This window comes from Lycium barbarum, chromosome 4, assembly GCF_019175385.1.
Source record: "Lycium barbarum isolate Lr01 chromosome 4, ASM1917538v2, whole genome shotgun sequence".
In the NCBI taxonomy this organism is placed as follows: domain Eukaryota; kingdom Viridiplantae; phylum Streptophyta; class Magnoliopsida; order Solanales; family Solanaceae; genus Lycium; species Lycium barbarum.
Genome location: NC_083340.1, coordinates 68,942,136 through 69,014,224, shown reverse-complemented (window position 1 = coordinate 69,014,224; position 72,089 = coordinate 68,942,136).

The window sequence follows — 72,089 nt, the reverse complement described above, 5'->3', positions numbered from 1 at the left end:
GCAGAAAGAGAAAGATAAGGAGTTCAACAAGAGGGTCAAGTCAACCGGACAGTTCAACGGTAATGGGAATAGGAAATTCTTTAAGAACAGGTCAGCAGGACCTGCTCCATCCACAACAAGTGCCCCAGTGTTTAAGTTTCAAAATGACAAGAAGCCGCACTTCAGACCATCAAATTTTTATTCTCAGTCTAGTGTGGGTCAGTTAGCCTATACTATTCCAGCTTGCAGCAATTGTAGCAAGAGACACTTAGGTGAGTGTCATATAGGTACAAATGGATGCTATGCTTGCGGCCAGAAGGGCCATATTTAGAGAGATTGTCCATCCGCTAGACAGGGTACTAGAGGTTACGTGGTACTGTTCACAAATTCAGCAGTCCCTCATAATAATTAGGCCCAACAGGGGCACAATGCAGCTAAGTTTGGCAATGCAGGCGGAGGATAAAACCGTTTGTATGCATAGACAGGTCGTCAGGATACATAAACTCATGCAGATGTTGTCACAGGTACACTAACAATTTTCACTTTTGACGTACATGCTCTTATTGACCCAGGATCTGCCTTGTCTTATGTAACCCTATTTGTTGCTATGAAGTTTTGTATTGAACCAGAAAATTTTAATGAACCCTTTGAGGTGTCCACCCCAATAGGAGAGTCAGTCATAGCTAGGCATAATTATAGGGGTTGTCCAGTTCTAGTTTATCACCGCAAGACCATAGCTGACTTAGCAGAATTAGAAATGGTAAACTTTGATATGATCATGGGTATGGACTGGTTAGCTTCATGTTATGCCACGGTATGTTGTAGAACCAAAGTTGTAAGATTCGAGTTCCCTAATGAGCCAGTCATAGAATGGGAGGATAATTCAGTAGTACCCAGGGGTAGATTTATTTCTTACTTAAGAGCCAGAAAAATGATTTCCAAGGGTTATATCTACCATCTAGTTCGAGTCAAGGATTCAGATGCCCAGACTCTAACTCTCCAGTCCATCCCAGTTGTAAATGAGTTTCCAAAGGTCTTTCCTGAATATCTTCCAGGAGTCCCTCCTAACAGGGAGATTGACTTTGGAATTGATCCACTTTCCGACACTAAGCCGATATATATTCCGTTGTTTAGAATGGCTCCAGCAGAGTTAAAAAAGTTAAAAGCCCAGTTGAAAGAACTTCTTGATAAGGGGTTTATTAGGCCAGTGTTTCACCTTGGGGTGCACCAGTTTTATTTGTCCAAAAGAAGGATGGTTCCTTATGCATATGTATTGACTACTGCCAGTTGAACAAAGTCACCATTAAGAACAGGTACCCTCTTCCCAGAATAGATGACTTATTTGACCAACTTCAGGGTGCCTAATTTTATTCCAAGATTGACCTCAGATCAGGGTACCATCAGTTAAAGGTTAAGGAAGTTGATCTTTTGAAGACTGCTTTCAAAACCTGTTATGGCCATTTTGAATTTCTTGTTATGTCATTTGGGTTGACAAATGTGCCATCTGCTTTCATGGATCTTATGAATAGGGTCTCAAGCCTTATCATGATTTATTCGTCATTGTCTTCATTGATGATATTTTGGTGTATTCTCGTAGTGAGGCTGATCATGCAGAATATCTCAGAATAGTGTTACAAACCTTTAAAGATCGCGAACTTTTTGCAAAATTCTCAAAGTGTGAGTTTTGGCTTAAGTCAGTGGCGTTCTTAGGCCATGTGATCGTAGGTGAAGGTTTTAAAGTTGATTCTCAGAAGATTGATGCCGTAAGGAGTTGGCCCAGACCTACCTCAGTTTCTGATGTAAGAAGTTTCTTGGGTCTGGCAGGCTATTATAGACATTTCGTAGAAGGATTTTACTCTATTGACTAAGTTGACTTAGAAAAGGTTAAGTTTCAATGGTCAGATGCTTGTGAGCGAAGCTTTGAAGAGTTGAAGAAGAGACTAACTTCTGCTCCAGTTTTGACGCTACTAGAAGGAACCGAAGGGTTCGTGGTTTATTGTGATGCTTCAGAAATTGGTCTCGGATGTGTCTTAATGCAGCATGGTAGGATTTTTGCTTATACATCTAGACAACTTAAGACTCATGAAAAGAATTATCCGACTCATGACTTAGAGTTGGCAGCTGTGGTTTTTGCACTTAAGATATGGCGTCATTATTTGTATGGAGTATATGTTGATATTTTCACAGATCATAAAAGCCTGCCATATATCTTCAAGCAAAGGGAGCTGAATCTTAGGCAGAGGAGATGGCTAAAATTGCTTAAGGATTATGATGTGGATATTTACTATCATCCGGGGAAAGCGAATGTTGTAGCCGATGCTCTTAGTCGGCGTTCCATGGGGAGTTTAGACCACGTTGATGCAGATAAGAGAGTTATGAGCAAGGAAGTTCACCGTTTGGCCAGTCTTGGAGTTTGACTTTTGGACTCCGAAGATGGCGGTGTGGCTATACAGAATAGAACTTTTTCCTCCTTAGTGGTTGAAGTCAAAGAGAAACAGTTTAGTGATCTCTACTTGTTGCAGCTGAGAGAGGGGATTCACAAGCATAAGATGACGGCTTTTGAACAAGGGGGAGATGATAGTACCTTAAGGTACCGAGGAAGATTATGTGTTCCAGATCTAGATGGGCTTAGAGAGCGAATCATGTCAGAAGCTCACAACTCCAGGTATTACATCTACCCAGGTTCCACTAAGATGTACCATGATCTTAAAGAGATTTATTGGTAGAATGATATGAAGAAGAATGTAGCAGATTTTGTGGCTAAGTGTTCGAATTATGAGCAAGTAAAAGCCGAACACCAGAGGCTTGGTGGCTTGGCTCAAAATATTGATATTCCTATCTGGAAATGGGAAATGATAAATATGGACTTTGTATCAGGTCTACCTCATTCATCTAGGAGGCATGACTCTATTTGGGTAATCGGTGACCGCCTCATTAAGTCGGTGTACTTTTTGCCAGTCAAGACCACAGATTCAGTAGAAGATTATGCCAAGTTGTATGTTAATGAAATTGTCAGATTGCATGGGACCCCTGTGTCCATTATTTCAGATTGTGGTGCTCAGTTCACAACGAATTTCTGGAAATCCTTTCAGAAAGGATTGGGTACCAAGGTGAACCTCAGCATAACTTTTCATCCGCAGACAGACAGTCTGGCAGAGCGTACTATTCAGACTCTTGAGGACATGTTGAGAGCATGTGTCCTAGATTTCAAAGGTGATTGGGATGATCACTTACCCCTCATTGAGTTTTCTTATAATAACAATTATCATGCTAGCATTGGGAAGGCACCGTTTGAAACTTTGTATGAGCGAAGGTGTAGGTCACCGAATTGTTGGTTTGAAGTTAGTGAAGCAGAGTTGTTAGGGCCGGATTTGGTTTATCAGGCTATGGAAAAAGTCAAGTTGATTCAAGAGCATTTGAAAATGGCTCAGAGTCGCCAGAAGTCTTACACAGACGTGAGGCTAAGGGACTTAAAATTTCAAGTTAATGATTGGGTGCTCCTTAAAGTTTCACCCATAAAGGGTGTTATGAGATTTGGGAAGAAAGGGAAGCTTAGTCTCAGATATATTGGACCTTACAAAATTCTGCGAAAGGACGGCCAAGTAGCCTATGAACTTGAGTTGCCACAAGATTTAGCTGTTGTATACCCAGTTTTTCATGTATCCATGTTGAGGAAGTGTGTAGGAGACCCGTCATTGGTTGTTCTTGCTGATACTATAACAGTTAAGGATAGCCTTACCTATGGGGAGGTCCCCGTAGCCATTCTTGATCGTCAGGTTCACAAGTTGAGAACTAAGGAAGTGTCCTCAGTAAAAGTGTTATGGAAAAGTCAGAAAGTTCAGGAAGCTACATGGGAAGCCGAGGAAGACATGAAACCCAAGTACCCATTTTTCTTTGAATAGCAAGCAGAGAACGCTCAAGGTAACTTTCCATAGTCCACGTCATGTCATGTCTCATCTTTCACGCTCATGTCATGTGTCCTGTGCCCATGTTCCATGCTTTGGTATCCATGTCATGTTCATGTATTCAAGCCATGTCCTATCATTCGAGGACGAATGATCCCAAGGGAGAGATATTGTAACACCCCGTACCTTTAAAGTAGGCTATATTCATGATTCTAGACTTAGAAAAGCAGATAAAGAATGTTAGAATTGAAAATTTCTCTTCATTTATCAGAAGGGGATTTACGCTCCAGAATACGACCCGTATTTCAAATTGTAACTTGGCATCTAAATCACTATGCATTCTAGAATTTGGCTTGGGGAATATACATTGTTAAATACGTACACGTATTTGATGGTCGTATTTGGGAAGGAGGTGCTATAGTGTTTCTGTCCTGTTAACCATGCTTAATTACGGTTCAGGTTTACGGACCGTATTTTTCTCCGTATTTCCCACTTCGCACCAGAAACTATAAATACCTGGTTTCAGTTCTAATTTTTTTATTTTTATAAGTCCCTAAACCCTAGAACGAAGGTATTCTTGTCCCAACAATCCTAAACATCAAGGTAAGTCAATCCAAGCCCTTCCAAATCAATTCTAACATATGTTCTCATAATCTAACAATGAAATCATTGTTCTTAACATAGGGTTTTCAAGAAAACCCATTTAAAGGACTCAAGGCTTAAACCTTGGAATTCTTCTTCTAAGTTCAGATTTTTATTTCAAGCTTGGAGCATTACTAGGTATGTAGGGTTGCTATCTACGTGTGGGAACATCATTGTTTTTCCCCACACTCCTTCTTCCATAAAGTATGAAGCTTTAAGAAAAACTAGGGTTTTTAACCATGTTCATGATAACCCCATGCCCATGTTATATTATGTATTAAATTGTTATAAATTCTTCATTATGTTCTTGATACATCATTATGATTATTCAGAATCTGTCTGTAATCCATGAACACCCATACCTTGCATTCCATGGGTTCTTACATACAATTTTATGAACTATTATGATATTTTCAAGAAAAACTATATATATTTTATAAGTTCATGCAAAAATAATACGAATGATATCCATGTACATGCAAGTTATGATTCATGAAAAGCCATGGGCAGCAAGTGCCAGTTATTTCCATGTTCATGTTTTTTGGGAGTTGCATTAATTACCGAGAAGGCTTCAAGCAGCCTGAAACTACGTAGCCACAGTAGGATGAGGATCGTTCCACCCATGCTTAGGACGATCTCTCATAATGACTGGATCATTTCATAATATTGTTAAATCTCATGTCCCTAGCAAGGTTTGAGTGTTCTCAGGTAGGACGCAAGTACCAGACTATGTTGTCGGTTATATTTATTGCTCTCTCTACTCACGATACTTTACACATACTATATATGTATATGTACTCATGTTTGTGATCATGTTTCAGTTCAGTCTCTATTATATTATTTTCATGTCCTATGTAATTTCATTCAGTTGCTTTAGATACCAGTAGATTCAATATGTTGACGTACCCTTTTATTGGCCGGGAGACTGCATTTCACGGTGCAGGTACGTATTTACAGGATGCCACATTTTCTTAGTAGGATTCACTCGTATCAGCTTATTGGTGAACCCCATCTCATTCGGGGTTTTAGTCAGTTATCTTTATTTTATTAGTTATGCATTAAAAGGTATGCTGGGAGCCTTATCCCAGCAAGTATGTTTTCTAGTCAAGACTTATGATTAGAGGTTTCATAGACTAGTCGGTTCATAATATAACGAGTATTTTATTAATTTTTATGACTTCATGTGTCTTCTTAAAAGCTCATCATGTTCTCACGTTATATTTCCGCTTATGTTATGCCTCACGATGTTTCAGCAAGCCACGTGGTTCGCTCAGTCACATGCAGTAAGGCACCAAGTACCGTGTTTCGCCCAGGCCATAGTTCGGGGCGTGACAAGCCTCAGATTCCTTCGGGGCATTGTCAGCTATCCAGTTATTTTGGTTTTAGATAGCTATATTATTCAGTATTTTAGAGACTACATAGACACAGTCCAGACAGTCAGATATTTATTATGTTAGCCTTGTTGGCAGTTATACTCAGTTGTTCAGTTGTTTTGGTTTAGCTATGTTGGCTACTTTCGGATATTTTCAGATTGTCCAAGTATTTTTGCATTATGATATTTTTGTCAGACTTCTAGTTAATCAGCATGTGTTAGTTTTATTTTGTATATCAGTTATTTTTTGGTATCACATGTTCATTCAGCCAGCCAGTTAGTTCGCTCGGTCACATGCAGTCAGGCACCAGGTGTCGTGTTACGTCCAGGCCCCGGTTCGGGGCGTGATAAAGCTTGATACCAGAGCACTAGGTTCATCTGTCTTAGGGAGTCTATAAAGCCATGTCTAGTGGGGTCTCTTTTATATGTGTGACGGCCCCACAAATATAAACAGTTGACCCCCAAGACATTCAGGATTGTCTCATTTCTTTTTACTCTAGATCGTGCCATGAAGCTTAGAGCATTATCCTTCTCTTCCTATCGAATTATGTACGTTTCGAATGCGCAGGTGATAAACAGGTAATTCAAGGCCCAACTGAGGTTGATTACCCATAGGGGTACAATGGTGAAGTACTTACTGGTAACGAATGAGACATGAGGTTCTATTGAAAGTGGAATAAAGTGTAAGTTTCCCGAGAAAAGATATTGTATAATGAATGGGAAGTTGAATGATAATGATGTTCTTGAGAAAGGAGAATGGGAGACAACAGGGAGAGGATATCAGAGAAATTAGAAAAGGATCTAAGTTTGCAGGAAACGTAAATCATGGATGATCTCAAGGAGGTGGGGGCAGATAGTTTTCTACAGGAGGTCATCAGGACCCACTCCATCTGCAGCTAGTGCACTAGTCTCGAGGTCTAGATATGATAAAAAAGGTCAGTTCAGCTAGAAACAGAGTTTAGGAGCACCAGCCTCTCAGTGACATATGAGTGTGAGCCATAGAATTTTTTCGAATCTTATGTGCAACAAGCGTGATGGGAGACACCAAGGGGTTTACCGTTTGGGCCTTGATGTGCGTTCCAGTGGATCCTCTTTGTTACACCTCATAGTTTGATGTTGAGTTCTGTAGGTGTCAACTGCTTAATTGTGAACACTGGAGTAATATGCGCCTATTTTATGGTTACAAGGCTTTACGACCATGTATGAGAAGTATTGGAAGGATTGAGGGTCAAATGGGCGGATGATGAAAAATTGTGCGAACTGGGCAGAATTGCCCTTCGCGTTCGAGAGATGGCCTCGCGTTCGCGAAGGTCAATTATTAAGTCGGTTCCACCAACTTTGACCCCCTATATAAAGGGTAAGACCTCTCTTTCTCACCAGATATTTCCCAAAAAAACTCAAAAAATAGGTGAGGGTGTGAGGATATCATAAATTGAGTGATTTTCAAGTGGCGGAATATTAGTTTAGGTTCGGATAGCACGTAGTTGTGATTTGTAGTATTGTTTTGCGGTGGATTCGGTTTGGATTCTAGGCGAACACTAAAGATATTGCTGTCCTAGTAAGAATAAGGTATGAATCTCTCCCTATTGATATTACTTTAGGTTTATTTACGGAGATCGAGCGATTAAATGGTCGTATAATAAAGTAGTTGGGTGAAAAATCGGATGAACATCATATGGGATGTTTTAAGGAGTATTTTAGTATCGATGATGATGTTGAGATAATAGTATTGTTGTTGTTGTTGTTGGTTGTTGGTATTGTGATTTCGGGCTAGGGGTATAAATAGGGGAGACGCTGCCCGAATTTCGGCAGATTCTAAATAGATTTCATTTGAAGGCTTAAGACAAGGATATAAAGATAAGCCTAACAATGGTATAAATATTCTTGAATGTAGATTGTGAGCTTGGAAGGATAAGCGTAAATAGTTAAGAAGGCCAAAAGGTATGTTAAGGGTTTCCCTTTCTTTCTTATTTGGCATGATCCTATGATACAAGCGAACAACGAGTAAACGAGCTTTCATATTACTCTACTCTTAGAAGCACTAGGAGTACTTCAGTCTTTGATGTTCCTGTACCCCTCTTATGATTGTCCCTTCTGTTTATGGTTCATGAGCTGTGTATCATGATTATGTTAGTTCACATTTATGCATTGCATTCATTTACATATATGCATATTGACTCGTGACCAGAAGGCATTATATACGCATATATTATATATATATGGGGGTATAGGGAAAGGGCGAGGTGTTATATACGCATACCACCTGATCAGCTGGTGCACAGTGATAATGATTATGATGCTCGAAGGGGCCATTACGCTATTATGCCCGAAGGGGACATTATGCTGTTATGCCCGAAAGGCCTATATGATATATGGATCGAGCCGTACGTTCCTCGGCACTATTATATGGGATATGGATCGGGACATACGTTCCTCGACACTATGACATATGCATATCATACGCCCGCAGAGGCATTTTAAGTAAGCAGAGATATACAAATAGGTTCAGATAGTCAGACATATAGATGCATCACACAGACATGTTAGATAATCAGACTTACAGATGCATTCAGTCAGTCAATTTAGCTTACGAGTTTCAGATTTTCTTCATGACTCCTATGTGTATGTTACTTTTATTCCTTACATACTCGGTACATTATCCGTACTGACTCCCCTATTGTTCGGGGGGCTGCGTTCATGCCCGCAGGTACAGATAAATAGAGAGGCGATCCAGCTCAATAGAGCCTCTTCCCAGTTGTTGTTGGTGCGCTCCATTCGATCTGGAGCTGCTGTCGTTTTTGGTATGTTATGTTTATATGTATATGTACACGGGTATGGCGAGGCCCTGTCCCGCCCTTTCTACAATTTGGTACTCCAGTAGAGGTCTGTAGACAGATGTGTACAGTTGACGAGATGTAGCCATGTCGGCTCCTATCCTATTGTGGTACAACATATGTAGCAGCCTTGTTGGCTTGCACTGTTATTTTCTATATATATACATATATGCTTATATGCACAGATAATTGATAGTCCTTAAAGTTATCCTGATATGAGTTAGCATGGTTCAGCTATGAGTCTTATGGACCACTCACTTGTCCAGTAAGGTACAGGTATGAGAGTAAGGGTGTTTGGTCAGTAGTGGCCAGGCACTCGTCACGACTCAGCAGATGGGTCGTGACACTCTTAATTCTCAAGCACAGTCAGGTTGTATACAACTTAGCCTGGTATTTCAGTTCTCAATGAAGATTGCTTGGATGCTTCAGCAGGTCGTCAGGACAAAGAGGCATCCCCAGTTATCACCACAGATGAAATTTTCGTACGAACCATGCCTGTTAATAAAAGAGATATGTATGAAATAAGAACCATGATCAGACGATAGAAAATTTTCGGGAATGATTTTAGTTTGTTAAAGTTTAGTCAGATCAAAGTTAGAGAGTATGACGGTAGTAGGTTACTATAAGAAGTAATTATTATTTTGAGATAAGGAGATGTGACAGTTCTCTCTTAAGCTATATGAGTAAGTGTTTATCCCAGATGTTTATAGTCTGATATGATTTTGAAGTGTATAGAAAGTTCGGGTTTAGTTGTTTCAATTTTTCATATAAGATAGATGAAAATTTCTTAAGTGTGATATTCAGTAAAGACAGTATACATCCATAGAATAGCATTAGATGATGAGGGAGAGTTAGAAATAACTTACGTTATTCAGAGCAGAATAGGAAAATATAAAGCTAGCAGGTGGTTAACGGAAAATTAGTAAGTAAGTTTTGAGTAGATACAATGCATTAGCAATTTCAGCAGAACTAGTAGAAGTATGATTTGATTTCCTTAGTCAGATGAACACCTTAAGTCGGTAACAGTTTGAATACATTCGAATGTGTGTTAGAAACCAAGGGCTTAAGTTAAATTCGGAGTAGAGTGATTAGTGGAAGAAGAAATCAGCTAAGCCGTAACAGTGCAAACTGTAGAAGAATAGCCTTTAAGAGTTGTCAAAAGGGGTTTCCCTAAGATTTACAGTGTGAGTAGTGTTAAGTCGTTAAGATAGAGTATGCAAGTTATGAAAACAGTAGCAATCCGTTCATGTAAGTAATTTAGTTTTTGCCAGTAAGAAATTGCTCAGAAGTGAGTCAAAAAAAAAAGAATCGTCAGTGTTGTAGAGTATAAAGGAATTATAGAAGATAAGGAAAATTAATTGGATCCTAACAAAAGAGAAGAATTTGCAAGTATAAGACATTAGCCTTGGTCTAAGAGGGAGATACATAAATAGCCAGTAAGTCCAGTGAGATAATTGAAGACCCGAAGGGTTAGCATGAGATATGAAGAGCCTCAGTTCAGTTAGGTTGGCATAATGAGATAGTCTCCAAAAGGAATATCCTCAATTTAGAAGAAACCCAAAGTGAGTAGAATGATCATCGATCGAATTGTGTCAAGTTCAGTTATTATCGATTAGGCGATCACAAAAAAGCTATAAGATCATGCCCAGTTATGTGTCACAAGGGTAGTACCATTGCACGAGACTCTAATATTTAGGGTGCTAGTCAAAGACTTAGTGCACAACAGTACTATGAATATTTTAGGAAGTATCTCAGAAAGAAATCAAGTATGGGAAGTACAACTCATGATTGAGGGAGATAAGAGAAGTGAAAGAAGTTCACCGCTTATCCAAGCTAGGAGTTCGACTTTCGGACTCCGAAGTGGGTGGAGTTGTTTCGCAGAACTTGGCTTATTCCTCCTTAGTCATTGACATTAGAGCTAAGTAGTTTGGTGATCCCTACTTGTTGCAGATGAAAGAGGGGATTCACAAACATAAAGTGTCGGCTTTTGAACAAGGGGGAGATGATGGTACCATCAGATAATGAGGAATATTATGCATTCCAGATGTAGATGAGCTCAGAGAGCAGATTATGTCAGAAGCTCGAAATTCTAGGTATTCCATTCACCCAGATTTCACGAAGATATATCATGATCTTAAGGAGATTTATTGGTGGAACGATATGAAAAAGAATGTGGCAGGGTTTGTGGCTAAGTGTCCCAAATTGCCTTCAAGTGAAAGTCGAACACCAGAGGCTTAGCGGCTTGGGAGATAATAAATATGGACTTTATAACAGGTCTACCTCGTTCATTTAGGAGGCACGACCCGATTTTGGTGATTGTGGACAGACTTACGAAGTCGACATACGTCTTGCCTGTTAAGACGACAAATTCAGCACCGGACTATGCTAAGTTGTTATTGGAGAAATCATTCGACTTTATGGGACACAGCGTCCATCATTTCAGATCGTGGTGCCCAGTTCACAGCAAACTTCTGGAGATCATTCCAGAAAAGATTGGGTACCAAGGTTAACCTCAACATAACTTTTCATCTGCAGACCGATGATCAGATGGATACGCTATTCAGATCTACTGTTATAATATTCATGTCAATTGAATACTCAGTTATTCATGTCAGCTTAGTACTCAGATCTCAGTCCAATAGTCATGTATTCGTGCCAGTTCAGTATTCAGTTAATCCAGTATTCAGTCAGCTTAATATTCAGTTAGTTTAGTAGACATTCAGTTCAGTATCTCAGCAGTTTAATAATCATGTATTCATTTAGTTCAGTATGCATGTTTCCCTGATTTCAATGGTAATTGGGATGACCACCTGCCTCTTATTGAGTCTACTTACAATAATAGTTACCATGCTAGTATTGGGATGGCACCGTACAAATCTTTGTATGGGCGCAGATGTAGATCACCGATTGGTTGGTTCGAAGTTGGTGAAACAAAGTTGTTAGCACTAGACTTGGTCTATCAGGCTATGGAAAAAGTCAAGTTAATTCAAAACCGTTTGAGAACGGCTCAGAGTCGTCAGAAGTCTTACACAAATATAAGGTGAAAAGACTTAGAGTTTCAAGTTGATGATTGCGGGTTTCTTAATATTTTTCCTATGAAGAGAGTTATGAGGTTTGGTAAGAAGGGGAAGCTTAGTCCCCGCTATATTGGACTATATAGAATTCTGTGAAAGGTTGGTCAAGTGGCTTATGAGCTTGAGTTGCCACAAGACTTGGTTGCCGTACACCCAGTATTCCATGTGTCCATGTTGAGACAGTGTGTGAGAGACCCGTCGTTGGTTATCCCAACTGATAGCATAACAGTTAAATATGGGTTGACTTTTGAGGTAGTCCCCGTAGCAATCCTTGATCGCCAGGTTCGCAAGTTGAGAACTAAGAAGGTATCCTTAGTAAAGGTTTTGTGGAGAAGTCAGAAAGTTTAAGAGGCTACATGGGAAGCCGAAGAAGATGTGAAGTCCAGATATCCTATCTCTTTGAAGAATCAGCAGAAATTAGTGAAGGTATTGTAATTTCCCCTCTTAGATTTTTCCTTCTATAGTTTTCATGTTATCAGTATTCAGCAAGTTAGACAGTCAGCTTAGTAGTTACTCAGTTCAACATATAATTCAGTTCAGCCCCTTTCAGTTCAGTTTTCATGTGCTCATGTCAGTTAGTGTGTACATGTCTCAGCAGTCCGTTTTAACCAAAATCCATCATTTGAGGACGAATGATCCCAAGGGGGAGATATTGTAACACCTCAGACCTTTAACTTAAGCTATGACCATGATTCTAGACTTTGAAAATGAGATAAAGAATGTGGGAACTAGAAATTTCTCTTCAGTTGTCAAATGGGGATTTACGCCCCAGAATATGGACCGTATCTCAGTATACGACCTATATTTCAAATCATAATTTGGCATCTAAATCACTGTGCATTCTGGAATTTGGCTTGGGGAATTTATATTGTTAAATACGGACTATATTTTGGAATATGGCCCGTAAATTATGGTCGTATCTGAGGAGGAAATAAAGCAGTGTTTCTATTTTGAAATATGTTAAATTACGGTCCAAGTTTATCGATCGTAATTCAGAATACGGACCATATTCTGGTCCGTGTTTCTCAGCCTGCACCAAAAACTATAAATACCTGGTTTCAGTTCTAATTTTTATGTTTACAAGTCCCTAAACCCTAGAACGACATGTTCCTCTCCGCCATCACCAAGAACACCAAGGTAAGTCAATTCTAATTATCCCAAGTGAATTCTAACATAAGATTACGAACAGTAAGCATGAATTCAATGTTCTTAACCTAGGGTTTTCAAAAAACCCATTTAAGGGTTCAAGACTTAGGCTTTTGAGGTACTTCTCAATTTCAGACCAGTAGTTACAAGATTTGGAGTATATACTGGTATGTGAGGCTAACTATCTACGTTAGGGAATTTTCATGATTTTCTCTACACCTTATTCTTCATACCTGTTAGTAATTTGACTCAGAATACAGTCTAGCCCTAGTTTCATATTATGTTGTAGAACTGTTATCTTCTAGGGTTACAATTATAGAATTCGTTCATGGTTGTCAATTTGAATATCATGAACTCAGGCACGTAATATTTGTAAGACTTATGTATTTTTATCACATGAGTCTCAGTCTAGAAATTCAGTATGCTCAGAAACAGTCAGTGTTTTCAGTTTAGTCCAGCATGTCTATTTCAATTCAGTATTGTTCATTGTTGTTATGGTCTCAGTCTTTATTAATTACCCATAATTGAACATATGTGATTTTGCCCAAGGGCACAGTCTTATGTATACGTATACTTGGCCGAGGCCATTGACTGACGCACTACTAGTCCGAGGCCATAGCGTGCATTTATTATTGGGTCGAGGCCCCACATATACAAACATATATAAAACATATGATTTAGATACAGAGTAGGGAGTATTCATATCTCTACTTCCTTTGCTATCACGGTTTACAGTTATCAGTTATCAGTTTCAGTTCCAGTACTTTATTGCTTCAGTTGCTTTACATACCAGTACAATTCAAATGTGCTGATGTCCCTTTTTATTACTTGAGGGCCTACATCTCGTGATGCAGGAAACGATATACAGGTTGATGACTCAGCTATTTAGGAGTGCACATATCAGCTATTGGTAAGCCCCAAATTCCTTCGGGGCGTTGTCAGCTATCCAATTATTTCAGTTTTTAGACAGTTATATTATTCAGTATTCTTAGAGGTTTGATTGACACTGTCCAGACAGTCAGATATTTTTTATGTTAGCCTTTTTGGCATTATACTCAGTTGTTTTAGTTTCTGTATTGGTTACTTTCAGATATTTTCAGATTGTCTAAGTATTTTTTCATTATGACATTTCAGTCAGACTTCCAGTTAATCAGCATGTGTTAGATTTATTTTATAAATCAGTTATATTTTGGTATCATATATTGATTCAGCCAGCCAGTTGGTTCGCTTAGTCACATGCAGTCTGGCACCGGGTGCCGTGTTACGTCCAGGCCCTAGTTCAAGGAGTGACAAAAAGATCAAACCCTACGAGGATAAACCTTACTCCTTGCTCTCTGCGAAATAATACACGATACCCCTTAAACAATGACCAAGGGTCCTATTTATAGTGTTGAGAAATAACCCTACAAAGCCCATAAAAAACGGGTCTAAAAATTGACACAAGTGCATTTTTCTTCATGTAGGTCACCGAGCGACCCCTAAAACTTGCTACGGCCTCACTTTGAGCCACACTAGGCGAGGCCAATGCTCCATTTTACACTTAGAAAAAATCAATGACTTTGCATTTTAGCACCCCCTACTCACTAAGCGCGCCTCAAAACTTGACTGTGCCTCGCTTTGAGCCATGCTCGGGGAGGTCACTAGTAAGTTTTACACAGGTAAGTTCTCTTCAATCTCTTGCATTTTGATCATCCCCCTCGCTGAGCGAGGTCTAGGGCGTGCTTGTGCCTTCGTTTGGGCTGAGCTCAGCGAGCTGTCTCTTCACTTTGACACTTAGACTATTTTGCGTGCAATTTCCATTTTCGTCCGAATCACCACTCATTTTCTCCAAAATTACCTGATTGCAACAAACATATACATACTAGCTCTTAATGCAAGAATAATAATTAGTTAGGTGTATTTAGCTTAATTCGTCCTCTAAACAAGGCAAAATATGGGTAATATATGGTATATAAGCATATAAATACGCCTAACATCACCACAAAGCATATATTGGGGTTCAAATGGACACCGTACCATCACACACAAGCAAAGAAAAACATAAAAAACTCAACAAAACGGGCATGAGGGCATCACACTAAGAAATAAACCTCGACAGAGGCATATTCTACTGTCCCAAATACTTACAAATCAACTTAAAGTAAATGGCGAAGCTTTTAATGTTTCATTACACAAGAATAGAAATGAGACGTACCTTGGAAAATGGAAAATATTAATAAGAAAAAAATAAAACTGCCACTACTCAAATATGGGACTGCCCATCGAAGCTCTATGTAATTATGGCAAACCCTTTGACTAAAAAGATCATATGAACTTGTAGACACGAAGGCAACGGGGTTCGTATTAAATTAAGTAAGTCTCATAGGCTCGTTTCTAAAAGTTGGGACAATTCTTCAAAACAATAGCTTGTATTTGTAGCAAAAGTCATAACTTTATGAAACCTACATATATTATAGTGAAATGTTTGTATTAATTAAAGTCACAATCACGCAGAAATAATAGAAATTGTTTTTAAGCATAATTTGTGCACCTAGGTTTTTAAAGTAAATCAACCTCTCTCAAAAGGGTTATAATACATCCAAATTAAATTGATCCTTCATACTTAAGAATTTTTCCTTTTAGACGCTGACATTCCATCGTGTGTACATCATGGCGTACAATCAATATCCATCCTATCGACTAGAGACGTGTCAAGTCATAACAGTATGATCAAGAATTTTAGGCTAGCAAGACCTAGATTAACTCAATCTAGGGCATACAATAAGCCATATTAATGTGGGAGTTTGTGAGAAATGGGAAAGATAGTTCAAAGGGTTACAGGGTCTCCATGTTTCAGCGTTGAATTGCTCGGAACTGACAAAGTGCATTAATGGCTTAACAATAGTGGTTTGCTTGGTGATATGATCAGCTTGGGAAAAGCTTCAGCTTTGTCAAGGCTTTTGATGGTGTGCGTGACACTGGTGCACTAATAGCAGGTCGACATTCAGCAGTAGTGAAGTATTAGACGTCGATATGTGAGGACAAGTGTAAGTTTGGTAATGACCATCGAATTGGGCAAACGTATTGTAATCGCGGGTAATAAAGAAAAGAAGTTGACAATAAGGACATGAAGGAAGACTTTTGTGGAAAACATGTAGCGAGGTGAGACTTCATAGAATATCTTAGACATGAGTACTTTTTGTGAGATTGGGAAGGGAAAAATTGGTATCTAACATGGTTGTCAGGATGGTTGCGACTGGTCCTAAGGGTCATTCTTATTATGGGCACATCATTTGATCGGTAAATTTGACTGGGTGTTAGAATTTTGAGGAGCTAATAATCGACTGATAAAAATGACTTCAATTAAGGGCGTATGCGATGAGTTAATAACTTGAGGAGCTAGTACTTGTTTCACTTAGATTTAAGGAGAAATATTGATATCGTTCTGTGGTTCGTTTGGCTTTGATGGATGATTAGCTTAGAGGATCGAGTAGATTTGAGTGTTTGTTGGTTGATAGTGATACACATGATTTGAAATGGCATATGGGTACTTGAGTCATGTTTGGATTGCGGGGACATTATATCATGATGTACAGTAAGGGGTGTGACCGATGAGGTTTATTGGTGTCTTCGAGGTTAAGGGTAGAAAGGAAATCATTAAAGAAAGAATTAGTGATGTGAGAGCTTAGTTGTGATGGTACAGTGTAGAGTAGGCTTTAGAGTTTATGGATGAGTTGGTATGTTCAGTTGTGTCATGGGCTGATAGAGGTCAGTGGTTGATAAATGGAACGCTTATCAGTGTCGAGCCAGTTTAAAGGTTTAGTACTCAGGAGGGTTGATCAGGTGTTACGCCTAATGTTGGATTAAGAATGCGTTCCTTGTATTCATTGTGTAAATTTGACTCCCGCTACTAGTGGTGTTGTTATTCGTCTTATATGATTGAATAAAAAGGGATAGTCGTGCGAGTGGTTAGAGATGTTCAGATTCGATAATTGAGGGAGGTGATTCTTCGAGGACTAGTAACGTTAATGATTTTGAGTTAGGGATTAGTAAACAAGGATACTTGAAATGGTAGATCTATGATGGGTTATGTTACACCTTGGAACTTCGTGTCGCTTGCATTATGAATATGCCAATGTAAATCTAAAGTGGACATGAAGCCCTTGTAAGGTGAAGAAGGATGTTTGATGTTTCTAATTAAGATTCCAAAGGTATTTGAGGCTAAAGAAGTAAGTTCGTCGGAGAAAGTTAAGGTTGAGCCATGTTTTGGGAAATTTCGTATCATTTGACCTATGAATTTCCTAGCATCACCTTGAGGAACAGATATGAGGTCCCTTAGACGGTGAATGGAGCATTATATAAGTGTCAATAAAGTTCTATAAAGATTGGAGGTTGAACGAATCGACGAGAATAAATTTCGAAAAATATAGGTTGTACGAGCATTTATACGGATCGTATAATTTATACGGCCTGTATAATGGTCCGTAGAATACTTCCAGAGAAGGGTGAATCCCTGGTGGGATTATACGGACCGTATAATTTATACGATCCGTATAATTGGCCGTATATCCGGGTCGGGCCAGCTTTTCTAAATTTTATATATATCCGACCCTTACACTTTTATTTCATTATTCACCTTTCCCAAACCCTTGAGAGCTCTAGAACCTTCCCATGCATATATTGGACCAAACCCAGGAGAAATCAAAGATCAAATAGCAGGAATTAAGAGATTCAAGTGTTGGGGGATTCACTAGGGTTTGTAGGATTCAAGAATTCCTTGGGTGTTGAACTTAGGGTTTCACTCAAGTTGGTAACTTGATCCAAAGCTCATTCCTATGAGATAAAAGGTTAGTTTTCATGTCTATTTCATGTTACTAAGCATGCTTGGTTGTTGAATAACTTGGGTGAGGGAAGAAAGTAGAAAATGAAGCTCAAACATAGATTCAATGATATTGTGAGTAGTAGATTAACTTGAGTTATGATTCTTAGTATGCTATGAGTATAATCTTGTTGTGGGTGGTACTAATGATGTGGAGGAAGTATTGTATGTAAGTAAATATGGTGTTGTGTTGTTGCTATTGTTATGAATGACCTCGAAAAGGAGTATTGAGGATTGGACGATGCTTAACTTGAATGAAGCCTTTTGATTATGGTATTGTTAATAATGTCATTGTTGTTTGGGAGTTGTTTTGGATTTTTGGTAGAAGTGGATGAAACAGGGGAAATGCTGCCCAATTTTCGTTAGCTTATGAAATCATACTAGTTTGAACTTAAGAGTATCTTTAAGACTTAAACTTAGTATGATCCTTTTAAATGTAGATCTTGTGAACGTGGAAGGAGAACGTTAAACGATTATGGAGACGTTAAGGTATGTTAAGGCTATTCCTTCTTTATTTTGGCGTAATCCTATGTTATGAGCCAACGAGCGATTAAATGAGCTTCCATATTCCTCTACTCTTAGAAGCACTAGGAGTATTTCAGTCTTTAATGTCCCGATAACCCGTATGATTGTTCCTTCTATTCATGGGTCTTGAGGTTACTAATGTTGATGATGTTAACTCAAAAGTTGTCCATCGGAGGTAATATGACCTTATGTCACTCCGAGAAGTTCTATGTATACATTTCAGTTATGCATTGCATTCATATACATATGCATATTGACCCATGAACAGAAGTCGTTATATACACATATATTATATGTACATGGGGTGTGGGAAAATGGATAGGCTTTATATACGCATTACCACCTGATCAGCTAGTGCACCTTGACGATGATATATAGATCGGGTCGTACGTTCCTCAACATTATTATTATATGATATATAGATCGGGCCGTACATTCCTCGGCATTACTAACATATGGGACATGGATCAGGTTGTATGTTCCACAGCACACACAGTTATACTATGACCTATATTTACATACATGATCATGATTGTCATTGAGAGCATGCAGATTATGCGCCCATAGAGGCATGGTTAGTTGTACAGATACTTGTTCATACAAATCTATGTAGACAATCAGTTTAGCTTTGAGTTCCAGATTTCGTTCATGATTCTCATGCTTATACTTATGTTACTCTTATGCCTTACACACTTAGTACATTATCCGTACTGACTCCCCTATTGCTCGGGGAGGCTACGTTCATGCCCACAGGTTCAGGTAGACAGACAGGTGGTCCAGCTTAGTAGGACCTCTATATTCAGCAGTGGTCAGTGCGCTCCATTTGATCCGGAGATGGAGTCTATTTTTGGTATGCCATTCTTTTGGAGATGTATATGCATATGGGTATGACGGGGCCCTGTCCTGTCCTTTCTACAGTTTTCTCATCCAGTAGAGGTCTGTAGACAGGTGTATGTGTATGTCAGATGTTGTAGCCTTGTTGGCTCCTATTCTTTTGTGTACAGTATATGTAGTGGCCTAGTAGGCTTGTGCTGTTCTTTCAGTTTGTATGTATGTAAATTTATAGGCCCTTGATGATCAGATGTGAGTTTAGGGATGTTTAGTCACGAGAGGCCAGACACTCGTCACGACTCATCGGCTTGGGTTGTGACAGGTTAACTGAGTTAAGTTCGGGATAACATTTCAAAAATTGAGTAAGGAAATTCGAGCATGGACGCTTCAGCGAGATAACAAGGATATTAGTAAGACTGGCGATGTGATCCGCCGGACTTGGGATTATACGATACGCTGGATTTAGAGGGTTTTCAGTATAGAGTTGAGTGAGTTAAGGGAAAACTATAATGAATAGAGTGTGTGGCCTACTATTATCTCCAGGTGTGATTCAGCTAGTGTACGAGACTTATGGTTATGTGATAGACTACTAAATAGGTTCGAGTAATAGTCAAATGATGTCGGTGTATGTGAACTGATAGAAATTGAGGAATTGAAGAGTCAAGAAAAGGTATTGTTGATTGAGAATCGATAAGAAAAAGGTACATCTTGGGGATATCTCGGGTTAGTATGGATTGTGGTGTCGTTTTCTTGCATATTCTAGATGGGGTGTGATTGTTGAGTAGCTTAAAGAAGGATGTCTACAGAAATGGACCAAGCGATATTACGAGGTTTTGTGAGGATTTGTGAGCAGCGATTAGTGGGAAACAAGTTTCAAGTAACCAACATGTTAAGGCTTATGGAAGTGGCTTGTGTGGTTCACATTTGAATTTTTTTTGTAACACTCTTCAGTGGATGAGTTAGTGTTGTTTAAGGGAAAGTAATTGTGGAAATCCCTATTATGGGAAGGCTAGAGTTATATTTTCGAGATGCAACCATATTTGTGGTGATGTATTATGCTGCAAGCACTATTGACTGGATAGTTTTGGTGAGTACTTTGCATATTAAGGACTTTGGAGTAATTACTTGAGGTTTAGAGCGGTAATTGAAAGATTGGGTACTTTAGAAAATTTATAGGCATATGAGGTGATACTTTGAGAGGTTCAATGGTTAAATTATTATTATACGAGGCATCAGGTTTTGCATCAAAAAGTTTAGGGTTGTATCAGATTTGCGTGTCGGGTTAAGGTTGAGAAGCATGAAGATTGGAATCGTAAGGTATAACTCTTTGGTACTAAGTTAATAACTTGGATAGGACTCAGCTTGTGGAGTCGAGGGTGAAAGAAAGGATTTGTTATGCGTGAGTAAAAGATTAGAATTGGTCGCCACAAATGTGCGATAAGACTGTGATTGGTTTCGGAAATTCAGAGTGAGTTCAAATGACTATTGGTGGTATTCAAGAGTTGTGCATTCATTCAGAGTCAACCTTGTTTGACTTAAGCTTAATGGTCTATGTTTATAATTCCAGGAAGATATTTAAGGATTCGATGCGTTTTAGCTCAGATTTGAGGTATGATAGATTTACAGAGCTTTGTCAGAGTTTTCTAGTGGATTTGTTGATATTTTTTTAGAATAGTTACTTGGATAGAATAATGGTTTGCGATGAGCTTAATACAGATTTGAAGAGGAACTGTTGTACGACAGGTCTTTATAGTGATCAGTTGGGTTTCGACGGACTTTGCTTGGCGAGATATTCAGTGGTATGGTTCCTGTGTTATGATTTGAAGGTCTAAGAAAACTTGGAACTAGCCAAGTTGGCTATCGGTACGATCAGTTTTGATGGAATTGCGTAGAGATTTCAGATGGATCACAGATTCTTTCTGGCGAGAGTAAGTCATGGTTTTAGGTTTGTGGTGTGTATGTCCATGTGTTTATAAGAAATCGCAGTGCGAAAAACAGCTTTAGCAAGTGCAAAAGAAGGGTTGGTAGAAATCAATATATCTTCCCAGTTCAGAATGGGCTATGGTTGTGGCCATATTTCAAAGGATTGTGTTGTCTTGGGAAAGTGTTTATGGGGCCTATTGATCACGTTCAGAATTGCGATTTTATCAAATCGGATAATTCGAGCAAAAGCAATTCGTTTATTCAAGGATCAGTTGCTAGGGAAATTTGAATACGGAGATATGAGAATTGGCGCTTGAGCAAATTTTGGAGAGTTGTGACTGGTAAAGTGAGTAAGCAGGTTCATCTGAAGTTTACACCTATGTAGGGTGTCATGCGATTTGGGAAGGAGGGCAAGTGAGCCGGAGGTGTATTGTCCTATTTGATACAGTCTGTTGTATTGACCCTATGCTTTGCGAGTTAGTTTTCCACCAGACCGGTGTTAGTTTTCCACCAGACCGGTCAGGTGTTCATCCAGTCTTCCATGATTTTATGTTGAAGAAGTACCATTCTGATGTTTCCTATAACATTCTTTGGGATTCAGTTCTGTGCGATAAGAATCCTTCCTATTAGGAAGAGCCCGATATGTGTTCGAGATATCCCTAGTTATTGCGGGCTCAGGTATCTTTCCCCATTCTCTTCCTTGTCGCTCGAGGACGAGCGAATGTTTAATTGGTATATGATTTAACGACCCATTCGGTCGTTATTACGTTTTAACCATTTTTCCACCGTTGACCAGTCCCTGAGCCCTATTAGTACTATTTTGACCCGCGGGGATAGGTGGCACGGTTCCATAGGAATTTGGGTGAGTCTTGACGTGACTTTTGGAAAAATTGTCTTTTAAGTGAAAACCGTTTGACTCATAGTTTTTTGGGTAAGCGGACATTTTTTGGAACTTTGTCGATTTCGAGAGGTCCGGATGGTCATTTGTGACTGATTGGTGGGTTTGGTTCGGTTCCCAATACACACGGGTATGTTTGGGGACTAGTGTTGGAAAGTTGGTTTTGGGGTTTTGGGTGTTGACTTGGTCAACGAGACCCCCGTTGGGAAATCCGAGGCCACGGGCGAGTTCGTAGCATGTCTTTATGTATATCTACATATCTGGTTTGTGTGTATAGGGCCTCGGGTGATAACCGAATTTCAGAAGGAATTTGTGGTACTTTAATTTCTGGTTTCTGGTGTACCGCAATAGCGGTGGCCACGTCTCAAAAGCAGCTCGTGCATTTCTGGGTAACCGCTGTAGCGGTAGGGCGTGCGCTAAAGCGGGACCGTGATCGCAAAAGCGGTTGACCGGTAGTTTCTTCATTTAATGGCTTAATAAAACCCTAACCCTTATATCAGTATTCTATTCTCATAACCTTAAGCTCTAGAGGCGAATTTAAGGGGTTTGGGCAAAATTCTTCATCAAGGTAATTCTCTTGGTCTTAGACAAGTTATTATTTCTAATCATGTTCTAATGCTAGAAATCTATAAAATCAATGAGGGATTAAATGGGTTTTCATGAAAGTTTCTTTAAAAGGGGTTTAGACTTCCTAAGTTGATTATGTTGATGATATTGGCTAAGATAATCATAGAATTTGATGTATTCAATGTTGTTAAGCATGTAGCATCCATTATTAGAGGTTAATCCTTGAATTGAAAAGCTAGGGTTTGTACCCAAATTTTGGGGTTTTGCCTAGAATCCGAATTTAAGTGATTTGTTAGTTCTTCTAGTTTATAATTGATGGGAATTGATCACCTAGAGCATTAATTTCATGTTGAGACCTATAGATTCCTAATTTCATCTTTCTACTTCATAGAACCCATTCCATAGGTTGGGATTTGGGTCTTGAATAGAAGTAAGGATTGAATGATGTTTCTTCTTGATTCTATATCCATATTCGGATATGGCTAGACTTTCATTACTTTGAGGCGCAAAGGGCAAGGTTCACGATTGACACTTCGAGTTTGATGTGCGGCCTTCCAGGTAGGTTATAGCTTACCTTCTGGTTAGACTTCGGTTAGCGAAGCATATGTATAGTTAGTTTGTGTTAGAGAAAAGAAGTGGACCTTCGAGTATGAAGTTGGGTTGGATATTGTCTTAGGTTGGGCCTTGTTGTGTGATTGGGGGCTAGCCACCACGTTGCGTTGTTGATTTATCTTGTTCTATTTACTTATTAGATCGTTGCCACGTTGAGACATCAAATATTGGCGATCAGTGAAATATCATGGCTATAATATTGCGGTACTTTACTTTATTAATATTGAGATAAGAATTGTGATTCCATTGTGGCTTATTGTGTAGCCTTATTATTGACATTACTTGTGTGCCATGTGTGGTACTGTTTGGGATTTAATTGGTTGTCCATACTATATTGCATCGTATTCATACCCATTTCCATGATACATTGATATTGCATGGTTATGGTACTGATGATGATAAGTGAGAGAGTGTAGCCTCCGAGGTCTTTGCCAGAGAGCATAAAATTGATATGAGATTGATATTATGAGGTGTCCATGTGGAGCACATTGCTAATTGATATGAGGTTAATATGATATCTTGTCGTTGTCATCTTCATACTCAAATCATACATTGAACACTCATCTTGCCTAGAAATCTTGTCCTTATTTTACCGGTTATACAAGGCACATTTGACCAGGGGTGACGATGTGGCCTATGTTGTTTCTTGGAAACACTTGGGAGGTATTATATTAATTGTGTGACCATTCTAGGCTTTGTTATACGGGATAGTCAGTAGGCGTGAAGGGTGGAAAGGTCATCTCTAGGCTATATGTTACGGAGCGACATGGTACATGGACTTTGCGGGTCCCCTATGGGTCATGACTGTCGAGACGTGATGTTCCGCTCGAGGCATATGTGTACACGGTATTGATATATAGCCACTGCATTCATGTCATCCATATCATTGAATTGCATTGCACTTGTTATCATCATTGTGATTGATTGTTATTGTGTTGTGGATACTTGATTCAATATTTTACCGGTTATGATGAGTACTTGGAACACTTGAGATTAGATGCTTTAACAACAGTTTCGATCTGATATGATGAGACTGGGAACACTCAAGTTTAGATACTTCACTATAGACTTGATCGGTTGTGGAACCTTGTTGGTAGCTGATGGTTTGAATACTGATGTGAATTGTTAATACCTGAGGACTTGATATGTATTGATGAGAATGTATTATACTTGTACTTGATTGTGAGCATGCCTATCTTTCATTTTCTTTTTGTATATATGTTAGCTAACTGAGGACGGCCTATGATACCTACCAGTACTTGTTGTTTGTACTGACCTGCACTTGCTGCATTCTTTTATGAATGCAGAGTACCAGGATAGATCTACTTCTACCTTTCATGGCGGATATTCGAGGATTGCTGATTCGAGTCTCTTCACGGTGAGCATGAGGACGTTCGCTGCCTGAAGACTCTTTCTATTATTATGTCTTGCTTTCCATTCCGAGACACGATTTTGAGACTATTATGTGTTATTATTTAGACATGTAGTAATTAGTTTAGATGCTCTTGTATAACCAGACCAGATACTGGGGTAGATTTCTTTTACTTCTGCACTTATTTATATTATATTTGTGAGACTTACATTATTTTTCTTTCTTCCGCTATTTTTTATAAATTGTGACTGTTGAGTTAAGGGTTCACCTACCGAGGTGGGAAAGGTACGTGCTCGCACGATTTAGTGAAATTGGGTCGTGAAATTAAGTCACAATTAGAATGATGACATCATTTTTTGCTTTAGAAATGAGAAAGGAAAAGACCTATTTTGCACATCGAAACTCTGCAGTCGTCGAGCAAAATTGTGAGCTATCGTATCCACTACCACAAAGCATATATTGGGGTTCAAATGGACACTGTATCATCACACACAAGCTAAGAAAAACATAAACAACTCTACAAAATGGGCATGAGGGCATCACACTAAGAAATAAACCTCGACAGAGGCATATTCTACAATCCCAAATACTTACAAATCAACTTAAAGTGAGTGGCGAAGCTTTTAAAGTTTCATTACACAAGAATAGAAATGAGACGTACCTTGGAAAATGTAAAATATTAATAAGAAAAAAATAAAACCGCCACCACTCAAATATGGGACTGTCCATCGAAGTTCTATGTAATTATGGCCAACTCTTTTGACTAGAAAGATCATATGAACTTGTAGACATGAAGGCAACGGAGTTCGAATTAAATTTAGTAAGTCTCATAGGCCCGTTTCTAAATTTTGGGACAATTCTTTGAAAAAAATAGCTTGTATTTGTAGCAAAAGTCATAACTTTATGAAACCTACACATATTATACTAAATTGTTTGTATTAATTAAAGCCACAATCACGCAGAAATCATAGAAACTGTTTTTAAGCATAATTTGTGCCCCTAGGCTTTTAAAGTAAATCAACCTCGCTCAAAAGGGTTATAAAACATCAAAATTAAATTTATCGTTTATACTTAAGAATTTTTCCTTTTAGACGCTAACATTCCATCGTGTGTACATCATGGCGTACAATCAATATCCATCCTATCGACTAGAGAGGTGTCAAGTCGTAACTGTATGATCAAGAATTTTAGGCTAGCAAGACCTAGATTAACTCAATCTAGGGCGTACAGTAAGCCACATTAATGTGGTTCAACTTGCTTCTCACACTTGCACATGTGGTTTTGCTGTGACAACAATCATCATATGAAAATACCCATTCACAGATCTGAGCTGTTGTTCCAACATTATTTTCGTCACATCATCATAAGATGACTTTTATGGTCTCATCATGAATAATATCATAAGATGGCTTTTATGGCCTAATTCCTAAATTAATGTTTGAACAAAAACTACCATAAAGTGAAAGAATTTTACTTATGCCCTTTTTTTATTAAGAATTAGGAATTAAGAAGTTGGAATCTAAACACATCTAAATATTAAGATGAGCATTAAGATTGGACATCTGAATTTTAATAGATAAAGCATTGGGTCGAACTCTTCTTTGGTGTCAAGGTAATAGCTATGAATAGTCATCGACTTCCGGGAAAGAGTTGAAGAATGGGACCTATTATGGACTCAAGGTGCAAGTACAATAAAAAAGCAGTTCAGTAATCCGGGAAAGTTTTCATCTATTTTGTATTTGTAGCATTTTTGCGATATGGTCGTTCCCTGTTGCTCCGATCTCCCCTACGCCTAGGACGTTGTCTGGGCCAAGAGCCATGGTTAGTTGTTGTTTTTGGTTGTTTCTTCCTCGTTGTTGATACCGGCAAGACCCAGCGAGATGATGTCTGCTGGTTGGTAGTGAGAGGACAAAGGAAACTCGATAGGAATCAGAGGAGAAAGATAGAGTCATTGCCGTTCTAACCGCTGTCAGAAGACGTGAAGTGAGCTGAATATCAAGACGTTGCATTAAGTGTTATTGATGTTGTTCTTGAGTTGTAATAGTTAGATTCTTGTGGTCCTAAACTATACACGTATTTACATTCTTAGTGATTTGTATTAGATATTGGTTTGGTTTTGCAAAGGGCTTCATAGACTAGGCAGAGTCGTTGAAGAAGTTGGAGAAGAGAGTTCTTAGAGTCCTTAGGTGTAGAAAGTGTTGTAACCTTAAACGTTCCTCGAGTTCTTGTGGAGAGTTTGGGAAAATCCTATTGGATATAGGCCGTGGTTTTTGCCTCCCTTGAGCAAGGAGTTTTCCATGTGAAAATAGTTGTGTTGATTTATTAATCTGCAATTTTCTTCTCGCATAGTTGCTGAAAGAACCTGATTCTTTCACAATAAAGGTGATAGTTACACAAAAATTGATATCAGAGCATGTTCTTTCAAAAGAGGTTAACACCTTGAAAAACTAGAGATGGCTGCACCTCCAGGAGTTCAAGAAGGACAATCAATAATAAGGCCACTATGCTGCAATGACAAATATTATGGCTTGTGGAAAGAAAGGATGCACGATTTTATTATTAGAGAGGACCAATAGCTATGGGATATTATATAATAAGGTCCAAAAATCCCCAGGAATACTGATGATTAAAGCAAGAAAATCATTCCCAATAAGTTAACCATATGATGAAGAAGGCATCAAGGTAGTCCAGAAGAATGCCAAGCCAAAGAAGTTGCTTATTTGTGGCATTGGACCTGATGAATACAACAGAATATCTTTATGTAAAACTTCAAAAGGATAGTGGGACACCCTACAAACCACACATGAGGGAACAAGTCATGTCAAATAGTCAAAAGTTTCCTTATTAAATTGGTAGTATGAACTATTCGGGATGAATGAAGGATAATTCCTTCAAGTGATGCTTAATAGATTCAGTGAAGTTACCAATAAAATAAAATCTCTTGGAGAACTTATTACTTTGAGCAGAAGGATTGAAAAACTTCTCGATATAGTACCTGACTCATGGGAAAGCAACGTGAATGTAATTACGGACGCGAAGGATATTCGGACAATGACTATGGATAAACTCATGGGAAACTTGAAGACTTATGAGATGAGGAAGCTCCAGAATCATGAAAATACTCCCCAGTAGAGATGTGAACCTGATCCTCATAGCTACCCAGGACCAAAACCTTGGTGAAGAATACATGACTTACTCATTAGAAGGTTTCCAATAATGATCAAGAAAAGAGGGTCCCTAAATAGAGAAGGCACCTCAAGACCAAGAGGACACAATAGAAGCAATCCAGACGGATGCTAAAAATGTTGAAGATCAATCACTTTATTAGAGAATTCCTAGAAAAGGAAGATGATTGGAGAAGGATGATCCTGACAGAAGGAGAAGGGAACAGTTCCCTAGAAGCAGGATGAGTACTAGGCAAGCAGATCAAATTGTGAGAAAGGCATTAGCTGCCATAGGAAACGCCTCAATCAAGTGATGATGAGGATGATGAGTGAGAATAAAAGAATCAATCCCTAATAGCAAAAGAGAATCTGACATAGAAGATGTATTGGTGTTGATAGCTAACGATGAAAAAGGTGAGGTAAACCATATCAAGATTAAGAAAGACATTCATAATTACTCCAGAGATAAGCTAGAAAGGGTGGCTCATGTTGTCATTAATGCCTATGAAAATCTCCATGTTATGGAAAAATAATGGAGGCATAAACTTTCCTTGAATTGGATCTACATTTAAGGAGAAAGTCAAGAGAGCTTGGGTAGGATGATTGATACTCAAGTCAAGAGAGCTTGGGTAGGATGATTGATACTCTCAAGAACCAAGTTCACACACTGTATGATGAGAAATACATATTAGAGCTTAAGTAGGAGGAGCTTGTAGCTGCATTCACAGAAGTTAAGGATCATGTTGAAGATACTCAAGAGGAACGGAAAGGTATACTCAGAGCTGTCAAAGAAGAGCTGTATACTGAGCATGAAAGAAACAAGGCGCCACAAGAAAAACTAAATAGAGCAAGGTTTGAAGAGAAGAAGAGACTCCACTGGAAGTCGTCCTTAGAAATAGTGATCTCAGTACATGAAAATCACAGCAGCAGTAGATAGGGATTGGAGTTCAAAAAGGTTAAAACTCCATTCAATCCCAAGACTTGAAGTGCCCAGATATGATTTTTACCATCTAAAACTCATCTCGACCCATCAAAAATAAACTAAACCTTCAAATCACTCCTAAAACACCATCGAACCTACTGCAACCCTCAAAACATCGATCTAAGATCGTTTAATCACAATTTTGACCGAGGTTAACTCTTAATATCTATTTTAACTAGTGAGCAATTAAAGTGTCTGAAACAGTTTCGATTCCGTCGGGATTTGTCCTAACCATCCAACTAAGACATAAATCACATTTCAGACCTAGGAAAACTTTCAAACCTCAAATCCGGGTCTTTTTACCCCGAATGTTGACTTTGACCAACCCATAATTTATTTATTTTCTCAAGAACTCAATTTTTGATTTTCATCTCCTCTACTCACACGATTTCCTGAAGGACTGAGTCACTCATTCCCGCAAGTAAAAAGCCATAAGATAAATCTACAAGTAGGTTTATTTAGGGGAAATAGATCTTGATATAGGCTATGCGTCCCCAAAACACAATATGAAGAGACCTATTTGAGTACCAGTTCCCTTATGCAATGCAGTAAGTACAGAAGGAAATTTTTTACCGTAGAACACTCCTTGCTCAAGGGATTAAAAATCACGACCTACCCCAATAGGATTTAAACTCCACTACACCGAGAAAATTCAGGTTACAACTCTATCGAAAGCTGGGAACTAACTTCCATAATCCCTCACCCTTACAATATTGCTTATATAACCTAGGAACTACCTCCCATAGTCTCTCAACCTTTGCAATACTTCGACTGCAAATACCTCCACTTGACTAACTCTAGCCAAGGAAACTAATACACCTAGATTAACTCTAGCCTAGTGTACCACTCAAAGGCAACCTTTGGAATTTTACCGTGACTAACTATAGCCACACACTAATACAACTAAGTTAACTCTAACCTAGTGTGCCACTCAAGAGCTTATGGAAGCAACCTTGAGAATTTAGAACACCTACAAACAACTTCCTTTTTTGGAAGAGTAGGTTTACAGTTTAAGAACATGTAAAACAAGACTTACAACAACCTAAAGAACATAGACAATATCTTGTGTATGGATCAGGTTCTTCACCTTGCAGATGGCTTTGTTCGTAAGAGCACTTGAGAAGCTTGTGTTGGTAGATTTTGCACAATATGGATTAGGTTTTTCAAGTCTACTGAATATGTTCCCATGGTGTTGTATATATAGTGGGAGCATGTGGGATGGATAGAGACCACTCATTCACTTTGACCTAAAGCATGGGACAACTCACAGCTGTACTTGTGTGCAACAAGTGGCTCGGCTTTACAACTGTTCTCTACTGACGGTGCAAGGTGCACAGAGAGCAGGTTACAGACCAGTTCTCAATTTGGTTCTGAAATAGTTTGACAATCATCAAAACACAAATGCACTTGGACTTATCAATTTCCCCCTTTTTGATGATGACAAACTCATAAACGATATTCCCTCTGAAAACCAGCTTCCCATGTGTCCCCCCTGCGAAGCAGAGTATCATTTTAGAGCACCTACAACATGTTAGCAACAACGCACCACATTTCTACAACATATCTTCCCCCTTAGTTCAGTAGCATGTCTTCCCCCTTAATCGCATGGCATATCATTCACTTATTCTGATCGCAGTCGGATGTACCCATTCATATCATCAACAATATCTTCCCCCTTTTGGCATTATAAAAAAGATTCAGTGATGCCCTTTCAGAGTAATGGGACATAATTATACACGAAGATAGAGATAGCTTATGGAATAAAGACAAAATAATTGTTGCATTCATCAGATTAATTTACCCACAATGAAGTAACAATTATTATCCAAAAACAGTCGTCTAAACAATACACATATAACAGTTAAGAAGTTAAAACATCATGTCATAGGTAGAGAGGACTAGGAGAAAACAAGGAGAGCTTGAGAGACTCGAATATGGAGGACAGAACATCGAGAGGAATCAGGGAGCACGAGCAATAGCTTTCAGAACATTATTCACTTGCTCACTAGCATCTCTTTGATTTTCAATCAGCTTATCACGATACCTTCTCCTTCAAGAGAGCATTAGCATCTTGGAGCTCAGCATTTTCACATACAAGCTCACTACTACGGCTAGGTTCACATGTTTGTTCAACTAATTTAGCTCTCAGGCGATCATTTTTAGCTTGAAGCCAGCTGATTTCAATGGTTGCTTGCTCCTGTGCGTCAATTAGGTCAGCTATAATAGAGCTACTTCCCACACCTTCCCTTTTGTGTATGCATTCGCACTCTTCCAAGGTCCCTAGAGTGATCATCTGCTTCCTTGTTCCCTTAGTAGCCTTTCTAGTCTTGACACTGAAATTCTCAAACACATTGGTCAAGAAGAAGCCATAAGGAAGCCCATGCTTGCTGTCTTTGATATTCACAACCTTTATCATATGTTCAACAGGAAAGTTGATGGGTTGAAAGTTTGCAAGAGCTTCAAGAAGCACCAAGTCTGACAGTGAAGTCGTGTATCTCCCCTCAGCTCTAGGAAGCAACACTTTGTTAAAAAACTCAAACATAAGTTGATATTGCGGCTTCAGTTGCTTTTATGGAACCTTTTAGAGGATGTAGGGCCCTTCTTGACAATTGAGTTTTTGAAATCTTGAGAGGCTTTTCCTTTCACAATTTTCAGCCCACAGGTTGGGACTGCCAAGATTTCTCCAAGCTTTGCCTCATCTAGCTCGAATATCTCTGAATGAATTGTCAGAGCCAAGGTAGAGTCATCAGTATATATCAAATTCAGGTAGAACTCAGTCACCTCTTGTTCAAAAACACTGGGAGCTGGAGTAACAAACAGTTTTTCCCATTTATGAAATTTTACGATCTCTAGAAGTTTCTTATTCCATGCTTGTCAGAGATGTCATGATCAAATACTCTTCCCAGCAATACTTTTTGATTTATTAGAGTATTTTTCCTTTCCTCATCTGAGCCCTGTAACCTTCTCCTTTTATCAGAGCAACCTGGTTCCTTTCTTAGTTTGCTCCTTTTTATCTTGGGTTGTCGAGGTGTACTCTTTTTCTTGATAGCTTGCTCATTTCTATCAGTAGGTGTATCCTCATTCATAACCCTTTTTATTTTTTCTTTTTCTTTTCTTTTAGATAACATTTTCGCAAGAGATAGTTGTTTAGGTTCCTCTTCTTCATCAGGAATTGTCACCACATCCGAAGATGATGGAAACTCCTTATCTCTCAGACCGTTCTTCCCAAATCTTTCTTTCTTCTTGTCCACCAATTTCTCTTTGTTTTCCTTTAGGGCGGACTCAAGCCTAGCTTTTCTTCTTTTCCTAGTTGTTAGAACTTTATAAGCAATATGTTTCCTGACTTTCCGACTTATTGGAGTTACAGGGCCAGGGGATCTCTTGATGACGGTACTTAGAATGATATCACCATCTGAGTCTACTTCCTCAGAGGAGTTGTCAGACCTTTCCTTCTCCGGAGATGGTCCTCTTAAGTGTACAACAACAGGCATAACATCTCTAATTAATTTAGAGGGGCATGGAATCCCAACCACGGTGGGAGTAGTCCGAAGTATAAATTATTCGAACACTCCTTGTGTTGAGAGACTAGATCCCTCTTGCGCATCCCCTGTACTTTCTTCTTTCCCCTGAACCTGTCCATCTTACCCTGCATGGCATTATCAAACCCAACCACTATTTATTTTTCACTCTCCAGTATATTAGATAATTCCACTCTTTTCTCCAGGAGGTTACTATCTATAACTAAGATGGAGTCCTCTGCTCTTTTTTCACAACTAAAGGAATTAGGATTACCTGATATTTCTACACCAACTTCATTTTCGTTAGTGGTACCTCCATTTTCGGAGTCATGTATATTCTCACAATTTTCCTTTTCAGCAACAGACCTTTGGATATTGGTATTTAACCCCTCAGAGCTCATGATGGTGCTTGAAACTTCCACTCTATCATCCTTTGCATTGATTTCCTCAGTTGTTTGGAGGAATTTGGAGACTGAAAGTGTTTGACCACTTCCGTCTAAAATAGGTTTTCCAGATGGAACGGGATTTGAGGATGTGTTTTTAGAAGGTGAGGGGAAGAGTTTTATGTCTGAGATTGCTTGAAAGGTGGACTCATTGTTAAACATGAGTGATCTTGGCCAAGGTTTTGAGAGGAAAAAAGGGATTTGAGTTTGTGAATGTTACACTAACGAAGGCAACAGAGAAGAGGGGTTTAGTAAGAGAGAGACACAAATGGTAGCCTTAAATATTTAAGACAAGGAGCCGATTCTGATTGGTTAATGCCTGAAGTTTCTTACAGACCGAGTCGGTCCAGGAAAGATGTAACGTTTGGGCTCATGATTTTGGATAGGAAGATTTTTAATGACATGACATGTTAGCAGTTTAAAACACACCTATAAGCATTGGAGAGACTACTAACCTGAGTAATAAGAACCAGGTCCCTTGACAGTTTTTTGAAGCAGCAAGGAACTCGAAAGTCTGCAATGTCTCAAATACTTATGTTGTCCTGAGAGTGGTATGAGAGTATGCTTCTCCTTGGTCATTGTCATTTAGAATGTGAAGAGCTTCTTTTGATCATGCTATCTCTTCTTCAGTAGCAGCTAATTTCAATATCATAGAAAGGTGTTTTTTTTTTTAATAGGACACACACTTTCCTTAAAGTTCCTTGAGTGAGGTGAAATTCTTCATTTTTCAAAAGGATTTTGATAAATGATACCTTTTGCCTGTCCTTTCCTCACCCAAGTCTTCTGGTTGAATTAATGACTCTGTTTGGGAACCCCCATCCGATTGGGTCCCTTAGAGTGAGAAGCAGTGTGAATTGAGCTCTCTTCTTTTAATACAGGAAACTCTTTTTTTCCTTCCACATACAAGGTTCCTCCTCTTTTGACTTCTGTTTGGCAGTATCTTCATTTTGAAGAAGTTTGAACATGTTGGTCTTTCGTGATCCATACTCTTGTCTGCCCTCATACTCATCCTGAGTGTTGTTTGTCATCTCCTTCCCTCTACATGATGTATTCAACAGTTCTTTGATGTCGGTGTTTAGAAGAGGATTTTCTTTAGTAACTTCCTCAACTTGCTCTTATAGATCTACGATACCAACAACCATATCATCCCTTTCTTGATCTTGAGTGGTCTTACTACCTTTCAGTTTGAGAAGATCAAGCTTTGTATTGAGTTTGTCGACTTCATCATGTGCACCTTTGAGAGCGTCCCAAATCTCCTTTGCTGTTTCACAAGAGAAAACTAGATTGTACTCCCCTAATCCAATACTTTGAAGACGAATCTTTTTAGTTTCTTGATCGTTTTGCAGAGTAAAGACATTTAGCTCGGGGAGATGAGGACCATAACAGATCATGTCCCACAGATCTGTATCCTTACTAGTGATGAAGTCTTGCATTCAAACCTTCTACAATTCATAATGTTCGATGCCGAAGCTTCATGGTCTTGAGATAGATTCTCCATTCTTTTGGTTTAGTGAGCTAGCCGTGAAGAGATCCTTTCTAGGTGTTAACCTTTTAGAAAGAACCGGCTTTGATATCAATTGATGTAGTCTATGCGTCCATCAAACACAATATGAAGAGACCTGGTTGAGTACCAGTTCTCTTATGCAATGCAGTAAGTACAAAAGGCAAGATTTTACTGTGGAAAGCTCCTTGCTCAAGGGATTACAAACCACGACCTACCCAGTAGGATTTCAACTCCACTACACCGAGCAACTTCAGGTTACAACTCTATCGTAAGCTTGGAACTAACTCCCATAGTCCCTCAACCTTTGCAATACTCCGATTGCAAATACCTTCACTTGACTAACTCTAGCCAAGGAAACTAATACACCTAGACTAACTCTAGCCTAGTGTACTACTCAAAGGCACCCTTTGAGATTTTACTTTAACTAACTCTAGCCACACACTAATACAACTAAGCTAACTCTAGCCTAGTGTACCACTCAAGAGCTTATAGAAGCAACTTTGAGAATTTAGAACACCTACAAACTGCTTCCTTTTTGGGAAGAGTAGGTTTACAGTTTAAGCACAAGTAAACAAAGACTTACGACAACCTAAAGAACATAGACAACATCTTGTGTATGAATCAAGTTCTTCAGCTTGTAGATGGCTTTGTTCTTAAGAGCACTTGAGAAACTTGTGTCGACAGATTTTGCACAATATGGATTAGGTTTTTCGAGTCTACTCAATATGCTGCCATTATGTTGTATATATAGTGGGAGCATGTGGGATAGATAGAGACCACTCATTCACTTTGACTTGAAGTATGGCCAACTCATAGCTGTACTTGTGTGCAGCAAGTGGCTCGACTTTACAGCTATTCTCTACTAATGGTGCAAGGTGCACAGAGAGGAGGTTACAGACCAGGTCTCTATTTTGTTCTAAAATAGTTTGACAATCATCAAAACACAAATGCACTTGGACTTATCAGATCCTAAAACTCAAAACGACCGAATGGATCATTATAATATGCATTCTGTGTGCTTATGAAATTCATGATTATATCTGCCATCAATGCTTATATTCTATGGTGGATCATACGGTTACGACTTAATGAGATTTGGTTCGGGAGGAGGTGATGGTTTATATGGTTATGGCCTGATAGGATTTGGTTTGGGGCGGAATGATGGTTTTATGGCCTGACGGGCCGGTTGAGATAATTATTAGCATGATGAGATCTGGTTTTGTACCGGTGTATGAACAATGCAGTTGTCCCCATGGGTCACTACTCCTGGATACTCCAGCGAGATAATGTGTGTATGGAGGTGCTGGAGGCACCGAATTTGAGACAATTATGGTAAGAGTATATATCACACGCATTCCTATGACTCAGGTCCATGCATATTATTCATATATGCCGATTTGGTGCATTTATTATGTTGATTTTACGGAATATGTGCATCTCATCTTTATATGTTGATTCTATGTTTTTACCTATTGTTTGGATGACATTATCATGTAATCTGTTTTTATTTTTATGTGTTGTTAGTAAGACAGGTTGACAGTAATTTTTTTAAAGGTTCACCACAACTTTGTTAGAGTTTGTGTATGATACTTATTGAGTACGTGTTGTGTTACACTTATGTTATACTTACTGCAAATCTATGTGCCGATTTGGTTGTGTCACAACCCTAATTACCGATCATGCGGGCATATACTTTATTATCACTAGTAGGCGAACCCTTACCCGTTAAACCTTTAATCACTAGCCAATTTTAACTTCTTTAATCATTTATACTAAAACAATCAATGAACATGTGAATGAATATATAGTCTACCAAGTCATAATTAATAAATGATACAAGTGCGGAAGTCTAACTATTACACCCCCCAGAATCTGAAAGTCATCGTACAAGGACTCTAACTAATAATGTCTAAAGAATGAAGTATATCTCAAATATAATAACAAAGAATGTCTGGAATAAAAATAGACATCTGCAAAGAGAGATCTTCAGGTGGCATGGCATGGATAGAAGCTCACCCTCGGATTTGATCGAGCAAACTAGCTTCAAGCTAGAGATGTAATCTGGATGAAATCTCTGGAATACAATCTACACTCAAAAAGGGTGCAGCAAGGTAGTATCAGTACAAACACTATGTACTGGTAAGCATCATAAGTCGACTAAGATTAGTTCACGTATATAAGCATAAAATCAACAAGATAAACAGATAGGCACTTAATACTCAAATCCAAGTCACAGAATATCCTATAACAGAGTCACAACCTAAGATGAAGCTTCTAACCCACAAGTCTATCAAGTTTTAATAATCTCACCTGATAATCACAAGTCCAAGTTCCTTCCTTAGGTAGAGTCACTAATCTACAATTTAACTCAGTCAATGATCATATCAATACCACAACACCCGTTTCAGCAAACGCACCAAAAGCACAACTAAACGAGCCATATAATAATGCAGAATAAAATGTAATGATGAGCAATGCAAAATATGATGAAGTGCAACGCAATGTAATGCAATGCAATGCACTAGCCAAATACACACTGTACACACATGCTAACTGATGTCATTGCTCAGTAGTCATGAGCTACAGGGGACCCATGGTGTCCATGTACCACTCGTTCCGGATTCACTCCTCAGACCCGAGCATAAACCTCCACTCCGGAAAGAACTTCGAATGCGGGCCACATCAATATATCCCTCATTTTCAGAATGAACCTCGAACCACGAGCTATAATCTAGTTATCTATGCTCAAATCATCAAGTACCATGTATCAAATAGTATCACAAGTTCAATAAGAAGATTATATTAACTTCTTCACAAATTTCACATCACAATGTATGTCTCAACGTATTCCAGTTCATTAGTATGTATGGACTATGAACAGTTAGCAATATCAATGTCAAACACATGGTATCATGCGACAAGTCTTCGAAACCATTTCTATCATGCATGAGTGTATGAATGCATAAATGAGTGTAAACAAGGTAAATCAATGCAAACCAATAAAGCAACAGTGAAGGTACAAGTCACAAAGCCTTAGACTCAGATCAACTCAACCATGAAATGAATCATACAAACCGTCTTAACCAACATAAGAGTCTATGCCCCTCTTTACTTCCTCATATAACAATTACGCCTCACAACTAAGTCTTGTATCACCAAGAAGCTGCACTTTTCTATATATTATCATCAACAGTAAATCATACATCAAGTGTTCATCTATGTACTATCTTAAATATATAAACCACAATTCAGGTCTAACTTAGTATCCTTCCATTCTCCGATAATATATGTCGCAATAAGAGAGAACTGAGTACAACACGACAATTTAGGCAATAAGTGTAATCACAATAACAGGGCAACAAGACACTATAAACAACAAGCAACCTAATAGAAATCAATCCTGAATCACCACAGTATGAATACAATTACACCTCATATTTCAGTACATAACGTAATGGCGACGAGCCCACAAAATAAGAAGTCATACCAACCTATCTAATATCCAACCAAAACACCATGTCGAAAGACCTAATCATGCTTTCTCCCATCAATTCTACACAATACATACGTTTTGCTAATCAAAGTCTAACTAAAGTAAGCCATAGCTTACTTGGAATACCGAGCAACAGTCTCGAATCGCCAATTATTAGCCTTGAATTCCTCTATGGAGAACCTCAAAATGATTAACGTCTATCAAATATGATTTTTATGTCAGAATACGAAACTAAGAATACCCATATTGCCATAGTTTTACCCAAAACCCAAAAATGGACCGAAAATAGCCAAACCTGAGCCACAAGGGCAAAATTATAATTTTATTGATAATTCAGATACAATATAGTCAAAATAGTACTCTACGAGTCTAAACGAGTCCAACGATACCCATAATGCTATACTTTTAGAAAAATACCCAAAATACCCCTACAATGTGAATCCGGGTTCATGAGGGTAAAATGGGAAATTTAGTGCACAATTATGTTGCCCATCATCTAGTTAACCTTCAATCTTAATTTCATGGAATTCTATTCATCAGAAGATATCCAAATTCATCTTTTCTATTTTTAGCCCTAGGGTTCTTAACCCATTAGTTCTTCACAATTAGTGTGTAGGATGACTATGAGATGATGATAATTGACAATTAAATAATGAATTCTAGGTTAGAATCTTACCCAAAGTGCTTGTGAATGATTTTCCATTGTTATCTCCCAACCCCTCAACTATTGAAGGTTTTATCAATTATTGGGTTCTAATCTTGCACCCACTATTAATGGAGCATTAAAATAATCATGGAACTTGGAGAAGAAAGGAAAAGGAACAAATAAAGATGGGGACTTACCCTCTAAGATGCCTTCACCAAAGAATGAAATGAATTTTGCCTCTTTCTCTCTTGAAAATTGACTTTGGGGTCTTGTGGGTAATGGTTCAGAGTTGGGGTATAAAAATAGGAAATTCTGACCCTATTGGTCACTGCGACAGTCTCCAGACCGCGGTAGCGGTACCGCTATAGTGTCCTCTTTGTCGCTGTAGCGGACCTGCTGGAACAGTCTGCACTAAAAAGGGTATAACTCACCCATCCTGAGGCGAAACACGACAATTCTTTTTGCTATGGCTTTGTAATTTTGATATGGATCTAATGGTTCAAACCTCACTCAAAAAAAAGTTCGTTTGATCAATTTGGAGCCATTTCTATCCACATACCTACAGCGAAAACATCAAATAGGAGCGCGGCAAAACCCAAACCCATCTGAAACCCTTCGGAACATCACCAAAACTTGTGGACAAGTAAAAATCATCATATTAACATGTTTGAACTTCCAAAATATTGACACGGGTTCATCCTAACCCGACGTTAACTGTGGTCAACTCTAACTCGCTAACTTAACTAGCTTCTCCATCAATGACTCAATTTACATTCGAACCTTGCGGAAACCAACCCAATGACTTCATTAAGTCATATATCATATTTGTGGGACTTGGGTAAAGGTTCAACAAGGTTAAATGGATAAAAACACTATAACAACCAAACGGGTCGTTACAGGATGTGAGTACTAGTGGAGCACGTAGAGGTGTCTAAAAGGTTGCTACTTGGAGTTTTGGGGTGTGTTGATTGATCCGCAGCACCAGGTTCCATTTCTTTTATTTTCTCCGTCTTTCTATTTCTAGATAGTGTGTTATCTGAAACTTATGTATTTACTTTCAGTCTTAGATGCTTTTGACTCATATCACCAGACCTTGAGAATTTTGGTTGTATTTTTTTGCTTTATGACTATTTGAGACTCTTTTATGAGTTATCACTTTTTAATGCTTACTTTATGCATGATAAAAATAGAAATGGATTAAAATTTGGAAATTATTCGCTTAACGGGTTGGATGTAGGTTCCATCATGGCTTAAGGGAATTTTGAGTCTTGACAATTACTTTTTCCACTTACCTGTTTACCTTATGTGAAAGACAAAAATCCTAGTTAGAATGATTAAAACTATTTTGAGCTCTCTATATACAAACTTCTTCCTTTATTAGATTAATGTTATGATTCCTCTATGGTTGTTAAGTTGTAACTTGGCAGCCACAGACGTGTGTTGCTGCTGTCTGACCAGCTTGACTCGTGCTCGTGAAGCATAGAGTGGTGAGGTATGGCACACCCTTTTAGCCTAGCTTTAGTTTTTCATGACCATTTTTAGCACTGTGTAATTGATTTAGGAAAATATTTGTAACAACTCCTCGAAAAGTTTCTCTAAGGATAAATTTTGTAATATCAAAGTTTAAATTCTGTAACATTTTGCAAATTAATTCATGTACCTGTTTCAGATTAAGTCCTTTCTGTAACAGCTCCATCAGCTTGGCCTATAAAAGCAAGCTTCTTTGTGAATTATCATATATAAAAAATCCCTTTCATTCTCTCAAAGTTGTTCTCAAAATTTTATTTTTGGGTAATTGTATTTATACAAATTAACTCCCAACTTCCGATCACGAGTATACGTGTCTGGGAGTATTGTGGAACCTTGGAGAGTGATCGATCTCAAATGATTTTCACCCTACTCGGTTCGAAATAGCTTTAGCAGCAGTGGCTCGCATCGACATAGTATTTTATTTGATACATTGCTTTTGTTCTCGTTTTATTCATTATCAATATTGTCCTATTTTTCCAACAATGAAGATTTTACCCGTTACGGTAAACTCTTCATTTATGCTTGACGTATGTGTTAATTGACTACATATACATGTATATGCTCTAAATCCATTGTTAAAGGTTTGAGCCATGACTGTGATGACCCGTTAGGTCGTTTTGAACATTAGGACTCCTTTTCCCAAAATTAACCCTTTTTGTAGATTTAAAATAGTGTTTCTGACTTGCGAGGATGGGTGCATGGTTCCCCAGGAAATCAAGTGACTATCAGAGAAGAAAATCTAATTTTTGAAGTTTTTAAGTTGTAATAAGGAAACGAGTTGACCAAAGTCAACATCTAGGGCTAATGAGCTCGGTTTGAGTTTTGACAGTTCCGTTAAGTTCAAAACGTGATTCAAACACTTGGTTGAGATACTAGTTAAGTTATGGATTTGAGTTGATCACGGTAAAAATCGGGTCAAGACGATTCCAGATCAGTATTTGGAGTGTTCTAAGAGGTTCGTAGCGTGTTATGTGACCAATTTGCATACTTGGTTTGTGTCCAGAAGGTTTTGAGTAATTTCGGGGGTTAAAACCATTATAGGGCTATTGTGGGGTTATTGAATTCCAGCTGAGTTCTAGGGAAATCTCACCCTCAGAGATTTTTGCTTCTGTGAAGCAGCTTCTGTGGTAAATAGTCCACTTATGTTGTAACGACCCGCTTGGTCGTTATAGTTTTTCAGCTCTCTTTGACCTTTCTTCGAGCTTTTAAGCTCACTTTTGACCCGAGGGGACCGTTGACGCACATCCCGAGGTGTTCAGATTTGAATTTGGTGACTTTTTGGGAAATTTGGCTTTAAGCGAAAAAGAGTTGACTTAAGGTTGACCTTTGGGTAAACGGACCTTTTCGAAAATCCGTCAATTCCGAGAGGTCCGGTAGTCATTAAGAACTTGTGTGCATATCTAGTTCGATTCCTAATGCACTCGGGAGCATTTTGAGACTTGGGTTAGGAAGTTTGAATTGAGGTATCGGGGGTTCACTCAGTCAATGAGACCTCCGTTGGGAATTTCGAGGCCACAAGTGAGTTTGTAGCGTGTTTTTATGTGTGTCTGTGTATGTAGTTTGTGAGCAGATGGCCTCGGGTATTAGTTGGGATTTTAGATTTAGATTGGGATTATTTTTGGGAAAATCTGTGTTGGTGTCCCCCTGGGCGGCACCATTACCGCCATAGCGGTGGTATTGACCACTGTAGCAGCCTGATGCTTTTGGAGACAAACTGTCTCGGCGGTCTGAGAGGCCGTTGGGACGGGACCACTGCTGCAGTCCTGCTGTCGCCGTAACGGTATCAGGCCTGTCTATTTCATGAGCAAATCTAGGTTATTCTTGAAGGAGATTCTTGGTGGTAAGTCCTTCTAACCCCTTTGCTATTCCATTATTCCTAATCATCTTAGAATCCTTTCATCTTGATAATTCATTAAGTGATTGAAGATTAAGTGGGTTTAATGAATATTCTTTCTAGGATTCTGAATCATGATTTGTTGGTTGAGTTAGCTTCTTTAAGCATTGAATTGATGATCAGAATCCTTTATTTCATAACTTCTTCCTAATTAGTGGCTAATTTATGGAATTGGAAGTTAGGGTTTATACCCAAATTTGGGGGTTTTGCTTAGAATTCAAAATTGAGCAAATTTTTTATTATTTTAGCTTGCTTTTGATGGGAATCGATCATCTAGAGGTTTAATTTCATGTTGGGACCTTTAGATTCCTAATTTCACCCTTTTAGTTCATAAACCCTATTCCATAGGTTGGGGATTTGGGTTTTGAATAAAAGTAGGGTTTGTTTGATGTTTTTCTTGATTTTAATTCCATGATTCGAATACGCTTAGACTTTCTTGATCTCGAGGCTCAAAGGAAAGGAAAGGCTAAGGGGTGATTGTTGGTGATATAGCAGTTCGGCCTTCCAAATAAGTTGCGGTTTACCCTGTGGTGAGACTTCATTTAGCGAAGCATATATTTAGACGATATTGTCAGAGAAAGCATGTAAACCTTCGAGTATGAAGTTGGGTTGGATATTGTCATAGGTTGGGCCCCCATTGTATGATTGGGGTTAGCTACCCCATTGTGTTGTGACTTAACTGGTTCTATTGTTGTTGGCTTGATGTCACATGGAGATAGTAGATATTGGAGACTATTGATATATCTTTATCATGATATTGTAGTATCTTACTTGTTGACATTTGATACGAGGATAGTGTTCTATACGGCTTACGTAGCCTTTTTCATGATATTGTAGTATCTTACTTATTGACATTTGATACTAGGATAGTATTCTATATGGCTTGTGTAGCCTTTTCATGATATTGTTGGCGTACCCATGCGTGGTACTTATGATATTGATCTGGTTATTGACATTGAACTCATACATTGCATGCATTCTCATCCTTCATTATATACTGTTGACACATTGATGATACTTGAGGAAACACTGTGATGAGCTGGGCTCAGTTGGACGAGAGTGACGTGAGGATCGATATCCGATGGTTGTCCCGAAATTGAGGTTGTGCGTATCGATTGCCGAGGGTTTTGCCAAAATCGTGAGGTAGCAATTGTCGAGGTTTGTGCTGGAGCCTTAAGGTACACGGACTTTGCAGGTCCTCCATGGGTTGTGCTACCGAGACGTCGATATTTCCATCCGGAGTACATGTGTACACAGCATTGCATTGCATTCTCATTCCATACATTATTGCATTGCATTGCACCATGGCTTTTATTGTGATATTCTTGTGATATTTTTGTGATATACGGATTCAGACTGAGTATTTGAGACTTGTCATATTTGGTTTAGATGCTAAACATAGGTAATGACGTGTACTTAGATTTTGGCTCGTGTTTGACTTATACCTTGTTGATTTACCTGCTTATCTTACTTTATTGACTTGATATGTGTTAGCTAAGATTAGTCGGCCTATGATACCTACCAGTACTTGTTGTTTGTATTGACCTGCACTTGCTGCATTCTTTTATGAATGCAGAGTTCCAGGTAGAATCGACCTCCGCTTCTCGTGGCTGACCTTTGTGCGAAATTTGTTGCTTAGAGTCTTTCAGGGTGAGCACGGAGACGTCCGCCGCCTTGGAGATTCTTTCCTTATTTTATGTCTTATATTGATATTCCGAGACATATTTAGACTTTGATGTATTATTGATAATTCCAGATTCGTAGATGTTAGTTAGTTGCTCTTATATGGTTAGACTAGACTCTAGGTTGATTTGATGTATTTTCTTCTTCCACACATTTCTATATGATTATCGGGATAAGGGTTCGCCTACCGAGGTGAAAAAGGTAGGTGCCCGCACAACTTAAATAGATTGGGTCGTGATGAGTTGGTATCAGAGCCTTAGGTTACCCGATCTATAATACAAGAGCGTGTCTAGTCGAGTCTTGTGAATCGGTACGATGAGCTTTGTACTTATCTGTGAGAGGCTATAAGACATTTAAAAAACTTACAATTCTTTCATTCTCTCATACGACTTCATTCAATTGGTATCTAGTCAATTCCAATTGGTATATGAACTCTCTTTTCTTAATCACCCACGGAGGGTGGGCACTCGTCCCTAAATTCTTATGTGAATGGTTGATCTATGGCGTATTGTGGTTTGGGTGTGAGATGTGTTATTCTGATTTAGGAACGTGATCAAGGTCAGTCTTTAGTTATGGCTTGAGGATTCAATTGTCTGGAGTTGTGATTAGGCTCGGTTGTTGTGTGAAGTCGCGATTAGACTCGTTTATTGTGAGAGTTTGTGAGAAATGGGAAAGATAGTTCAGAGGGTTACAGGGTCTCTATGTTTCAATAGTGGGTTGCTTGATGATATGATCGGTTTGACTTCAGCTTCGTCACGGCATAATGATGGTGTGCGTGACACTGATGTACCAATAGCAGATCGACGATTTAGTAGCGGTAGAGTATTAGATTCCAGTATATGAGAACATGTGTAAGTTCGGTGATGGCCATCGAATTGGGCAAACGTATTGTGATCGCGGGTAATAAAGAAAAGAAGTTGACAATAAGGACATGAGGGAAGTTTTTGTGGAAAGTGTGTAGTGAAGTAAGAATTCTTAGAATATCTTGGATATGAGTACTTTTCGTGATATCGGGAAAGGAAAAAATGGAATCTGACATGGTGGTTAGGATAAGGTTGCAATTGATGCGAGGGCGAATTTCGTGTTCGGTTGTAAAAGGTAAAAGGGGGTTCGGCATGACAGAACAGTACCGATGGAGGTGGTTGTCTGAGTTATGATTATTATGAAGTATTGAATCTTGTGGGAATAATTAGGCATGGGTTGGTAACACTTATAGTTACATGTTCACGTGATATCTCAGGGATATGGTACTAAAAGTCATTCTCGATATAAGCTCATTGATGTTAAAGGACTACTCTGTTAGTAAGTTAATGTTATGGTCACATTGTTCGGATAGTAAGTTTGACTGGGTTGTAGGCTTCTAAGGAGCTAGTAATCGACTGATAGAAATGACTTCAATCATGGGCGTATATGATGAGTTAATGACATGGGAAGTTACTGGTTGTTTCATTTAGATTTGAGGAGAAATATGGATATTGTCTGTGGTTCCTTTGGCTTAGATAGATGATTAGTTTAGAGGATTGAGTGGATTTGAGCGTTTGTTGGTTCATAGTGATAAAAGTGATTTGAAATGAAATACAGGAACTGAAGGATTATAATGAGGCATCTTGCTATCGGGTTCAGGAGATTGAGGTTCGTAATACTTGAGGTGAGGTAACATGGGTACTTGAGTCGTGTTTGGATTGCGGGGGCATTATATCATGTTCAGTAAAAGAGTGACCAATGAGGTTGATTGGTGTCTTCGAAGTTAAGGGAAGAAAGAAAATCGTGGAAACAAGAGTTAGCGATGTGGGAGCTTGGTTGCGATTGTACAGTGTAGACTGGGCTTGAGAGTTTATGGATGGTTTGGTATGTTCAGTTATGTCATAGACTAACAGAGGTCAGTGGTGGACTAAGGTTGGGAACCTTGTATTCATTGTGTAAAATTGTCTAGATCCCACTACTAGTGGTGTTATTACTCGACTTATATAATTGAATAAAAAGGAAGTTAGAGGTATTCAGATCCGATAATGGAGTTAAGAGGTAATTCTTCAAGGTCAAGCAACATTAAGGATTGAGTAAGGGATTAGTGAACATGGGTACTTGAAATGGCAGATCGATAATGGGTTAACTGAGTTAAGTTCGGGGTAACATTTCGAAAATTGAGTACGGCAATTCGGGCAAGGACGCTTCAGTGAGATACATGAGGATATTAGTAATACTGTTGTGTGATACGCCGAATTTAGAGAGTGTTCAGTTCAGAGTGGTAAGCGTTAAGGAAACGCTAAGGTGCAGAGTGTGTGGTATGATCCTATCTCCAGGATTAGTTCCGTTAGTTTGCAAGATTTATGATTATGTGGTATTCGATGGACTGGATTCAAGGATTGATTACGATATCGATGATCGTGAAGTGATTAGAAATTGGGAAATTGACGAATCGAGAAAGGTATAGTTGAATGTGAATCGATAAGAAAAAGGTACATCTTGGGGATTTTTGGGCCACTATGGATTGTGGTGTCGTTTTCTTGCACATTCCAGTTGAGATGTGATTGTTGCGTGAGCTTAAGAAGGAAATCTATAAGATTGGACTATGTGATATGACAGAGTTTCGTGAGGTTCACGATCAGTGACTAGTGAGAAGCATATTTCAGTGAACTAACATGTTGAGATCTATAAGAAATGGCTTGGTGGTACACCGTCGGATAAGTTTTGTGACCTTCTACAGTGGATGAGTTAGCATGTGTTAAGAGAGAAGATTTGTGGAATCCCTATCATGTGAGGAATAGGGTTATATCTTTAGGCTGAGACCCTACTCGTGGTAATATTCTATGCTGCAAGTAGTATTGACTGGATAATTTAGGTAAGCGCTGCTGGTTATTAAAGACTTGGGGGTAATTGTGTGAGATTTAGAGCAGCAGTGTAAGACTGGATACTTTCGGAGAATTTACGAGTATATTGAGGTGACACTATGAGAGATTCGATGGTTGTTTAATTACTATATGAGGCTTCAAGTTTTGCTTCGAAAAGTTCGGGGTTGTATACGATTTGTGTATCGGGTAAAGGTTGAGAAACATGAAGTTTGAAATCGTAAGGTATAGCTCTTCGGTACTAAGTCGATAACTTGGTTAGGACTGAACTAGTGGAGTCGAAAGTGATAGACATGATTTGTTATGAGTGGTATGACTATGATTAGTTTCGGGAATTCGAAGTCAGTGCAAACGACTATTGGTGATATTCGAGAGTTGTGCATTCATTCAAGGTCAGCATGGTTCAAGTTAAGCTTAATGGTCTATGGTTATATTTCCAGGAACATGGTTAAAGATTCGATGCGTTTCGGATCAGATGTGAGATCTGACGGATTTACAGAGCTTTGTCAGGGTTTCCTAGTAGATTGATGATATTTTCTGAGGACAGTTACTTGGATAGAATAATGGTTTTCAATGAGCTTAGTACAGATTTGAGTAGGAACTATAGCATGAAAGGCCTTTATAATGATCAGTGTTCCGACGGACTTTGCTCGGCGGGATATTCAGTGGTATGGTTCCTGTATTGTGATTTGAAGGTGTAAGAAGACTTGGAACTAGCCAAGTTGACTGTCAGTAAGATCAGTTTTGATGGAATTGTGTAGAGATCTCGGGTGAATCAATGATTCATTTCTAGCAAGATTAAGTCATGGTTTTGGGCTTATGGTGTGTGTTCATGTGTCTCTAAGAAATCACGGTGCGAGTAACGTCCTTAGAAGATCTGGGATAAAGAGTTAGTGGAATCAGAGTATTTCATCGGTTCAGAATGGGCTATGGTTTGTGAACATGTTTCAGAGGATTGCGCTGGTTTGGGAAGGTGTTTATAGGGCCTATTGATCTCGTTCAGAGTAACAGTTTTATCAAATCAGAGAATTTGAGTAAAGCAATTAGTTTATTCGAGGATCAATTGCGAGGGAAATTCGAATATGGAGATATGAGAATTGGAGCTTGAGCTAAGAGAGTTGGGATTGGTAAGTGAGCCCGAGGTGTATTGTCCTGTTTGAGATTATCCGTTATATTGATCCTCTGTTTTATGAGTTAGTTTTCACTAGGTCGGTCATGTGTTCATCCAGTCTTCCATGCTTCTATGTTGAAGAAGTGCCATTCTGATGGTTCTTATATCATTCATTGGGATTCAGTTTCATTCAAAGAGAATCTTTCCTATTTAGGAGAAACCCCATATGGGTTCGAGTTATCCTCAGTAGTTGCGGGCTCAGGTATCTTTCTCCATTCCCTTCCTTGTCGCTCGAGGACGAGCGATTATTTAATTAGTATCTGATGTAACAACCCGCCTGGTTGTAATAGTCTTTTCATCTCTCTTTGACCTTTCCCCAAGCTTGTTAGCTCACTTTGACCCGAAGGGACCATTGACGCGCTTCCTGAGGTGTTCGGATTTGATTTTGGTGACTTTTTGGGAAATTTGGCTTTAAGCGAAAAAGAATTGACTCAAGGTTGACTTTTAGGTAAACTGACATTTTTTGAAAATCCATCGATTTTGAGAGACCCGGATGGTCATTTATAACTTGTGCGCATATCTAGTTCGGTTCCCAATACACTCGGGTGCATTTTGGGACTTGGGTTGGAAAGTTGGAATTGAGGTATCGAGGGTTGACTCGGTCAACGAGACCTCCGTTGGGAACTCCGAGGCCACGAGTGCGTTCGTAGCGTGTTTTTATGTGTGTTTGTGTATATGGTTTGTGAGCAGATGCCCTCGGGTATTAGTGGGGATTTCAGATTAAGATTGAAATTATTTTTAGGAAAATTTGTGCTGGTGTCCGCCTGGGCAGCACCATTACCACCATAGCGGTGGTATTGACCGTTGTGGCGGCCCGATGCTATTGGAGGCAGACCATCTCGGCGGTCTGAAAGACTATCGGGGCGAGACCGCTGATGCAGTCCCGCTGTCGCCGTAATGGTATCGGGCCTGGTCTATTTCATTAATTGTGTATTAAAGCCCTAAGTACCTCATTTATTACTATTCCAAAATCTGAGCTATTGGAAGAAAATCTAGGTTATTCTTAGAGGAGATTCTTGGAAGTAAGTCCTTCTATCCCCTTTGTCGTTCTATTATCCCTAATCATCTTAGAATCCCTTCATCTTGATAGTTCATTAAGTGATTGAAGATTAAGTGGGTTTAATGAATATTCTTTCTAGGCTTCTGAATCATGATTTGTTAGTTGGGTTAGCTTCTTTAAGCATTGAATTGATGATTATAATCCTTTATTTCATAACTTCTTCCTAATTAGTGGCAAATTTATGAAATTGGAAGTTAGGGTTTATACCCAAATTTGGGGGTTTTGCCTAGAATCCGAAATTGAGTGACTTGTTGATTATTCTAGCTTGCTTTTGATGGGAATTGATCACCTAGAGGTTTAACTTCACGTTGGGACCTTTAGATTCCTAATTTCACCCTTCAAGTTCATAAATCCTATTCCATAGGTTGGGGATTTGGGTCTTGAATAGAAGTAGGGTTCGTTTGATGTTCTTCTTGATTCTAATTCCATGATTCGAATATGCTTAGACTTTCTTGATTTCAAGGCTCAAAGGAAAAGAAAGGCTAAGGAGTGATTGTTGGTGATATTGCAATTCGGCCTTCTAGGTAGGTTACGATTTACTCTATGGTGAGACTTCATTTAGCGAAGCATATATTTAGATGATATTGTCGGAGAAAGCATGTAAACCTTCGGGTATGAAGTTGGGTTGGATATTGTCTTTGGTTGGGCCCTGTTGTGTGATTGGGATTAGCCACCCCATTGTGTTGTGACTTATCTGGTTCTATTGTTGTTGGCTTGACGCCACGTGGAGATAGTAGATATTGGATACTATTGATATATCTTGATCATGATATTGTATTATCTTACTTGTTGACGTTTGATACAAGGATAGTGTTGTATACGACTTGTGTAGCCTTTTTCATGATATTGTAGTATCTTACTTGTTGACATTTGATACAAGGATAGTATTCTATATGGCTTGTGCAGCCTTTTCATAATTATTGGCGTACCAATGCGTGGTACTTGTGATATTGATCTGATTATTGACATTGAACTCGTACATTGCACGCATTCTCATCCTTCATGATATACTATTGACACATTGATGATACGTGAAGAAACACTGTGATGAGCTAGGCTCAGTTGGATGAGTTTGACGTAAGGACCGATATTCGATGGTTGTCTCGGAATTAAGGTTGTGCGTAGCAATTACCAAGGTTTTTGCCGAAATCGTGAGGTAGCGGTTGTCGAGGTTTGTGCCAAAGCATTGAGGTACATGGACTTCGCAGGTCCCCCATGGGTTGTGCTACCGAGACGTCGATGTTTCCGTCTAGAGTACATGTGTACACAACATTGCATTGCACGGTGGCTTTTATTGTGATATTCTTGTGATGTGTTTGTGATATATGGATTTGGACAGAGTATTTGAGACTTGGTACATTTGGGTTTAGATGCTAAACATAAGTGATGACGTGCACTTTGATTTTGGCTCGTGTTTGACTTATGCCTTATTGATTTACCTGCTTATCTTACTTTATTGACTTGATATGTGTTAAGTAAGCTTAGTCGGCCTATGATACCTTCCAGTACTTGTTGTTTGTACTGACCTGCACTTGTTGTATTCTTTTATGAATGCAGAGTTCCAGGTAGGATCGACCTCCGCTTCTCTTGGCTGACCTTTGTGCGAGAGTTGCCGCTGAGAGTCTTTCAGGGTGAGCACAGGGACGTCCGACTCCTTGGAGATTATTTCCTTATTTTATGTCTTATATTGATATTTCGAGTCATATTTAGACTTTGATGTATTATTGATAATTCCAGACTCGTAGATGTTAGTTAGTTGCTCTTGTATGGATAGACCATACTCTGGGTGGATCTGATGTATTTTCTTCTTTCGCACATTTCTATAAGATGGATAGACCATATTCTATCTCTTCCGCTTATTTATTTATTTATTTATTTATTTATTAATTCATGTTGTTTTGAGATTGTTGGGATAAGGGTTCGCCTTTCGAGGTGAAAAAGGTAGGTGCCCGTAACTTAGATAGATTGGGTCGTGACATATGCGGAAATGACTGGGCCTAGGCAAGTCCACTTCTGCGAAGATTAAGGTGCACTTGTCGGCTCGCTTATGCGTAGTTGTGGTGGGTCGGGGGAGTCACACCTGCGGGAATAGGGTCGTACCTACGAATCTGCTTTTGTGGAAAGTTATTTGCTCCTGCGAGGTCGCTGGCAGATTAAATCCCCAATTTGAGGTCATATTTCATCATTTGATTTTGAGAGCATTTGGTCTCAAATTTAGGCGATTTTGGAGGCAATCAATTTGTTTTAGCAAGGGGGTAAGATCTAACCTCCCTGGTCATCGTCTATTAGTGATTACCGCCTTTTAATCGCGTTTAGTTCATGTTTTAGGTTGATGGAATTGGGGTTTTGAGCCCTAAATCTAAGAGAGTGATATTTGTCGATTTAGGGACCGATTCATGGGCAGAACTGGGTGATTATTCTGGATCTAGGCTATATAAGATTTAGGTAAATTGATTTTTTAATAAATTTTTTGTTTCGACGTTAGGGGCTCAGGGTTGTCTTTTGGCTTGACTTTTCGACCGAGTTATTTATATATCAATATGGGTGTACATGGACTTGTATATCTATGTAAATTGTTTATTTGATAGAATGAGAGTATTCGAAGGCGCTGAAGAAGGGGAAAGCGACTTTGTGAGTTTGTTTTTCGTCTTGGAGGTAAGTTGAGACTTTCTGAGACTCCATTTGGGGGATATGTTTGATAAACTATTAATGATAAGGGTTAAGTATGAAGAGGGGGTCTTGTATCTATGATGTGACATTCATTGATATGGGTACCAGTGTCATATTATGGGTTATTTTGTTGAAATATGTAATTGATAGATGAATTGCATGGATGCCAAAGCATGTTGGGTATTAGCTGATACATTATTCTCTCCAGTTGATTGTCTATGTGCATAAATCACTCCTTGAAATCTCGTACACTTTTGATAATCAAGTTGTTGGACGTATTTCTTAACAACACATGGTTATAACTGCATTGCAAGTGATATTCATGCTCTTTCACGATCGTTCAGCATATTCATTAGGTTGACTTGCATGGTTTTTGTCCTGATGTGGTCTGGTTTCACCTAGTTTCGAGTGAAGTGATGGTTGTGCAGCCTTAAATGATTGGTTACCCGATGAGGAATAGTTGGACCTGATTCTAGGTGTGAATATAGACCTCGCAAGTTCCCCATGGGTCACAGCTCCCCTAAACCTCACCATGGAAGTTAGTGTGTATACCGGTTGTTCATATGGCCATTACATTGCACTGCATCTACTTGATATCATTATTTACCTAACTGGCTTGTTTCTACCTCTTTACTTGGATTATTTTTCTGTGGATTAGATGAGCTATAATTGTGATAAAGCAACCCTATTAATGCTAAAATAAGACTTTTCTATGACTAACATCGTCACTGCTTCAACATTATCGGTCAATGAGATTTAGTGAGTACACGTGCTTCCCGTGCTCATACTACACTTGATGCACTATGTTTGGTGTAGATTTAGGCCCGAGCACTAGTAGAGTCTGCAGAGTCATTTGAGTTTGAGACTGTTGATTCAGGAGATCTAGTGGTGCCTGTCTGATCGGCAGCGCCATTGTACTTCTACCTTTATTTATTCCTGTTTTCTTTTACATTCCGGACAGCCGTACTTGGTCATTTCAGACTTGTATTAATACTTTTAGTCACTTTTGTACACATGACACCGGTTTTTGGGTGTAGTTGTTATCTCCCCCTTTTAATGAGTATAAGACTAAGTGTCACGACCCAACTCGTGGGTCGAGCGGGCACCCACCTGGTGGGCGAACCCTTCCTTTATTCAACATTCAAATTAAGCATACCAAAAGAAACAGAACTTCCTACGCAGTCTCCATATCATATAAAGTATACAAGTGTGGAAATACAACAACTACCCAAGGAATCTGGTCAAGTTGCATTACAAGAGCTGCTAAGTAAGTGAATAAGTCTGAATAGTAGAAGTACATCAAGTCTAAGCAATTTTGTCTCGAATACAAGCGACATATATCATGATAGAAGAGTTTTTCGGGTAGCGGATGAGCACGTGGATCACCCTAAAAACTCTAACTTACTGCCTCGGGAAACTCACACATGAGGATCTGATGTGGAATCTGTAACAAACTCTGCACTCAGAAAAGAATTCAGCAAGGTAGCATCAGTACAAACAACAAGTACTGGTAAGCATCATAGGCCGACTAATATTAGCTCACGTATAATAAACACAGACTGAGACAAGATAAGAAGACAGGCACAAACATCCACACAGATAAAAAATGATCAATAGCCGAGTCATAGCCTATGGTGAAGCACTTAAACAGAAGTCTGCCAAGTCTTTCACTATTTTCTCATAATAGCCATAACACACGTACAACCACAAATCCAATCAAAAGATATAAAATGAGATGGATGTCAATGCAATGCAATGGTCAATAACACAACCTATACACACATGCCCGGACGGAATCTGGACGTCTCGGCAGTCATGACTCCGCACAAAGCTCAGAGGTGACTTTCATCTTTCACTTTCATAAAATCAGCGGCAAAGGGTCATATATACCCCTGTACTCCTTCAAATTAGTTTTCCGGATCCCCCGTTTCACTTTTTGCCTTTATATACCCTCGTCGTTAACGAAAGGGTCATATATACCCCCGACGTTAACGACCCATTTAACGGTGACACGTGTCGCAATCTGAACGGCCCACCCCTTTTAAGTTTTTATTTAATTAAATATTGGACCCAGCCATTATTTTTTTTAACCCAAACCCGCCCCATTACCCGACCCACGACCCCCAATTCTAATACCGAAAGAACTAGGAGTAACTTTCTTCTTCACCAACATATTTCTCCATTGACATAAGCTTCAACAATGTCCAATTAAATTTTGAAAGATGTGCTTTAAGTTAAACTTACTCTTCTTCCTCATTTCTCTATTTGCCGTCTCTCACTCTAATCTTTATGTTGATTTTCCCTTTTTTTCCCCATCTCCTTCCAGCAAAAAGCTTCCAATATCTTCTCCGTCCCTTTAAAAATTACATTTTGTTTTACTCAACAATCATTGTATCTAATTCCTTGGTGCATTAATTTGTAAATGGGTCCTCCATAAATTATGGAGAATTGTCAATGGGCTACTTAAAGAGGGCATAAATCAACTAAATTGCTCTAATTTTCACGAATTTATGTTTGGTGCACTGTCAGTGTACAATTTCTTTACACTATCAGGTAATATTGACCTGCTATAACAGGTTACCATTATTATTATTATTATTATTATTATTATTATTATTATTATTATTTATATAAAATTGAATCACAGATTTTATTTCTATTTCCCTTTCTCTCTCTCCCTGCAAATCCTCCATCTTCACTGGTCTTTCAAATCTGTCTCTTTTCTTCAAAACCTTCCATCCCTTTTCTCTATCTATGGATGGTAGATCTAGTATGTATATGTAAGGGACTTTTGCGGGAGAATGTTTTGAAACATAATTTTTGAGAAAGGGGAGAAATTTAAAAGAGACGAAATTAGCTCACTATGGAGATTGAACAAAAACTCTAGCATTGAGAAAAGATTAATCCCTTGCAAAAATACAGAAAGGAATAATTTAACTTTACAATGAGCAAGCGCAAGACAAAGTTGGAACCAACAAGATTTTTATTAAAAAAAAATTTAGTTTGTGCGTGTTCAAAAATTGGATTTGTTTCGATTTAATCTCTTAAACTATATTCAGAATCATAAATTGAAATTTGGGCTTGGAAGATGTGATTGAAATAACTACTTCAGTTTACAATATCGTCTAAGCTCTGAGAATGGCCCTTATGAGCTTAAATTGCTCATAATTCAATGTTAGAATATGAAAGATATTTTCAATTTTTTTCATCTTGTGGTGAAGTGTTTACTGCTCTTCCTTGATGCTTACAATCCACTTCTGGGTGAGTTATCATAAGGCTGACACAATAAGAAATCAACACATCATTGCTTATGATGTTAGTTGACTCAAAGGATATACTGCAGGACATTGTCAGAGTCATCATTCTCAACGGTCAATGTTTGAAGATTGAAGAATTACTTATTTTGACGGTGAAGTTGAGAGCAAACCATGAAAACGTACGTTAGAATTTAATGAATGATACTAGGAAAGGAAATGATTTTGGTTATTATTATAAGGCCGTAATTTTGGTCGCCAATAGATTGATGAACTTGCCTTTAATATTTTCTTTTGGTCATAAATTTAAATTATTGTGGTTATGTAAAAGAAGTAAATATTATTGTGGTTATCTCCAAATTTACCTGATGGTGTAAAAAGTATTGTACACTGACGGTGCACAATACTTAAACTCAGCAAGGATTAAGTTATGGAGGAGGGAAAGGGGTGGAGGATTAAGTTTTGGGTGGGTTTTAAAACGGGTTTAGGGGCGGGTTATAAAATGTTTTTTAGTTAGGTAGTGGATGAAAATAAAAGGGAAAAGTAAAATGTTGTGGGCCGTTCAGATTGTGACACATGTCACCGTTAAACGGGTTGTTAACGTCGGGGGTATATATGACCCTTTCGTTAACGGCGAGGGTATATAAAGGCAAAAAGTGAAACGGGGGATCCGGACAACTAATTTGAGGGAGTACAGGGGTATATATGACCCTTTGCCGTAAAATCAGCCACTCCGCACAAAGCCCAGAGGTGATTTTCATCTTTCACTTTCATAAAACCAGCCACTCCGCACAAAGCCTCGAGGTGACTTTCATTTTTCACTTTCATAAAATGTTTCCAATCCCATCAATTATTCCATGATTCTTTTATCACACTGTATTCCCACAACAGTTCCATCAGGCATGAATGTATGAATGCAAGAATGAGATATCAATGAATCAAAAGCCAATGAATATGCTATGGAGATCAGAAAGCACCATAAGTCATAACAAGACCTGCATCAATCACAACAACCATGGAAATGGGAACAACAAAGATTTTCAAGCATCATAGTGAATCTATCACCTCACATCACCCATTCACATCGACAAGTATACCACGTGTCACAGTGCGTAAAATAACGGCGACAAGCTCACATAATCAGAAGTCATACCAACCTAAAAGTATATCCATCCCAACATCATGTCTGAATACCTAATCATGCTTTCTGTCGTCAATTCTATGCATACATACGTTTCACTAATCAAAGTCTAACTAAGGTAAGCGGTAACCAACCTCGATGCCGAGCTAGTGCCACGAACAATCAAACGTGAGCCTTGCCTTTCCGAGGAGCTTCCGAATAATCGAAGTCTAGTCAAAATCGTAATCTAAGTTAGAAAAGGAGACTAAAGATACCCATATTTCTACAAACTTATTCGAATCGAAGATTAGACTTTCAAAGAGGAAATCGAGCCCACAAGGGCAAAAATGGGAATTTCAAGAATGGAAATGGTAATCCAACGTTCTAGAAGTTCAATTCTACTCTTCAATTGCTAATTAAGCTCAAATATTGATCAATTCATCATTCAAATCAAAACCCCCAAATTAGGCATAAACCTTAGTTTTCCCATAATCAAATCATTAACCCAATAGGAGATTCAAGATTATTACTACTAATTAATAAAATTCCATGCTTAGATTAGCCAAATCCATCAATTAATCTCACATTCATAGCCTAACATTCAAGTTATAAAAGGGAAAAGGTGCAAATATACCCTCAACTTTGCGATTTAAAGCAAATATAGCCCCCGTTAAAAAAGTGGTGTATATATACCCTTGTTTTTATAAAATGATGCAAATATACCCCTTCCCTTACACAAATAGTGAAAATATACCCTTTTCGCTAATGGGATTTTTTTTAAAAATCATTTAGTTTATTTTTTAATTAAAAAAATGCCATGTGGCTTTAAGAAAAAGTCTACTCAATTTTTTTTTTGAGTAGACATATTTTTCTAATGCCACATGGTAAAAACTTTTCTGGTGGGTTGGGTCTGGTTCGTTAAAAAAATATCTCCATGGCTTTAAAAAAAATAAGTCTACCTATGTTTTAGACGAACTAGACCCGACCCACTAGAAAACAATTATCGTGTGGCTTTAGAAAAATATTTCTACTAAAAAAAAATGGGTAGACTATTTTTTACAGCCACGTGTATTTTTTTTTATTAAAAAATAAACTAAATGATTTTTTTTAAAAAAATTCATCAGCAAAAGGGTATATTTACACCATTTTGTAACGGCAGAGGTATATTTACATCACTTTTATAACGGGGGTATATTTGCTCTAAATCGTAAAGTTTGGAGATATATTTGCACCTTTTCCCATAATAAAATTAAGGTTGAGACTCATCTTCTTCAATTAGCTTTCTAGATTTCCACCATAGATTCAAGATTAGGAAAGGTAAATAATGAATAAATGGTGGAAGAGACTTACCCTAAGAAGAATCCACTCAGAAACACTTCAAATCGCCCTTGAGACACTTTGGAGAAATAATTTTGAGAATGGGAAATGAAGGGTAACTTAGCCATTTAATGAATCTCGAACAGCGTCTTCTGCTCTGGCGGAAGAAGTCCCGCTGCCGTGCATTCACCTCAGCGGAATACCATTCGCTAGGGTGGATTCCTATAGAATACACAACTTCAGCATCGGCGGACCCAGTCTCGCTGGGGTGAGACATCAGAAACCAGCAATTTTTGGTTTTTGACTAAGTTCTCCCGAAATCCTGACAATCACTCGAGACCTCCCAGATACAAAATGGACTTGCACACATACATAAAAGTACTGTGTGAACTCACTTGTGGTCTCGAAATTTCCATTGGAGGTCTATTTGACCGGGTCAACCCCTAATGGCCAAAGACCAACTTTTCAACCCAAGCCTAAAATGCTCCCGAGTGCCTCGGGAACAGAACTAAACATCCCACCAAATCATAATCGACCCTCTGAACCTCACGGAATCGACAGATTTTTGAAAAAGGTCCGTTTACCCAAAAGTCAAATATCGGTCAATGGTTTTTCACTTTAAGGTTCTGATTCCCATAAATCACAATAAAGCTTGCCCGATTACCTCGGGAATCGTGTTGCCCATCCCCGCGGGTCAAAATCATACTAACTTGGTTCGGGGAAGGGCCAACGGGGATAAATGGGTCAAAAATGCAATAACGTCCAAACGGGTCGTTACACTATGTTTATGAAATGTCTCCCTTAACACTCTATTTTTTCGCTTAATTAATTGAATGAATTATCATTTAAATGGTTGTTGGTTCATCTACCGGGTAGGAATAGGTGCCATCAGGACTTTTGATTTTTGGGTCATGACAATGACTTACCTCGAGGTTGTTGAGGTGATTTTGATTATCTTGGGAATCAACCCTGGCCAAAGGCCAAATTGTTCAACTGAATGTTCATAGGGAATGTAAACGAGTTGGGTATGATAGGTAAAGGATGGTCGAATCAAGAATCACCAAGACATTCCTCCTCCATTTTAAACTCGACCGCTTCATCGACTACATCCGTGGTATCAATCACTGAAATTCTTTCATAAGCACTTGGTAACTTCATTCCCTTACTGGCCTGAAAGGTCACTTCTTCATCATTAACTCAAAATTTGATTTCATTCTTCTCCGAGTCCATGAGAGCTCTTCTCGTAGCAAGAAAAGGTATCCCCAAAATAATTGGAATATCTTTGTCAACTGCACAATCCAGAATCACAAAATCTGCTGGAAGAAGGAATTCACCAACTCAAACAAGAACATCATCAACCACCCCACTGGCCTTTTTATTAATCTGTCAGCTATCTGCAGATGTATGCTGGTAGGCCTAGGCATACCCAATCCCAATTGCTTGTAGATAGCAAGCGGCATCAGATTGATGCTAGCCCCATTATCATAGAGAGCCCTTGCAAAATCATGAATGACCGATGGTGCAAGGAATAGTAAAGGCCCCTAGATCTTCTTTCTTCTGGACTTTGGAAGTGGAGATAATAAAGCTAACACGATGATTCATACTCACAGTGTCATGGTTGATTGGCTGCTTCTTCGTCAATAGATCCTTCATATGTTTCACGAAACCCGACATCTCTTGGAAAGCATCACGGAACGAAATATTCATAGACAGCTGCCTCAACTTATCATAAAACTGCTGGCACTTAGTTTCCTCAGTCTTCTTCACCAACCTTTCAGGGAGGTGTGGATTTAAATAGTTGGGTTAAGGGACGAAGAGTGTCATGACCCGTCTAGGGGCCGTGACGGGTACCCAGGTCTAACCACCGAGCACCACTCGTTCTGCTACTTATCATGCTCATTAAACGTTCTTTTATCAAATTCATACTCAAATCATAAGAAAATCATTTTTATTTTGAGAACATAAACTCTTTTATATATACATAAGCCTTTCGGCCATCAAAATAATATATTCATGTATACATAATAGCAACCTCGTGACACCATATAACCCACACTGCGTATCTACGAGCCTCTACTAGAGTACTAGACATATGGACGAGACAAGGCCCCGTCGTGCCCAAAATACATATACATATATATATACACAAAAGAATAAACCAAGTAGCACCTCCGAAACAATGGAGTGCTCTCAAGACAGCTGACAGCTCCTACGAGTCTGGATCAAGCTCACCTCTCTGTCTACCTGTGGGCATGAACACAGTGTCCAAAGAAAACGGACGTCAGTACGAACATTGTACTGAGTATGTAAGACAAGAACGAAATGAACATAATAAAAGAATCATGAGCCATAAGAGGAAGGTATAACCTGCATGAGTTCCATAGGTGAATACATCTCATACATATATCGTATATTTATATAAACATAGTACATATGTCATCATAACGCATACATCATCACATCATAATCCTCATCGTTAACCCGCGTCCGGGTAACCATCATATGCCGCCCACTAGTGGTGATCATGTTCGGCCTTCTAGGCACGGTGTATACATAGTAGCCCGTCTTAATGGTGGCATGCCCGGCCATTCTAGGCACGGTGGAATCGTATGCGGCCCGCCTTCGCGGTGACATGCCCTGCCATTTAGGCACGGTGGAATCGTATCGTCACATAATCATTCATAACTTAACATTTTCATACCTCGCATAAGTATATCATAAACTTACATTATTGATCATTTCATAGACATATGATGACTTAGCATCATTATACATTTATCATTAAAGACATACATTTGGATTTGAAGGCACCTATGGCTATGTCGGGGTGACATAAGGTCGTGAACCCCCGATTATATTATGGAGTAATCATCAACATCATATCTCACCTTAAAGCAACTAACAATTTAAGGTGAGTGTACGCAAGGAGAAAAATCGATGAAACCATACTTAGAAATATTAGCTTCATGGACATCTTATATTACACTAGGATTTCTCATACTTATATTCATCATCATCATTATCATGCTCGTATCGTATTTCCTTTCTTAATCACGTGCGTATGTAGCTTCGTATATTCATGGACTCATAGTCTCTATCGTATAGGAAGATCATGGAAAATTTGACAGATTCATGCCTTAGAAAGAAAGGATTGGTCTTAGATACCTTTTTGTTTAGCTACTCTATCGCTCGAACGTTCCTCTTCAATATTTGCGTTTCTGCTTTCAAGACAAGTCGCACGAACATTAGGTAATCGATCACTTAAACATGCTTACTAAAGTTAAAGAAAATTGGGCAGCATTTCCTTTGTTTCTACTACTTTCCCAATATCATATTTCAACTCCCAAACGTCAATAATAACATTCATGATATCATTGTCATTATTCAATTCCTTCAATTTACTCTCATGGTCATCCATAGTCATAATCATACTACAACATTACATTCATTCTCCTCTAATGTTTCACTCATACTCCTAATATCATTCATAACGTGACTACAATCTCAACATATCAAGATTCATATTAATCCACTATTCACAATTGTCACTAATCTCACCTTTTGTAATCCATTTTCCATTTTCTTCCATAATCCAAGTGTTTCGACTTTTTCATACCTTAAAAAACATAGAGTAATCATGAAACTCACCTTTGAATGCGTAAGAATGGGTTTTGGTTGGTAATACTTCACTTGGAGAAAACCCTAACTTCACTCTCAAGAGAATTCTTGACTTGGAGGAACCCTAGCGAGCTTCCTTGCACTTGATTCACTTGAATCTATGGTATAAACCTTTGATTTCCCTTGTATTCTTGAAGATGAAGTATGTGGAACCTTCTAGAGGTCTTGAGAGATGAAGAACTGTGTGGGAAATGAAATTAATGAAGTGGGATCACATATATATAATTGAACTTACTCAGCCCGTCGGGATTTCCACAGACACTTGCACGGTCCGTGGAATATTGTACGGCTCGTACAATCAGTCATGGTTCACCACCAGGAGACCATCACCTCTGCTGGGTATTCTACGGACCAGTATATGGTCCGTGGAAAGTTTCACGGTCCGTGCAACATGGTCGTGGAACTCACAGCTTTTTCCGAAGCTGTTCTCAGCGTTTCGTTTGATCTCCAATCCTTATACAACCTTCTTAACACTTGTTTAATACTTCATTAATGATCTAAACATCCCTATAACTCGTCCTCAAGACCTAACCGAACAATTCTTAACGCCATAGTTTACGAAACCTTTCCTAAACCTCACTTATACTCCACTAATTCTTATCAATCCTTATTCCATCAACACATATAGCTCCAAGATCTTAACGTCCACATTCTAAGACCACTAAATATTTGTCTTACAGTCATAAGAACTTCCTATTATCCTTAAGCTCGCGTTGGTTCATTCACTATGCGACGACATGAAATTTCCAAGGTGTAACAAAGAGCCCCCTTAACTGTTGCTTTTCTAATGTCACTGCTTGCTTGTTTAGGCTTCGAACTTTCTGGAGCATCGTCCCTATGTTTCAAAATAGGAACATCAATCTTCACCTCTTCAACAAGAATTTCCACATCAAGTTGTGCCTCTTTTTCTTCCTCATCTAGCTCACTTTCAATCAACTTCTTGTCTGCACCTTGAAGTAGTTTCCCACTTCGAGTGCTAATAGCAACACACTTCTCAAGATTATTACCTCCACCACTCTTAGGATTCGGAATGGTGTCACTAGGTAGTCCTCTTCTCTGTGGAGGATACTGTTCTCTGGAAATATCTCACCTCTATGACTCGAGCTTTTGAAAGGAAGCTATGTGAGATCCCATAGTTTCAGTAAGCCTCTTCATAGTTCTGCCAGCCTTATCTTGATTGGCTAACACCTTCTCAAGTATACTCTCCATCTTTGAACTTCCTTAATCATTAGATTGACCCTTTGGCATAATATAAGGATTGGAACTTCCATTACCGAAGTTATTGTTGTTGTTGTAATTCCCATGGTTTGGACCATTATAATCATTCAGCCCATATTGCTGAGGTTTTCACTGATTTTGGTTCTGATATCCGGACCCCTGATAGTTCTGTCTTTGATAACCCCCTGGCGAGTTATTCACATAGTTAGGATCCTTAAACTGTATTGGTGGTCTTTCTTGGTATGGAGCCTCTTGAGTGTGGTGCAGCGCATCTATTTTTTTCTATTCATATTTACACTTTCCTCATTTAAAAAGGAAAGTGTCCCGGAGAAGTACGGTTGTCAATCGTACCGAGAAAAAAGAAAATAATATTCTTCTACGTGGATGGTGCTCTAAATGGACTTTACTTTAGAGTCGCCACCTAATTTTTAGGAAATTAGGAAAACCAGTTCGAAAATGGTTCATTCAAAACGATTAAATTTTAAAAGAATCCTAATCTAACCAAAGTATGGGTAAGGGTTCTAGTGATCCCCCGGGGAAGGTGTTAGGCACCCCGGTATTAAGGATCTGCTTAATTGCGGTTTACTTATGGGTTCTAATAGTATGCCTTTGCAGATATAAATTGTTTGTGATCAAAACTGCTTTTGTTTTAGATTTCCGCAATATAGGGTTGTCATTCATGTAGAATCATTCCTGGGAAATGGCTAAGAAAATCCTACCTAAAAAGGCATTTCTGTGGTTTTCGAACTAGAACACCCGGATACGAACTCGAAAACGCGAATTCGGATAGGACAGTACATTAGTCCAACCTTTTAAAGAGTCTTTTTAAAATCTTTTATTATTTTTTAAAGTAAAGTCCTTTTTATTAAAGCATACCATTATAGTCCTCGTAGATTTACCTTATTTCATTCTTAGTCCCTCATCCTTTCTTTAATTCAACTTGGTTTTTATGTTCAACTCTTAAAGTTAATATATCGATTCCATTTCAGAGTCAAATTATGAAAATAAGTTTTTTCATTAAGAGTAATTCGTATTTCATATCTATTTTATACATGGCTTTGAAAATCAGTTTTGGCAACTCTAAATCTTAAGTTCTAATCTATAAAGGTTCAAACAATACTTAAATAAAACAAGTAAACAGAATATTTTCAAAATAACTAAAGGGAGGGAGAGAATGAAGGTGGAGAAAGGTTAATCGGATAAGCCTATCTCCTCGCCTTCTTGGACCTTTTGTTGCAATTTCGTGCTTCCTTTATTCTTCGACTGAAAGCTCCAAATGTCCAAGGCTTTGCCTCGTCTCCTACTACTTCTCTTCTTCTCATTCCATATTGCTTGAATTTCATATGTATGCTCCAATTGTGCAGTATTCATACTTGTAGTATTCCCCGAACTTGTTTATTCGTACCCCTCAAGAACAGAAACGAGAATGATTAGTAAAAAGGATACGCCACCACACGAGGTGACGTTTATGAAAATATAATATGCCTTGGTTTCGCATCAAACTGTGGGAGCTTTGATTACTAAAGGCTCAGAATCATGCTTCTTTCAACTATGGGAAAAAGGACCCCTGAACATGTCATGGCTGCGAAATAACAACTCTTCAGTCATTCTATTGCCTCGCCAAGCGCATGTTGGTTCCTATTTTATAACTAGACTATGATCATCATTGCCAACCGAGGGATAGAACCTTTCCGGACTAGGCATTCTCAAGTTAAGTATCTATTCAAATCAATAAACTTTCAATAAAGTATAGAAATTTGTTCTTTTAAAAGTGAGGCCTCAAGTTAAACAACTCTTCATTGGCCCAAAATATAGTATTCGTTCAAATCAGTTAGCTTATCAAAGTGTAGTATCTGCTTCTGTTTGAAAGGAAATAATAGCAGCTCATCAAAAAAAGGCAGCAACCATTTTCTCAAGTGTAGCATTTGTTCATTTGGAATTTAGACAAGAGCAGCAGCTAAGTTTTTTCAAAGTGCAACACTTCAAGCCTCCAAAATACCTAAAAACGTAGCAGTTGTTTTGGCTCCAAATCTACTTAAAGAGCAGCAGCCATTTGGCCTCAAAACAGTAGCAAATTGATCCAGAACTATGGCAAACAACTCTCAACTGCAGCCACTATTTTTGCCCTCGGAAAGCCGCAATGAGATAGCCTCATAGTGCAGCAAAACAACCTTAAAGGTGCAACAATAATCTACTCTAAAGTGTAGCAATATTTTGGCCGAAATGCAGGAGTGATTTCAGCCCAAACTAGCATCGTAATGCAGCAACCAGTTTTCCAAATGCAGCAGCAAAAATAGCAATTAACAATATGCCACAACTACAGGCAGCACAGCAAGTGTAGCAAAGCATCAAATTTACTCAACAGGATGTCATCTTTCAATCTCAAAAATGCAACAATGATTCAACCAAATGCAGCATATCAAGAAATGTAGCAATAATTGGCTCGAAAGCACAACAACAGTTGGCTCGAACAGCCAACATTCGAAGTGCACCAACTAGGTCTCAAAATGTAACAGCTTAGGTGTAGTGTAACATCAACTCTTTTCAGCCTAAATCAATAACACACAATAATAGCCATTCAAAGTGTAACAGCTAGCAGTGAAGGATCCTCTCAAGTGTGCGATAGATTTTTCCAAGTTCAACAGCAACTTCGGAATATTTGGGATTTGAGAATCCCTAAGTTATGCAAAGAAAAGAAGGGGTGAAGGATGAGTATCGCAAAATGATTAGTTTCAACGAAAAGTATCAATACAAAGAAAATTCAGTTTCTCATTAACTACCCTAACTTAAACAAATCTTAATATACCAAGCAAGATTTTTTAGAACCAGATTCTCCGAGTAGATGATCACACGCAACAACTCATGAACTAATATGGATGCATCTGGTCATTTAGTTTAGCACAAGTAGCTCCTTAACATTTAGACAAGTTAAAGCTCAAAAAATAAAACCACAAGACCATCCTTTATCTTGACATTTAAGGGCAATCAATTAAAATAGAGGCGGTATATATATCTTAAATTCTATATGTACTTAAAGAGAGCAGGCTGATTACAGACAAACAAACATTAAAGACATGTCTAGTAGCTCTTTAAAAGATATTTTTTCACAAGTTAAACCTCAATGAAACACATAATGAACTAAAGTCTATACTTATACCTAGAAATGGGAAAGAGTTTTAAGACTGTTACTACTAATGCCATATAAAATGTGCATGGTCTGGGTTGAAACTTTGGTTAGTTACTTGCTTAAAATGGGATCTTTTCCCTTAAACAAGAGAGCATTTGCAACTTTACTCAATTTTAGTTTAACTTTTACCATCCTGTGTTTGACATACATTCCTTGAAAACTCATGATAATAAAATATGCTTGAGTGAACAACATAACAAGTTAGGAGGAAAACTCATTTCTTCAATAAAATGGATGTCTCAAACCATATCAACTCCACATGAAATACTTAATTAAAACAGAACTGTTTTTAAACAGAAAGTATCAAATTCTGGCTTTTAAGCTAGCAGCATGCTTCTGAAAATACACAGGTAGCATACACCAACAATGATCCATTCCTGCTTACTATCATGTTGACTGTCTTATTTTCCTTTTTACAACACATAAACAGTTAAGTAGAGGAAGAGAGCAGACAAAACACAAAGCGTGACTAATATGAATTTATAGCTAAGAGAGATATGGTCACACAAAGATTAAATCCAAAACATTTTTTAGTTTTTCCTTTTTTAAAAAAAAAAAGCAAAACTGAACATGATATTCACTCCTTTTACTTTAGAAAAGCACTTCTTCTATTTACTTTTCACATTTTTGGTTCAAAGAAAGGCAGAATAGCAAAGGGGAGGGAAAATAGACCTGCTTTACATAGACAATGCTAACTGGTTGAAAGACTATCAACTTATGTAAACAATCAAACAATTTCAGACCCACCCCTTTCAGGAAAAACGGGAAACTGATATGTGAGTAAAGATACTGAAGAAACATTCATGTATTTCAAGCCTAAGTAAAGAAAAAAAACCATAACTTCTTGAAAACATTGAAACAATCAGTAACACCACAATTGATTTGAAAACATGAAAGCAAACCAGCCTTTATATAAAGAAAACCAGTGGTCCAACTGTCACGACCCAACCAGAGGGCCATGACAGGTACCCAGTATTCGCTACCGAGCACCCTTTATCATACTATCTATCGTTCAACCTGTACTGTCACGACTCAACCAGATGGACACTTATCATACTAGCGTTTAGCATATTAAGAGCTTTTATAAATGCAAGAGAAAATGTTGTATAAAACTGTCACGTATGATATCACGCACAAGCCGGTCAGGCTATCGTAATGTAAGGAATTGCCAAAACGTAATCCATACTGACATAACTAAACGATAACCACCCATGACCCACATACATGTCTACAGGCCTCTAAGAGTAACAGCAGTGTCATATGGCGGGACAGGGCCCCACCGTACCCTAATTAGACATATATATATATATATATATATATACATATTCACAACAGAAGGATTTGTACCAAAAGTATAGGCTCCGGGACAAGGGAGCACTCCAAAGTAGCAGAATGGATATCCTAGGCTGGCGGGTCACCCCAATGAGCGTCTGTACCTGCGGGCATAAAACGCAGCCGCCGAAGAAAAGGGGGTCAGTACGGAATATGTACTGAGCATGTCAGGCATGAAATGCAATTAGGTAGATCATAACTGAAATAGAGATTCCAGGAGACAAGTATGATAATCAAGAAATCGTTGTACCTGTGCATTACGAAACAAAATCATGCATATCATTATCATATATTGTACCCGGCACATTATGGGACTCGGTGAATAAAATCATGTCATCATGTCAGCATACTATCATATCATCACGTATATATATATATATATCGTACCCGGCCCTCTAATGAGGGACTCGGTGAATAAAATCATGTCATCATGTCAGCATACTATCATATCATCACGTATATATATATACCGTACCCGGCCCTCTAGTGAGGGACTCGGTGAATAAAGTCATCATATGCCCTCCGGGCCACCATAACATATCATCATCTCATTATATTATCATGTCATCATATATATATATATACCGTACCCGGCCCTCTAGTGAGGGACTCGGTGAATAATGCAGTGACACTGTGCACGATTACATACCCGGCCCGGGACTCGGTGAAAGATGTAACAACAGTACGCACGAGCAGAGTAGTGAGAAACCATATGCATATAAATCAATTTTTGGGGCTCAATAGGTAAGTACACTAATCGACACTTGAAGGATCATAAACACGTTTCGAGTCAATCCGAGTTTGCCTAAGAAAGTTATGGACATTATACATTACAGAAACCTCTACGAACGTTTCAAAGCAATCCGAGACCATCTATGAAAGTTAGGGACATTAATCCTTATAAAACCCTTTTTGGAACAGGGACTCTTTATGCTTTGCTCGTTATTCAATCATACAATAAGCTCGACCATACTAAGCATGCTCATGTCAAGAAGTGAATAAGAATCATAATCAAGCTCGGAATTAAAGAATAGAGTTACCCCAAGGTGCGTGTCATACCTTACTAAGCTCTAGGACATGCCAAAAGAAAGAAAGGGTAAACCTTACATACCTTGCCCGCTTCCTAAGCTAATCCGCACTTAAGTCTCGGCTTTCCCAAAATCTACAACAACGTCAGAAGATAGGAACCATTAGCAATAGGTATTTAGGAATCTGATTCTAGGCTAGCAATCCACCTACAAAAATTTGGGCAGCATTTCCCCTATAAATTCAACCAACCCCGAGAATTCAACTCGGCCAAATCACCAACAAAATACCAACAATCATATTTTCAACTTCAACAATTAATTCAAAATGCATTCTAACGTTAGCAACCCTTTCTACATAATTCGACGGCATTTCATTTACATTCCAATTAACCACAACAACCCAACTTACAATCTTCCAAACGCAATAAGAACAACAACAACACATTCCTTGCTTCCAAGTTCATGAATTATGCCAACAACCACATGTTAACAACATTATTCATAAAAATATAAGAAACCATGCTAATGTCACATTAACTTCTTCAACAACCCACAACAATTACAACTTCATTTCAAGCCATCAAACCTTCATTTTTATCATGGAATCCACAACAACAACAATCAACATACTAAATAACATCAATTCATCACATCTTACCAACACAACCCTTATTCGGCCATAACCTACACACACATATTTCATGAATTTCATCCATTTCTACATACTACAACACTCACAAATCATCCCTAACACATAGAAAAGGAGATTAAATCTTACCTTTACCCTTTAACTTCTCAACTTGGCTAGGGTTCACAACTTGCACAATGAATGCTTTGCTTGCTCCAACAACTACTCCACGATAATAAGGGCCTTCCAATTGGTTGAAATACTAGAGGAAAATTATTTGTTTTTGATCAATTTCTATGGCATCAATTTTCCTAGCCATGGCCGAATACTACTATGTTTCTTTCTTGAAGTATCTTGAATTGTGAAGATGAAGAATGAGTCTTGCTTTGTCATCACTCATCTATATATATAAATACATAGCCCATAAAAGGTGGACACATGCCCCCCACTCATGGCTCAAGGCAATTGGCCAAGCCATGGGTGGGACCCACTTGAGCCACACGGCCATGGTGGCTTTCATGACCATATTACTTTTTGAATTTTTCCCTTTTTACCCCTAGCCTCTCTCAATATTTCCATACTACTAATAACCAACTTGTGTATTAAAATAAAATTAGAAGGAAAATAATAGTCTTGCCCTTAACTTATCGCGATTATCTTGAAACATCCGAATGTACAAAATACGGGATATAACATCCTCCCCCCCCCCCCTTTAGAACATTCGTCCTCGAATGTTGAACTGGTCTTATGGGGTCTTATAACACTTCGGGGAGATCTCTTTTATAGCTACCACATACAGTTCATTCATCATCAATGTAACCAATTTAGGAGTTTAGATTACCTGTAGGTATAGGAAACAAGTGAGGATACTTCTTCTTCATCTCTTCTTCGGCTTCCCAGGTCATCTCCTCCCGGTTATTGTTTCACCATAATACCTTAACAGACGCCACGTCTTTGGTACGTAACCTTCTCACCTGACGATCCAGTATGTCCATAGGCTGTTCCTCGTAGGATAGCTCCTCTGTCACCTGGATATCTTCTATGGGAAACACTCTAGAAGGGTCCCCAATGTATTTACGAAGCATGGACACGTGGAACACTGGATGCACTGCTTCTAAATCAGATGGTAACTCCAATTCATAGGCGACCTTGCCAACCCTACGGACAATTTGATAAGGTCTGATATACCTCGGGCTGAGCTTTCCCTTCCTGCCGAATCTCATTATACCTTTCATGGGTGACACTTTCAGAAATACCCAATCGCCAACCTGGAACTCTAAGTGTCGATGTTGATTATCGGTATATGATTTTTGTCGACTCTGGGCTGCCAGTAACCGTTCCTGAATGAGTTTCACTTTATCAACTGCCTGCTGAATTATATCTGGGCCGATTAACTTAGTTTCGCCAATATCGAACCAACCGATCGGTGACCTGCACTTCCTGCCATACAGGGCCTCATACGGCGCCATCTGGATGCTAGAATGGTAACTATTATTGTAAGGAAACTCAATAAGTGGTAAATGATCATCCCAGCTACCCTCGAAGTCAATAACACAGGCCCGCAGCATATCCTCTAGCGTCTGAGTAGTACGCTCGCCCTGTCCATCAGACTGCGGGTGGAATGCAGTACTAAGACTTACCTGGGTCCCCAATCCTTCTTGAAATGATCTCCAGAAGTTAGCTGTAAACTGAGCACCTCTGTCGGATATAATTGCTGTGGGAACTCCGTGAAGTCTTACTATCTCCTTAATATATAACCTTGCATAGTCTTCAGCTGAGTAGGTAGTCCTGACTGGAAGAAAATGGGCTGATTTTGTCAGCCTATCAACAATAACCCATACGGAGTCATACTTCCGTGGAGTGCGTGGTAAACCTGTGATGAAATCCATGTTAATTGCTTCTCACTTCCAAGTCAGAATCTCCATCTCCTGTAATAACCCACCAGGCTTCTGATGCTCGATCTTAACCTATTGGCAATTTGGGCACTGAGCAACAAACTCTGCTATGTCCCTTTTCATACCATCCCACCAATATAAGCATTTGAGGTCATGATACATCTTTGTTGATCCCGGATGGACGGAATAACGGGCATAATGTGCTTCTCCCATAACTTGTCGCCGCAGCCCCGCAACCTCAGGTACACATATTCTGCCTTTATGTAGTAGCACTCCATCAGGTGTAATCTCGAATAGAGTCTTCTCCTTTTCAAGGGCTGTGTCTCTATACTGTGCCAGAACAGGATCCTCATATTGGCGTCGCTTTATTTCTTCCATAATAGAGGATTCAGCAACTTCTCGGACAGAAACCCCAGTGTCTCCAGAATCAGCTAAACGGACTCCAAGACTAGCTAGCTGGTAAATCTCATGAACCATTTCTTTCTTTCCGGGCTGCACGTCCGTCAGGTTGCCCATAGACTTACGGCTGAGTGCATCTGTTTCTACGTTGGCCTTTCCAGGGTGATATAGAATATCAACATCGTAGTCTTTCAGTAACTCTAGCCATCTCCTCTGCCGCAAATTCAGCTCCTTCTGCTTAAAGATATACTGAAGGCTCTTGTGGTCCGTATAAATATCGACATGGATGCCATATAGATAATGTCTCCATATTTTTAAAGCATGAATTACTGCTGCTAGCTCCATATCATGAGTCGGATAATTTCTTTCGTGCTTTTTGAGATGCCGGGAGGCGTAGTCTATAACCCTGCCATGCTGCATTAATACACAACCTATCCCCACACCGAAAGCATTGCAATAAATGGCATAACCGTCTGGTCCCTCAGGGAGAGTCAGAACTGGAGCTGTAGTTAACTTTTCTTTTAACAACTGGAAGCTTCGTTCACAAGCATCGGTCCACTGGAACTTAGCTGCCTTCTGAGTCAGCTTCGTTAATGGCACTGCAATCGAAGCAAACTTCTTCACAAATCTTCTATAATATCCTGCCAATCCCAGAAAACTACGTACCTCAGTAGGGGTCGTCGGTCTCGGCCAAGCCTTTACGGCCTCAATTTTCTGTGTATCCACCCGAAGGCCATCCGCTCCAATGATATGCCCCAAAAATGCCACTGAAGTCAACCAGAATTCACATTTAGAGAATTTAGCATACAATTTCTGGTGCCGGAGTACCCCAAGTACCGCCCTCAGATGATTTGCATGCTCCTCTTCTGATCGTGAATAGACCAGGATATCATCAATAAATATAATTACGAACATATCTAAGAACGGCTTGAATACTCGGTTCATCAGATCCATAAACACTGCTGGGGCGTTGGTCAACCCAAAAGACATTACCCTGAACCCGTAGTGCCCGTATTGGGTCCTGAATGCGGTCTTTGGAATATCTGCCTCTCTTATCCGCACCTGATGGTAGCCTGACCACAGGTCTATCTTCGAGAAACACTTAGCACCCTGCAATTGGTCAAATAAATCGTCGATCCTGGGGAGGGGATATTTATTCTTTATAGTCACCTTGTTCAGCTGCCTATAATCAATACACATCCGTAGCGATCCATCTTTCTTCCTCACGAACAATACCGATGCTCCCCAAGGTGATGTACTAGGCTTGATGAAGCCCTTTTCTAACAAATCATTCAACTGCTCCTTCAATTCTTTTAGTTCTGCAGGTGCCATTCTGTAGGGAAGAATAGATATAGGCTGAGTATCTGGCAGCACATCTATCGTGAACTCTATCTCCCGCTCAGGAGGAAGACCTGGAAGCTCGTCTGGAAATACATCTGTAAATTCATTGACTACCGGGACCGACTGAAGAGTGGGTGCCTCTGCTTTCATATCATGCACACGAACCAGATGATAAATATACCCCTTCTTAATCCTCTTCCTGGCCTTGAGGTATGAAATAAACCTACCCCTCGGCGATGCTGTACTTCCCGTCCACTCTAAAATTGGTTCTCCTGGAAACTGGAAGCGAACTACCTTCTTCCGACAGTCAACGTCGGCATAACAAGAAGCTAACCAATCCATACCCATAATAACATCAAACTCAGTCATATCCAGCTCTATCAGATCCGCTTTAGTGCAACGGCCACATATAACTACTGGACAGTCTCTATATACCTGTCTTGCTATAACATAATCTCCCACCGGTGTAGCTACCTCGAACGGTTCTATCGGTTCAGGTTTTATCCCAATTCTACTAGCTACCAGGGGGGAAACATATGATAAAGTAGAG